This window comes from Lolium perenne, chromosome 2 (genome assembly GCF_019359855.2).
Source record: "Lolium perenne isolate Kyuss_39 chromosome 2, Kyuss_2.0, whole genome shotgun sequence".
Taxonomy (NCBI): domain Eukaryota; kingdom Viridiplantae; phylum Streptophyta; class Magnoliopsida; order Poales; family Poaceae; genus Lolium; species Lolium perenne.
Genome location: NC_067245.2, coordinates 319,997,774 through 320,061,264, shown reverse-complemented (window position 1 = coordinate 320,061,264; position 63,491 = coordinate 319,997,774). Strand labels below are relative to the sequence as shown.

The 63,491-nt window shown below is 45.7% G+C and overlaps 1 protein-coding gene across 1 annotated transcript; it reads left to right on the top strand.

The window, feature by feature from the left end:
- Positions 1-3,020: 3,020 nt before the first annotated feature.
- Positions 3,021-29,094, top strand: LOC127330748 (uncharacterized). Its single transcript, XM_051356859.2, has 5 exons — positions 3,021-3,386; positions 3,558-5,169; positions 26,537-26,653; positions 28,056-28,244; positions 28,910-29,094. The coding sequence occupies exons 1-5, from the start codon at positions 3,021-3,023 to the stop codon at positions 29,092-29,094; spliced, it is 2,469 nt and encodes an 822-aa protein (XP_051212819.2).
- The last annotated feature ends 34,397 nt before the right edge of the window (positions 29,095-63,491 follow it).

The following is a 63,491-nucleotide window of genomic DNA, read 5'->3' as shown; positions in this document are numbered from 1 at the left end:
CGACGTTCAGTTCGGCACCCGAGAGAATTACAGGATCGAAAGGTTGGAGTTCGAAGTCGTGGATTTCCCATCACAGTATCATGCTCTGTTGGGGCGCCCAGCGTACGCTAGGTTTATGGCAGTACCACATTACACATACCTGTTGTGGAGGATGCCTGGACCAAAGGGGCCAATCACGATTAAAGGAAGCTTTTCGCTTGCCGATAAATGTGATAAGGATTTTCATCGGCTTTCAGAAACCTTCGGAATGCAAGCAGAATATATGGAGTCAAAGCTCACGACAGATTACGATGTATTACCAGATGTGGGGAGGCCTAGCAAGGAGTCAACCTTCAACACAGCAAAGGATTCCAAGGAAGTACAGATTCACCCGACAGACCCGAAGAAAACGACGTCCATCGCAAAAAACATGGACCTCGCATAGGAAAGCGCGCTCGTCGAGTTCCTCCGTGAGCACTGGAAAATCTTCGCATGGTGTCCAGCTGACATGCCAGGAGTACCCAGGGAACTTGCCGAGCACCACCTACACTTGGATCCAATCGCGAAACCAATCAAACAACCTCTGCGACGTTTTTCGGAGCCAAACCGCAAGGCTATGCTGTCGGAAATTAACAGACTCAGAGAAGCAGGTTTCATCAAAGAAATACATACAGAGGCCACATGGGTAGCTAACCCAGTGCTGGTGCCGAAGAAAAACACGAAGGTCCTTCGCATGGAGAGGGGATGAGACCAGCCAGAGGTCAAACCAGAACGCAACGGATTGTCCATTGTCAATAGTCACACTAGAGATGTCACGAAACTCCGGCGAGATTATCTTTCCAAATGGGGGTGTCGAGGTAGTGCTGATCCCCCATATTGTGGGAGCCATTCCAGCCATACTGGCACCTAAACCAGCAGGCCCACGGAGCCGAGGAATCAGAATGAAGCTTCGTGAGGAATTTGGTTAGGAGAGCGAAGTTTTGGGCCTGTATAGAGAGGACCCCGAGCACCCCGAGCTTTTTGGGGGCGCAAACGTCAGTCCAGGCAACTTTACACTGGCCACCATTGCAGGTTTCCTCCCCAGTCCAGAGGAAGGCGCGTCTCCGCTTGTTGATGGCCTCGATAAAGCCAGCGGGGAGAAGGCCGACGCTCATGGCATGGACAAGCATCGCTGTCAGGACAGAGTTAACGAGAAGGAGTCTCCCTCCGATGGGAAGGCATCTCCCTCGCCAGCCGAAAAGCCGCATGTCGCACTTGGACATGATAGGTCCAAAATCAGCGAGACAGAGCTTGTACGTGGATAGGGATAAACCAAGGTAGGTCTAAGGGAAGGAGGAGACTGAGACCATATAGCTTTAGCGAACCGGCACTGGAAGAAGATATGTTTAATTGCCTCGTCTTCGTGACAGAAAACACATTTCTTACCAAGCAAAGATCTTCATTTTTAGTGGTATCCTCGGCTTCCAAATCCTTTTATTATTATAAACCGGTTGAATAGGTTCAATTAACGCTTCATATATGGATCTTACCGAGAATTTACCATTCTGTGTAAGTTCCTAACGGAATATATTTTTTCCTTGAACCAGTTGGATTGAAGCTAAACTTTGTAGCAATTCGTTCCGAGAGGTTAAGCGGGGACGACTACAACATAGCCAATTAAGATCAGATCTAGAGGTTTTCACCCTAAAGCTCAAAACGGGCTACTCGACTTGCACTGCCGATGTAAGCAAGTCGCAAAGGGTTGCTGCTTCTGCAGCTCGATTCAGCATCTCCATGCCAACTAGTCTTGACAACATCAAGGATGGCATGTATGGTGGCCGGTCATTCAGACCCCGTGCATGCCACACGGACCACCACACTGGGAATACAACTTTTCTTTTCGATAAAGGGAATATATTAATATCAAAAGATATCAATTACACCCAGCCTCTGCAACAACGTCCCACCCTACTGGCAGTACGGATGCACATAGCCAAAAAAGAGTAAATAAAACTAAGAAATAAAAGTCCCGCTACAGTCTTCTAGACCTAGCAACAGCAATACAACCACCACCGTGACAACACCTGAAGTACATACTCTCCAAAAGCGACGCCTCTCAGAAGGAAACAGTGCACCAGCGCCGTCATCGCCCGACAAAGGTCTTAGGATTTCACCCTGAAGATAGTCCCCACTCTCAAAACAATGCCTCCAACAAGAACATTGCCAGGCACAACCAGTTAAGGCCAGACCTTGGGTTTTCACCCTGAAAGGTAAGACTCTGAACTTCCCATGTGCTGCCGCCCCCACATGCATACCACTGCTGCAAGCCCGGAACGCCAAGCAGATCCCTCAGCATCACGTTGACTCGAACCAACTTTAGCCAGTCCACCAATCCGGCCTTCATGATATTCCTTCTTCTGACTTCACCATGGACTAAAAAGTTACCTGATGTCAACACAGAATATAGCTTCGCGGTGCTCCTCCGGAACCAAACAGTCGGAATAAAGATATGGGTGCGCGCGACCGAATACCACCCGATCCAGCAAACTGCAGGCAAAATATGCACTGTTCCATTCGCCAGCGGAGCTTTCCGGAACTCATCTCTCTAGCCAGATCAAAGCAAACTGACCTCCGGTAGATCTTCACCTTCGTTTACAAGAAATCGGAGGACCCGTCACCAAAATCAAAGCAAGTCACATAAACAGGATTGTCAAAGACGCATTGTAGCTGACTGCCCCGAGTCTCTTTCTCACTGGCGACACGGTCACACGGGCGGTGGCGGTCCTCGGATTCAGTTAAAGAACTAATGCCTCCCCTCGGAGGTCTGTACGAGCCAGCCGCCAGCCTGGCGCCAAATGTGGTTTGAAGCGACGACTCCGCTGAAAGAATCAAGCTCATAATAATTGAAGCGGAAGTTGGAGAAATATCATAAGACGCAAGAAGTGGACTTCCGTTCTTAATATCGTAGCATGACTCAGCCCATGAATCATTCCACAATTTTTAGAAACTCGGAAGAGAGGTAGAAGGGGAGGGGAGACGGAGACGGAGAGAGAGCACCATCGATGGGTGATCTCTCGGATGCCGTGGAATGGTGGGATGCATCGCAGCTGCGCTTCCTCGTCCTGGCCAGCCTTGGCATCCAGTACTTCCTCACGTTCTTTGCCGCCGGGCGTAAGTTCTCTGTTCCATCTTGGTTTAGGTTCGCCATCTGGCTGTCCTATCTCGGCAGCGATGCTCTCGCGATATATGCCCTCGCCACGCTCTTTAATCGCCGAGATAAGGTGGCCTCCTCGAATGGCAGTCGTGACTTGGAGGTTTTATGGACGCCTTTCCTGCTGATGCACCTCGGTGGCCAGATATTCATATCTGCCTATAACATTGAGGACAACGAGCTGTGGACGAGGCATATTGTCACCGCGCTGTCTCAGGCAAGTTTTTGGCCCAGTTTCAGGCCTTCAGCAATTATCTGCATACAATACAAATAAATGTATATACACGTACACTACATATTGCGTGCGTGCAATGTAAGCCTCTCTTTTTTGTATCTCCAGATGTTTCTAATAGGAATTATTTCATCCATTATACATCATCATATATAGGTCGCGGTGGCCCTCTATGTGTTTTGCAAGTCATGGTCGTTTTCGGCTGATAACAAGTTACTGGTCGTAGCCATATTGATTTTCATCCCTGGAATCCTCAAATGCTTTGCCAAGCCGTTGGGTCTCAAATTAGCTAGCTTCAAAAGCTTCGCTGACTCCTTCGATCTCGCCGAGAGGACTACAGCTGTCAACAGAGAAGAAGTGCTTCAAAAATACGTTCAAGAAGCAAGGAATTTTGTTTTGGACAAGGATAATGAGTCCTCCAACTCGGAGAAGTTATATGTCCCTCAAATGCTATTTGTAGACTTTGCATACAACTATTCTAGCCGCCTTACCAATCTGAAATCCTTCTGTGGACTTGACGACAGAAAAGCCTATAGATCACTGCGAGATGGTCTCTCTGACATTTTTGATCTTCTCTATACCAAGAAGAGCCTGCATAAGAATGATAATCCTGACTGCACAGGGCGCGATTGGGGTGGTATTCCCACATATTTCCTCAGTTTGTTTCTGCCAATAGTTTCCATTGTGTTCTTCCACATTAGCCACAAGAAGGCATATAGAACCGATGATGTCGCCATAACAGGTGTGCTACTGTACAGCACCTTTGTGCTAGAGTTCTGTTCCGCCGGCATCCTAGGTTTGTTTGAATCTGAGTGGCCTGACACAGTTTCCCAGCGGAGCATTATGGGACAATTTGCCCACAACAAAAGGCATTCCAAGTTAATGAGCTTCGCAACACTCCTGCGATGCAAGGACTTGCTTGACCAACACTGGTCCATGGAGTCATGTCACTCAGCCAAAAACATTACAGAGTTAATGCGCATACATGTCCAGGAGGGGTGGAAGGACTACATAACGGATGTTGAGAGTTACTTGGAGTTCAACGATATGAGGGGGCAGTGGACACTTGAGCGCGAGGAATGCCATGGACGATTGAATTGGAGCCTAGAGAAGCCGTTCGACGAGAGCATCCTTATATGGCACATAGCAACAGATTTGTGCTTTCACCATATGGGCTCATCTCTTGCTTCCAGTGAAACATGCAGAGAAATGTCCAACTACATGATGCATCTACTGGTTGCTAATCCTGAGATGCTAATGCCAGGCAGTAGGAGAAGTTTGTTTGCAGTAGCCTGCAATGAACTTGAGGACATCCTCAAGGATGAAGAAAGCACACTAGTGGAAGAAGATTATGTTGCAAAGCAAGTGATTGACAAAGTGAAGTATGCACAAGATACTATTACAAAGGAGACTTTTATCTATGACGCATGGGTGCTTGCTGAAGGATTGATGGATCTCGGTGGTGACAAGATGTGGAAGGTGATTCAAGGTGTGTGGGTGGAGATGATGTGCTTTTCCGCCGGCAGATGCAGAGGGTTCTTGCATGCCAAGGCACTAGGCACTGGAGGAGAGTACCTCTCCTATGTCTGGCTCGCGCTGGCATACTCTGGGATGGAGACATTCCCTGAGAGGTTTCAAAGGACAAAAAAGCGTCATCTCTTGGTGGAGAAGAGGGAGCACCTTCAGACTAGAGGCCAAGATGTTGCGGATCCATCTGCTTCCCGAGGCATGGAAGAAGAAAGCAATGCAGCTCCACCGACTTCCCAAGGTGATTGCACCATGGAGATTGTTGTCTCTCCATAAGAATAGCCTCCTCGTTTATTACATTGTTTGGTGTCCCAGCTCCTCTACTCTAGGTTCTGATGTACCATGATTGTTGTGGTTGATAATTTTACTCATTCTGTTGCATGTTGTACAACCCAAAACATGTTACATTCGCCCCCACTATATATTGTGCAATGCAAGCCAGCCGAAATTGAAATGAATGTGAAGTTTCAGTCTTACAGCCATTGGGGCTTTGTTAAAGCCCTACATCCGTATATTTTGATGTCTTTCGTCTTAATGTGAAGTTTCAATTTCAGCCTTCAAATATGTTCCAGGTTAACTTGATGTTGTTTTTCCTCCCAAATAATGGATGTCTGTTTTAACAAACACTATTTCTTTTCGAGTGTTACAAACATTATTTTGACGAAAACAGGCAGCTTTGATTGATATTGATTAAGAAGAGAGTTACAGAGTTCCCCCGTTAAGAGGTTAGAGAACTGTACAGGGTTAGCTAAATAGCTAGACTGACAGAAGAAGAGGATTTAGTCTGGAAGAATTCACTTCATGCTAATAAGACCAGCTCTTCTGCATTTGCGCAGCTCGTCGGCGATAACTTCAACGATCCGGGGCAATTGACAGCTTTGGATTTGATAATCCGGTTGTTGCACTCCTTCCATAGCTAACACCAGGAGGATCGAGGGTGAACAACTTCCTCATGTACCTGGCAGATCAAGAATCAACCACACACACATTGCAAAAAAATTAAACAGTCAGTTACAAAGCACCACCAGCCTCCAGTGATTGAACTGAACTGAATGTTAAGGTTAGACAACTGAAAGTTATGGTAGACAGGCCAACCACCTGAAAACCATGGGGCAGTAGGGCAGTTGTCCTTCCACCGGAACTCTGAGGACGGATGCAGAAGCGTGGTCAGCTTCAATCCCGCAGGCCAGGATCAAAGTCTACCCACTTGAGGCGCAGCATCAGTTTAGCAGACTCCAGCACAGCATGCCTAGATACAAAAATCACTACCCAACCAAAATCTATTGCCAAGACTGTAGAATGTGTATACTTTTGCACCACCAACACTCTATGTAACTGAAGAAGTCTGTAATGGAAAATCAGGATTAGGCAGCGTTCCCTTGTTCAAATGAAGAAAAGAAAAAAGGTATTATGTACCTGATGCCCAGCTGCAGCCTGAAGTCGTACTAGAATTCCGAAAAAATGAACAATAATCTGATCCTTCAAATGCTTACTAGTTTGCTCTCCGTTTATCCAAGCTCTACAGTTAGTGGACCAAACGATCTGATTCTGCAACCTTCATTCTGTAGTATACATCATAGGAAATCACAGCATCTGCATTTTGTAACAAAAAAAAACTGTAGCAAGAAGGGAGAGGCAGAGGTTGCCACTTGCGGTGCCTGGCCGGGAAAGAATATGGGTAGCACCTGGCGGCCAGAGGACAGCCCGGCAAGCAGAGGCGGCAGTAGGACGGCGGCTAGACGCGGATCACGGCGAGCGAGGCGGGACGGCGGCTGGACGCGGATCGCGGCGAGCGAGGCAGGCCGCGGCGGGACGCGTGCAGACGGCGATGCCGCGTGGCGTAGGGTTGCGTGAGAGGAACGAGGGTGAAGCCTGAGAAGGTTTGAGGGTTCGGAGGAGCTTTACGGTTCGTGTGATTCATTGGATTTGTACATGAATTATGTAGAATTTAAATTTTATGAAAAAAATCTACATAAATTGTTTGACCTATAGAAACATAACTTGCATAGAAACTACTTTTATAAAAAAAAATTAGATCATATCTCATGAAAAAATTCTTTGTTACAATCAAACACAGTTCATTTTCGCATAAGATTCAAGTAGAAATGTTATCCCAATCCTATGCTTTTTATATTTTTATTATTTTTATCCTATGAATCGAAGAAGCTCTTAGGATTTTGTCCAGTCCCATACGGTTGTTTGCTCAAACTAAAAAAAATATTTAAAATTGGAAAATGTTCATGTTTTAAACAAGTTCAAAAGAGGTGAATAAACCCGAAGAAACAAAAGGGAAACCAGAACATCCTAGAACAAAAGAGGTGAATAGACGGTGATCGTGGCATGTCGTAGTCGTGCTTGTGTCGCGGCCTCGAGCACGCAGGCCATCCCGACACGGTCTTGGCCCACGATAGCACGCGACGGGCACGCCAGGTTCGGTCGGAAATCAGGATGCATGCTAGTTGTCACAATTCCCTCGTCTCCCGCACCGAGCTAGTGTCCCTCCCGCCGCAAGGCGTGGCGCCTGTACCGGCATGGCAAGTCCCGCGATTTAATGGGCCTTGGTGTGTTGGGTCGTGCCAGGCACACGAGTCATTGCACACGGGTTAGATTTTGCTATAAACACACGCACACCTACCCATATAAGCACCTTCGAGAAATTGAGTACTAAAAACTAATCTAGCGGGTCTTTAGATTGACGAAGTCACCATAGACGCTTCGATATCAGCACGAACGTCACCTTCCATTGAAAAAAATATTTCGAATTTATGAGACACCAAAGTGTCAAACCTAGGTTTAAACTCGAGATATTTGGGCATATACAATAGGATGGCGTTATCCTTCCCTTAGAACAACTACCTAGGATTTTTGGTGAGATAGAGGAGAAAGAATATAGAGAAGGAAGGTTGTCTTCCTTTAGCTAAGCGATAATCCTTATAGATAATAAGAGAAGGCCAGTTTTACCATTGTATCACATGTCTTTCATTAGCAAAGTGATTTTCTACAAAAAATTAATAAATTCTTATTAATTATAAGAGATAACAATAAGAGATAATACATTGTACATGTTACAGCTTATAGCTTATACCTATTGTGATATGATATGAAATGCTAAAAAATAATAATTTATGTAGCATTGTTGTACATGCCCTAGTGTTCTCCTAAGAGCATCTCCAACAGGGTCCGTAAATCCCGCCGGAACTGAACTTTTTCGGTGGATTTACGGGTTCGCGCCGAATGTGCAGAACGGAGCCTAAAAAGATGGGCTGACCCGTAAAAGAAGTTCATGGGCCCGAGAAACTCCCCGCACGTCCTGTATTAAAATGGTTCGCGAAGGGGAGTTCGGTTCGCAAACCCTACTCCCCTCCGCCGTTCCTCTCCCTCCGCCGCCGCCAAGCACCATTTCCGGCGAGCAGTCCAGCGAGCCCCAGGCAGCGATGCAGCGCCCGCCGGTGCGCGATGGCGTCCCGTGGCGGCTCCGACGGCCATGGCGCAGGGGCGGCGGCGACTCGTTGCCGCGTCCGCCCGTGTTCCGCACCGAGGCGGAGCGGCGCAAATGGAATCAGTCGGAGGGCGCGCGCAAGCGCAGTGTCCGCCGGCGGACGAACTGGGGGCTCACGCCCCCAGGGAAGCTCGCTGCTTGCGCACAGTTGACGTGGGCGTAGTAGCTTCCTTGTGACGGTAAAGCACTCGTCTTTTGGGAACCCCAAGAGGAAGGTATAATGTGTACAGCAGCAAGTTTTCCCTCAGTAAGAAACCAAGGTTTATCGAACCAGTAGGAGCCAAGAAGCACGTTGAAGGTTGATGGCGGCGAGATGTAGTGCGGCGCAACACCAGGGATTCCGGCTGACAAGGTATCAACTTGTCAATGCCTACAAGTAGCAGATTAGGGTTTCGTTGGATGTAGAGGGCAAGTAGATCTCGAAGGTTTCAGTCGAAAAGTACTCGACGATTGTAGAACTAAGGTTTAGAAAACAATGATTCGATCCTTTCCTCGTCCCTCGACTCCCCCTTATATAGAGAAGGTCGGAATTTCGAGACGATACGTTCCTTCCTTCCCGACGCGAAAGTGGAACCTTCCGAACGTCATCTCCATGGGCTCCTCCAGATACGCATATGCATCCAAACGGGAGGGCGGGTGAGGTACAAAATCAACGAGACCAGTTTCGATCTGTTTACCTCTGTCCATGATTTTGCTTGCTGCCGACGAAATCGACGATCCTGAACGTGCCATCGAGATCAGCTCCTTGTCGCCTCTAAATCCCCACGGACGGCGCCAATTGACAAGGTATCAACTTGTCAATGCCTACAAGTAGCAGATTAGGGTTTCGTTGGATGTAGAGGTGTCGTTGCCTATTCGACGGTACCTCAGAGGAGGGATCCTCACGAGGGAGACAAGAAGTAGGGGCCATAGGACGGAGAGCACTCGGGACGGTGGTACGCGATTTACCCAGCTTCGGAATACCTGCTCAATGACAGGGCCTACTGCTGCTTGTCTGGAATTATCTGGGCGCTTTCGCGATGTTACAATGAGTTGTTGTTCTGCCCTCTAGGGCTCCCAGGATCCGGCTTATAAAGGCGCACGGATCTGGGGTTTACATGGAGAGTCCTAGCCGGATTACAGGTCGCCTAACTACGGTACAATTGTTGCGGTCAGAAACCCACCGGCGAGCAGCGACGGGCAACACAGTAGAGCCGGGAGGCTCCCAGGACTGCGGCTGGCCCTGGTCCCTCCGAGCGACGGCCCGCAAAGACTCGGCACGCACGTCCGATGCTGGTGCAAGGGCGTGCCACCTGACCTATACCTGGTCAGGAAGGTGATGGATGTGCCTCGCTTAGTTTCCTACATGGCATACACGTAAACGTTAAATACGAGCCTCGATCGGCTCTCAGGTTGTCCTGTGAATCGGCTCAAAGAGCCGATCCACCCATGATCCGTACGAGGTGTACGAATATATGGTGGTCCTGCTTGATCAAAACAAAGCTAAAACGACCTACTACGATTTAGGGTTTTCACCACATAATCGGAATGTCCTACTCGTGATTGAGCCTGGCGGCCACGCACGGTGATCGTAAACCGACCCTAGACAAGGCCTAAAAACCAACACGAAGTTGATCCCCGGAACATCCTGTCTAGGGCTAGCAAACTACACCCTACGCGCCACTGGATCCTTCAACCCGTTTGTAAGGCCTAACTATGCGGATATTAAACTAATCCTTGAAGAACAAGGAGCAACCATAACGGATCGGATCTACTAAATAATGATCAAGCGGGGTGCCGCCCTTACACCTAAGATAGGTGTAAGGGCGTCTAGACGTCTAAGGGTTGCACGACGACAGCATATGAAACGATGAACAATGCTAACCCTAACACATCTAAGATAACTACGTTGCTCGCCATCAAAAAGGGTTCAGTACGAGCAACGCATGAACAGCGAATAAACGTGTACTGCCTAGATCGCGAGATGCGATCTAGGCAGCATGATGCTTACCCGGAAGAAACCCTCGAGACAAGGGAGTTGGCGATGCGCCTAGATTGGTTTGTGGTGAACGTGATTGTTGTTTATTTCATAAACCCTAGATACATATTTATAGTCCGTAGACTTTCTAACGTGGGAATAATCCCAACCGGGCACGGGCCAAACTCTATCTAACCGACACGTATCCTACTATATTACAGATACACGGGCAAACTAGCCCAAACTTTACATACAAGGTCGATTCATGTATTTCTTCCATGTACATCCTTCAAGCCCATCTCCAATCGCGGCCCACCTCTGATCTGGTCAAATTCTGGTGATAACACATGCCCCCCTGGTTTTGGAAATGACAATTCCAAAATCATTCTGCTTTTCCTTCGTCGGGTCATGTCGTGGCAGAGCAGAACCGTCGCAGTATTCTTCATCATGATGCCTTGCCTTCTCAACTTCTCTGCAAGATTTGATAGCTTTAGCATCACTTCCTCGGAAACTGCAATGGCATTAAATCTTCACTAGGCTCCCCCTTATTTAACTGTGCCGACCGATTCGCCTCTTCATCCCCCTCCTCTGTTCTAGCTATCGGCACCGAAAAAACCCTCTTTCCCTGAAGCAATGTCTTCTTCTTCCTCCGTCTCCTCCGGCCTCTCTTTCCAATCTTCCTCCTCAAGCGAGTCGATGTCAGAGCCAGAGTGGGACTTCGACTTCGTGCCAGATGGCCCACCAGAAGCCCTTGTCGGATCAGATGGCGACCTGCCCCTGACTGATGGGGAGGGCGACCTCCAGTTCCTCATTGAAGGGGAACTGGAGAGCAAGAGCGAGGATGACCTCCACTCCTGGGGGAACCCTACTTCCTCCGATAAGGAGGAGGAAGAGGAAGACGAGGAAGAAGAGGAGGAGCAGGAAGAAGAGGAGGAAGACGACTCCTCCTCCTCCGCTGGGTACCCGCCGGCGAAGCGCTTCCACGCTTGGGCGGACAGTGAAGATGATGATGATGATGATGAGGAGGAAGAAGCTCGGGCCGAGGGCTGGGGCAGCAGCGACGAGGAGTTCTCCGGAAGCAGCGCCGGCGGCAGCTACGATGCCGACGACGAGGGCAGCGAGGATTAGTAGAGTAGGATCAGTAGTACTCGAGCAATCGGCTCTTCTTTTGTTCTTCCTTTCTTGAGCAATCGGCTCTTTATTGTAAAAAACCCCTCTTATTAATGAAGAAGAAATCTCTCAGCTGATCCTGTCCTTTTACCAAATTTGCCGATTGCTAAAAGAAGTCAACAAATTAAGAGCCGATGGCAGCGCATCGGACCTTGCCATGAAACGCGAGCAAAGCCAACTCCATTGTCCATCCAAGTGGTAATCTGTGACTTGTCCGCAAGAGCAAAACCCAAATCCTCAAAACGCCGCTTGAACAGATCCAACCCACGGCCATACGAACCTCATACGTTCAATCGCGCAGGTTTGCAACTGCAATGGATCCATGGGCAACACCATCCAATGCCCACGCTATGGTTTCCAGCCTGAAGGTGATCCTTAACTGCCCCTTGCTGTCCGAACATAGCACCTTGCTCTATCTTTTCGCAGCAACAGAAATGGCCCTGACCCTGTAGATGATGACGGCTTCCCTTTCAGGCTCCTTTCCGCAGCTCTAGTAGTCTTCTTCTGTAACAACTCACCGCTTTCGAAGAAGGTTATGATGCAGGGTCAGCCGATGACACTCCAATCGGCTTCCAAAAACAGAGTGTCTACCAAATCAGCTGCCCCCCGAGCCTCAGTTAAGGCGAGCACAGTGGCGAGGACACACAGTTCAGTCCAAGGGCCTTGAACTCAGGCCATTGAGATAGCCACCATGCAGAGGTCCTAGCCATTCCTACAAGCGTAGCTGAGAAGGCGGCCAGCTTAGCCAGGCCGACGGTAGATACACCGGAGCCGATCACCTTTTCTTCCCTTGAAATCCGTGTCTTGAACACGCAGCTGGTACATCTTGTGTAATTTGTACTAGAGTCGATGGCTGTGCATCGGCTGTATACCATGAGAATTTTTTTTTACTGGCCGATTTTTCTATCGGCCCCCAATATTTCACTGCACATGTATCGCACATGTTCATCTGATTAGGTGCCCCCCAAGCCGAATCTGCCAGGTAACTGCAGATATCGGCTCTGTAGTTAGCCATGGCACTGTATTTGAACGTCGGCTCCGTTAGGACTAATGTTGACTCTCATCAGCCGACGTAAAACCACTGCCCATTAGATCGACGTTGAACACAGGCAGAACGTGTGGTGCGGATAATTTTGGCTGATTGCTGGAATCGGCCTTCATGTTGATTGAATCGTTCAATGAAGGTTTTGCAATGTTCCTCCATAGATCTTTGGGGCCGATCCCAAGGATCGACCTCGCCACGTTTGTCCATAGGTTTGTTCTTGCTATACGGTCAGGACGGTGGATAAGACCAGCCTAACCCCGTCCTTTGTCACGTCGATGCTCTCGCAGTCATCCAAATTGATGCCTGAGAGTGGCTCTTGGCCTGTTGTCTCCCAAGCGTTCATGCCAGCCGTTGAAATCTCGGCTGAGTCATCTGCATGGACGACCTCTACTTCATCTCCATCCCACTGTATTACACATTGGTGCATCGTGGATGGAATGCAACAGTTGGCGTGGATCCAATCTCTTCCTAGCAGGACAGCATAGGTGCTCTTGCTATCGACAATAAAGAACGTCGTAGGGATGGTTTTCCTTCCTACGGTCAGATCTGCGTTCAGAACACCTTGCGCGTCAGACGCTTGGCCGTTGAAATCGCTCAGCGTCACGTTGGTCTTGATCAGATCCGAGCTAGAGCGTCCCAACCGACGTAGCATGGAGTATGGCATAATGTTGACTGCCGCTCCGGTGTCCACCAGCATCTTGTTGACAGGCTGCCCATTGATATAACCTCGCAAGTACAGGGCCTTCAGATGTCTGTAGCTTCTTTCTCGTGGCTTCTCAAAGATAACTGGCCATGGGCCGCAGTCAAGTTGTGCCACAGGTGCTTCGTCTAATCCTGGAGCACTAAACTCCGTCGGAAGGATGAACACCATGTTTGTGCCAGCCGATGTTTCATCATCGGCTTTCTTTTGTCTGGGGCGCCACTCTTTCCTTTGTGGCCAACCTTCTTCGTCCAGGGTTCGCTGAATTTTAGCGGCCAGATCAGGCCGAGCCTTCCTCAACGTGTGCAGGTATAACCTTTCGGCTTCCTCCAAACCACGTAGTCACTGAACCCTACGCTTTTGGGAACGGCTGAGTCCATCAGGGCACCACCTTGGCCGGTGGTACTTATCTTCTTCTTCTTCTTCTTCTTCATCATCGTCTTCCACATCCTCGAGATCTTCCACCCGAGAGGACTCAGCGTGCTTGTTCCGAGGCGGGAGAGGCCCTAGACGTTTGAACACGGACACGTTAGCTGCATCCTTCCTCTTCTGTCTACATTCTGGGCAGTTGCCGATTGTAGGCAATCGGCTCATTCCTGAATCCCAGCAGTGTCTGAAGAAGGGACAGTCCCAGTGCCTATCCTCGTCGTCTTGCTCTCTTGACTTTTCCTTGGCGTGGCGCTCATATCTCTCCTCGTCGCGATCATGCCGACGATGTCTCCTGGCGTCCCTAGCCAGACGATCTCTTTCATCATCGTCGTTGGGTCGTCGGCGTTGGTCATATTGACTCACATATTTGTTGAGGAGGTGATCAGAGAGAGGTCGCTGATATCTCACATTCCTCACTTCTCCCTCTGTGATGTAGCGCTTGCCATCGTGACGGAGCCGATCGCGCGGAACGGCTTCCTCTGTGTTCTTGCTACGAGAGCAGCTGCCCTCGTCTCCGTCCTTACCAGAGTGGTGTCCAGGTCCTACCATGTTGATGTTGAACGAGAATCCTGGCTGGCACCCTCCAGGGTAAGCGCACTCCACCATGTTAACGGCGGGGAAGGGGTGTGTGTCGACTTTCATGGCGTACTGGCTGAAAATTAGACGCCCTTGTTCTATCGCCATTTGGACCTGCTGCCGCCACACCCTGCAGTCGTTGGTGGCATGGGTGAACGTGTTATGCCACTTGCAGTATGGCTTTCCGTTCAGCTCCTGCGCCGTGGGGATCTTGTGGCCTTCGGGTACCTTTAGCTGCTTCTCCTTAAGTAAGAGGTCGAAAATCTGCTCAGCTTTGGTAACGTCAAAGTCAAACCCTCTGGGAGGACCTTGTGGCTTAACCCACTTGCAGGACACGGGGCTTGCCCCCCGAGTCCATTCAGCCACTGCTACCTCTTGATCTCCCGCAGAGCCTTCGTCTTCATCTGCCTCAACCAGGGCTACCGCACGCTTGAATTTATCCTGGTATACATCTGGGTGGCGCTGTTCATATACTGACAGCTTCTGCACCATGTGCGCCAGTGAAGGGTAATCTGCTTGGGAGGCCACATCTTTGATCGGTGATGCGAGACCCACCACCGCCAACTCAACTGCTTCTTTCTCAGTCACACGAGCCGAATAGCATCGGTTCCTAACGGTCCTGAAGCGCTGGACGTATTCTGACACTGTTTCTCCGCGCTTCTGTCGTACTTGTGCTAAATCGGCAATGCCAGCCTCGGAAGCCTCTGAGTGATACTGCATGTGGAACTGCTCTTCCAACTGCTTCCAAGTCCGGATTGAGTCTGGTGGCAGCGATGTGTACCACCCGAAAGCCGATCCTGTGAGGGATTGTGCGAAGAACCTCACACGCAGCTCATCTGACGCTGAGATCGTGCCCAGCTGTGCCAAATATCGGCTCACATGCTCGATGGAGCTGGAACCATCTGATCCATTAAACTTGGAGAAATCAGGGAGCCGATATTTGGGTGGTAGCGGGATCCACTCGTACTCGTTGGGGTACGGCTTGGAATAGCCGATTGTCCTCCTTTTCGGCACCATGCCGAACTGGTCTCTCAGGATTGTACTGATCTGATCCGCGGTGTGATGGCGTGTAACTCACACGTTCGTTGGAAACCCCAAGAGGAAGGTATGATGCGCACAGCAGCAAGTTTTCCCTCAGAAAGAAACCAAGGTTTATCGAACCAGGAGGAGCCAAGAAGCACGTTGAAGGTTGATGGCGGCGGGATGTAGTGCGGCGCAACACCAGAGATTCCGGGCCAACGTGGAACCTGCACAACACAACCAAAGTACTTTGCCCCAACGAAACAGTGAGGTTGTCAATCTCACCGGCTTGCTGTAACAAAGGATTAACCGTATTGTGTGGAAGATGATTGTTTGCAGAAAACAGTAAAACAGTATTGCAGTAGATTGTATTTCAGTATAGAGAATTGGACCGGGGTCCACAGTTCACTAGAGGTGTCTCTCCCATAAGATAAACAGCATGTTGGGTGAACAAATTACAGTTGGGCAATTGACAAATAAAGAGGGCATGACCATGCACATACATATTATGATGAGTATAGTGAGATTTAATTGGGCATTACGACAAAGTACATAGACCACCATCCAACTGCATCTATGCCTAAAAAGTCCACCTTCAGGTTATCATCCGAACCCCCTCCAGTATTAAGTTGCAAAGCAACAGACAATTGCATTAAGTATGGTGCGTAATGTAATCAACAACTACATCCTTAGACATAGCATCAATGTTTTATCCCTAGTGGCAACAGCACATCCGTAACCTTAGTGGTTCTTGTCACTCCTCCAGATTCACGGAGACATGAACCCACTATCGAGCATAAATACTCCCTCTTGGAGTTACTAGCATCAACTTGGCCAGAGCATCTACTAATAACGGAGAGCATGCAAGATCATAAACAACACATAGACAATAGATTGATAATCAACATAACATAGTATTCTCTATTCATCGGATCCCAACAAACGCAACATATAGAATTACGGATAGATGATCTTGATCATGTTAGGCAGCTCACAAGATCCGACAATGATAGCACAATGGGGAGAAGACAACCATCTAGCTACAGCTATGGACCCATAGTCCAGGGGTAGACTACTCACACATCACTCCGGAGGCGACCATGGCGGCGCAGAGTCCTCCGGGAGATGAATCCCCTCTCCGGCAGGGTGCCGGAGGCGATCTCCTGGATCCCCCGAGATGGGATCGGCGGCGGCGGCGTCTCAGTAAGGTTTTCCGTATCGTGGCTCTCGGTACTGGGGGTTTTGCGACGGAGGCTTTAAGTAGGCGGAAGGGCAAGTCAGGAGGCGGCACGAGGGCCCCACACCACAGGGCCGCGCGGCCAAGGGGGGGCCGCGCCGCCCTAGGGTGTGGCCCCCTCGTGGCCCCTCTTCGTCTCCTCTTCGGACTTCTGGAAGCTTCGTGGCAAAATAGGACCCTGGGCGTTGATTTCGTCCAATTCCAAGAATATTTCGTTACTAGGATTTCTGAAACCAAAAACAGCAGAAAACAGCAACTGGCACTTCGGCATCTTGTTAATAGGTTAGTTCCAGAAAATGCACGAATATGACATAAAGTGTGCATAAAACATGTAGATAACATCAATAATGTGGCATAGAACATAAGAAATTATCGATACGTCAGAGACGTATCAGCATCCCCAAGCTTAGTTCTGCTCGTCCCGAGCAGGTAAAACGATAACACAGATAATTTCTGGAGTGACATGCCATCATAACCTTGATCATACTATTTGTAAAGCATATGTAGTGAATGCAGCGATCAAAACAATGTATATGACATGAGTAAACAAGTGAATCATAAAGCCAAGACTTTTCATGAATAGCACTTCAAGACAAGCATCAATAAGTCTTGCATAAGAGTTAACTCATAAAGCAATAATTCATAGCAAAAGCATTGAAGCAACACAAAGGAAGATTAAGTTTCAGCGGTTGCTTTCAACTTGTAACATGTATATATCATGGATATTGTCAACATAGAGTAATATAATAAGTGCAATATGCAAATATGTAGGAATCAATGCACAGTTCACACAAGTGTTTGCTTCTTGAGGTGGAGAGAAATAGGTGAACTGACTCAACATTGAAAGTAAAAGAATAGTCCTCCATAGAGGAAAAGCATCGATTGCTATATTTGTGCTAGAGCTTTGATTTTGAAAACATGAAACAATTTTGTCAACGGTAGTAATAAAGCATATGTATCATGTAAATTATATCTTACAAGTTGCAAGCCTCATGCATAGTATACTAATAGTGCCCGCACCTTGTCCTAATTAGCTTGGACTACCGGATCATCGCAATGCACATGTTTTAATCAAGTGTCACATAGGGGTACCTCTATGCCGCCTGTACAAAGGTCTAAGGAGAAAGCTCGCATTGGATTTCTCGCTATTGATTATTCTCAACTTAGACATCCATACCGGGACAACATAGACAACAGATAATGGACTCCTCTTTTATGAATGAGCATGTAACAACAATTAATAATTTGCTCATATGAGATTGAGGATATTTGTCCAAAACTGAAACTTCCACCATGGATCATGGCTTTAGATAGCGGCCCAATGTTCTTCTCTAACAATATGCATGCTTAACCATAAGGTGGTAGATCTCTCTTACTTCAGACAAGACGAACATGCATAGCAACTCACATGATATTCAACAAAGAATAGTTGATGGCGTCCCCAGAAACATGGTTATCGCACAACAAGCAACTTAATAAGAGATAAAGTGCATAAGTACATATTCAATACCACAATAGTTTTTAAGCTATTTGTCCCATGAGCTATATATTGCAAAGGTGAAGAATGGAATTTTAAAGGTAGCACTCAAGCAATTTACTTTGGAATGGCGGAGAAATACCATGTAGTAGGTAGGTATGGTGGACACAAATGGCATAGTGGTTGGCTCAAGTATTTTGGATGCATGAGAAGTATTCCCTCTCGATACAAGGTTTAGGCTAGCAAGGTTATTTGAAACAAACACAAGGATGAACCGGTGCAGCAAAACTCACATAAAAGACATATTGTAAACATTATAAGACTCTACACCGTCTTCCTTGTTGTTCAAACTCAATACTAGAAATTATCTAGACCTTAGAGAAACCAAATATGCAAACCAAATTTTAGCATGCTCTATGTATTTCTTCATTAATGGGTGCAAAGTATATGATGCAAGAGCTTAAACATGAGCACAACAATTGCCAAGTATCACATTACCCAAGACATTTATAGCAATTACTACATGTATCATTTTCCAATTCCAACCATATAACAATTTAACGAAGAAGAAACTTCGCCATGAATACTATGAGTAGAAACTAAGGACATACTTGTCCATATGCTACAGCGGAGCGTGTCTCTCTCCCACAAAGTGAATGCTAGGATCCATTTTATTCAAACAAAACAAAAAAAACAAAAACAAACCGACGCTCCAAGCAAAGCACATAAGATGTGATGGAATAAAAATATAGTTTCAGGGGAGGAACCTGATAATGTTGTCGATGAAGAAGGGGATGCCGTGGGCATCCCCAAGCTTAGACGCTTGAGTCTTCTTGATATATGCTGGGGTGAACCACCGGGGCATCCCCAAGCTTAGAGCTTTCACTCTCCTTGATCATGTTGCATCATACTCCTCTCTTGATCCTTGAAAACTTCCTCCACACCAAACTCGAAACAACTCATTAGAGGGTTAGTGCACAATAAAAATTAACATATTCAGAGGTGACACAATCATTCTTAACACTTCTGGACATTGCATAAAGCTACTGGACATTAATGGATCAAAGAAATTCATCCAACATAGCAAAAGAGGCAATGCGAAATAAAAGGCAGAATCTGTCAAAACAGAACAGTTCGTATTGACGAATTTTAAAATGGCACCAGACTTGCTCAAATGAAAATGCCCAAATTGAATGAAAGTTGCGTACATATCTGAGGATCACTCACGTAAATTGGCTTAAATTTCTGAGTTACCTACAGAGAATTTAGCCCAGATTCGTGACAGCAAAGAAATCTGAAACTGCGCAGTAATCCAAATCTAGTATGAACTTTTCTATCAATGACTTTACTTGGCACAACAAAACACTAAACTAAGATAAGGAGAGGTTGCTACAGTAGTAAACAACTTCCAAGACACAAAATAAAAACAAAGTACTGTAGGTAAAAACATAGGTTGTCTCCCATAAGCGCTTTTCTTTAACGCCTTTCAGCTAGGCGCAGAAAGTGTGTATCAAGTATTATCAAGAGACGAAGTGTCAACATCATAATTTGTTCTCATAATAGAATCAAAAGGTAACTTCATTCTCTTTCTAGGGAAGTGTTCCATACCTTTCTTGAGAGGAAATTGATATTTAATATTACCTTCCTTCATATCAATAGTAGCACCAACAGTTCGAAGAAAAGGTCTTCCCAATATGATGGGACAAGATGCATTGCATTCAATATCCAAGACAACAAAATCAACGGGGACAAGGTTATTGTTAACGGTAATGCGAACATTATCAACTTTCCCCAAAGGTTTCTTTGTAGAATGATCAGCAAGATTAACATCCAAATAACAATTTTTCAGCGGTGGCAAGTCAAGCATATTATAAATTTTCTTAGGCATAACAGAAATACTTGCACCAAGATCACATAAAGCATTACAATCAAAATCTTTGACCTTCATCTTAATGAAGGGCTCCCAACCATCCTCTAGCTTTCTAGGAATAGAAGTTTCAAGTTTTAGTTTCTCTTCTCTAGCTTTTATGAGAGCATTTGTAATATGTTGTGTGAAAGCCAAATTTATAGCACTAGCATTAGGACTTTTAGCAAGTTTTTGCAAGAACTTTATAACTTCAGAGATGTGGCAATCATCAAAATCTAAATCATTATGAGCTACAGCAATGGGATCATCATCCCCAAGGTTGGAAAAAAATTCAGCAGCTTTATCACAGGCAGTTTCAGCAGTTTCAGGCAGTTTCTCGCGCTTTGCATTAGAAGTGGAAACATTGCTAACACCAATTCTTTTATTATTAATAGTAGGAGGTGCAGCAACATGTGTAGCATTAGCATTACTAGTGGTGGTAATAGTCCAAACTTTAGCTACATTCTTCTCTTTAGCTAGTTTTTCATTTTCTTCTCTATCCCACCTAGCACGCAATTCAACCATTAATCTTATATTCTCATTAATTCTAACTTGGATGGCATTTGCTGTAGTAACAATTTTATTTTCAATATCCCTATTAGGCATAACTTTCGATTTCAAAAGATCAACATCAGAGGCAAGACTATCAACTTTAGAAGCAAGTATATCAATTTTCCCAAGCTTTTCTTCAACAGATTTGTTAAAAGCAGTTTGTGTACTAATAAATTCTTTAAGCATGGCTTCAAGTCCAGGGGGTGAACTCCTATTATTGTTGTAAGAATTCCCATAAGAATTACCATAGCCGTTGCCATTATTATAAGGATATGGCCTATAGTTATTACTAGAATTGTTCCGGTAAGCATTGTTGTTGAAATTATTATTTTTAATGAAGTTTACATCAACATGTTCTTCTTGTGCAACCAATGAAGCTAACGGAACATTATTAGGATCTATATTAGTCCTATCATTCACAAGCATAGACATAATAGCATCAATCTTATCACTCAAGGAAGAGGTTTCTTCGACAGAATTTACCTTCTTACCTTGTGGAGCTCTTTCCGTGTGCCATTCAGAGTAGTTGATCATCATATTATCAAGAAGCTTTGTTGCTTCACCAAGAGTGATGGACATAAAGGTACCTCCAGCAGCTGAATCCAATAAATTCCGCGAAGAAAAATTTAGTCCTGCATAGAAGGTTTGGATGATCATCCAAGTAGTCAGTCCATGGGTTGGGCAATTTTTAACCAGAGATTTCATTCTTTCCCATGCTTGTGCAACATACTCAGTATCTAATTGTTTAAAATTCATTATGCTACTCCTCAAAGATATAATTTTAGCAGGGGGATAATATCTACCAATAAAAGCATCCTTGCATTTAGTCCATGAATCAATACTATTCTTAGGCAAAGATAGCAACCAATCTTTAGCTCTTCCTCTTAGTGAGAAAGGAAACAATTTCAATTTAATAATATCACCATCTACATCCTTATACTTTTGCATTTCACATAGTTCAACAAAATTATTAAGATGGGCAGCAGCATCATCAGAACTAACACCAGAAAATTGCTCTCGCATAACAAGATTCAGTAAAGCAGGTTTAATTTCAAAGAATTCTGCTGTAGTAGCAGGTGGAGCAATAGGTGTGCATAAGAAATCAGTATTATTTGTGGTTGTGAAGTCACACAACTTAGTATTTTCAGCAGTAGCCATTTTAGCAACAGTAAATAAAGCAACCTAGGTAAAGTAAATGCAAGTAACTAATTTTTTTGTGTTTTTGATATAGCAAACAAGATAGCAAATAAAGTAAAACTAGCAACTAATTTTTTTTGTATTTCGATTTAGTGCAGCAAACAAAGTAGTAAATAAAACTAAGCAAGACAAAAACAAAGTAAAGAGATTGAGAAGTGGAGACTCCCCTTGCAGCGTGTCTTGATCTCCCCGGCAACGGCGCCAGAAAATATGCTTGATGGCGTGTAACTCACACGTTCGTTGGGAACCCCAAGAGGAAGGTATGATGCGCACAGCAGCAAGTTTTCCCTCGGAAAGAAACCAAGGTTTATCGAACCAGGAGGAGCCAAGAAGCACGTTGAAGGTTGATGGTGGCAGGATGTAGTGCGGCGCAACACCAGAGATTCCGGCGCCAACGTGGAACCTGCACAACACAACCAAAGTACTTTGCCCCAACGAAACAGTGAGGTTGTCAATCTCACCGGCTTGCTGTAACAAAGGATTAACCGTATTGTGTGGAAGATGATTGTTTGCAGAAAACAGAAACAAAGATTGCAAGAGATTGTATTTCAGTATAGAGAATTGGACCGGGGTCCACAGTTCACTAGAGGTGTCTCTCCCATAAGATAAACAGCATGTTGGGTGAACAAATTACAGTTGGGCAATTGACAAATAAAGAGGGCATGACCATGCACATATATATTATGATGAGTATAGTGAGATTTAATTGGGCATTACGACAAAGTACATAGACCGCCATCCAACTGCATCTATGCCTAAAAAGTCCACCTTCAGGTTATCATCCGAACCCCCTCCACTATTAAGTTGCAAAGCAACAGACAATTGCATTAAGTATGGTGCGTAATGTAATCAACAACTACATCCTTAGACATAGCATCAATGTTTTATCCCTAGTGGCAACAACACATCCGTAACCTTAGTGGTTCTTGTCACTCCTCCAGATTTACGGAGACATGAACCCACTATCGAGCATAAATACTCCCTCTTGGAGTTACTAGCATCAACTTGGCCAGAGCATCTACTAATAACGGAGAGCATGCAAGATCATAAACAACACATAGACAATAGATTGATAATCAACATAACATAGTATTCTCTATTCATCGGATCCCAACAAACGCAACATATAGAATTACAGATAGATGATCTTGGTCATGTTAGGCAGCTCACAAGATCCGACAATGATAGCACAATGGGGTGAAGACAACCATCTAGCTACAGCTATGGACCCATAGTCCAGGGGTAGACTACTCACACATCACTCCGGAGGCGACCATGGCGGCGTAGAGTCCTCCGGGAGATGAATCCCCTCTCCGGCAGGGTGCCGGAGGCGATCTCCTGGATCCCCCGAGATGGGATCGGCGGCGGCGGCGTCTCGCAAGGTTTTCCGTATCGTGGCTCTCGGTACTGGGGGTTTTGCGACGGAGGCTTTAAGTAGGCGGAAGGGCAAGTCAGGAGGCGGCACGAGGGCCCCACACCACAGGGCCGCGCGGCCAAGGGGGGGCCGCGCCGCCCTAGGGTGTGGCCCCCTCGTGGCCCCTCTTCGTCTCCTCTTCGGACTTCTGGAAGCTTCGTGGCAAAATAGGACCCTGGGCGTTGATTTCGTCCAATTCCGAGAATATTTCGTTACTAGGATTTCTGAAACCAAAAACAGCAGAAACAAAGAATCGGCACTTCGGCATCTTGTTAATAGGTTAGTTCCAGAAAATGCACGAATATGACATAAAGTGTGCATAAAACATGTAGATAACATCAATAATGTGGCATGGAACATAAGAAATTATCGATACGTCGGAGACGTATCACGGTGCTGGCTGCAGGAGTCGAACTCTGAAGATTCGCCGGAGTGGCATACTTAGCCAGCCATGCTTGCTTTTCCAGCTCTGAGCCAACTGCAGGAGCTGAGCGCTGGAGGTTTGTCGGGGTGGCATACTTAGCTAGCCATGTCTGCTTCTCAAGATCTGTTCCCGAAGTTCCTCCTGCTGTTCCAGAAGTCCCTGCTGTTGCAGTCTGGTTTGTGAGTGCCCAGTTACTGCAGTCTGGCACGTATGTGCACGTGTATCCGTGAGGGATCTCCTTGGGCGCCTCGTACAAGAACTGGTAATCACTAGGATCGCCCCCGATCTTGTAGACAACGAATGCCGGTGTATTCGGCACCTCTGGTGCTGCCAGCGCGAACGGCAGCGGTGGACGGGACTGGAGTGGCATCTCTCCTTGGTAAGTCCCTAGAGCTGGTCCTGACGGAGAGTACTGATGCCTCATGATTTCCTGGATCACCCGAAGAGCGACACGCTCCAAAGTGTTCACCAGGCTCTCAGAATGGCGGTGCAGCGAGTGAGCTACCATGAAGTTAATCTCCTGACGTAGGGACCTGGTGCGTTCTTCTGACGGGGCGGACAGGTCCACTCCATCGAGCGCGCCTTCAGGTACGAACCCTTTCCACCTGATGCCATGTGAGCGGGTTCTGTGAAAAGAGCCGATGAGGTCGGCTTCGAGGATTGCTTTGACCTCGTCATACTTCTTCTTGAGCTCCTCGGTCAGATCCTCGTACGTGACTGGAGTGCCTTTCGCCATCTCAGATATAGATGGCGATGCGGTTGATGTTGAAGACTGTCCCACCGGGCGTGCTAGAATGTGTTGCGGTCAGAAACCCACCGGCGAGCAGCGACGGGCAATACAGTAGAGCCGGGAGGCTCCCAGGACTGCGGCTGGCCCTGGTCCCTCCGAGCGACGGCCCGCAAAGACTCGGCACGCACGTCCGATGCTGGTGCAAGGGCGTGCCACCTGACCTATACCTGGTCAGGAAGGTGATGGATGTGCCTCGCTTAGTTTCCTGCATGGCATACACGTAAACGTTAAATACGAGCCTCGATCGGCTCTCAGGTTGTCCTGTGAATCGGCTCAAAGAGCCGATCCACCCATGATCCGTACGAGGTGTACGAATATATGGTGGTCCTGCTTGATCAAAACAAAGCTAAAACGACCTACTACGATTTAGGGTTTTCACCACATAATCGGAACGTCCTACTCGTGATTGAGCCTGGCGGCCACGCACGGTGATCGTAAACCGACCCTAGACAAGGCCTAAAAACCAACACGAAGTTGATCCCCGGAACATCCTGTCTAGGGCTAGCAAACTACACCCTACGCGCCACTGGATCCTTCAACCCGTTTGTAAGGCCTAACTATGCGGATATTAAACTAATCCTTGAAGAACAAGGAGCAACCATAACTGATCGGATCTACTAAATAATGATCAAGCGGGGTGCCGCCCTTACACCTAAGATAGGTGTAAGGGCGGCTAGACGTCTAAGGGTTGCACGACGACATCATATGAAACGATGAACAATGCTAACCCTAACACATCTAAGATAACTACGTTGCTCGCCATCAAAAAGGCTTCAGTACGAGCAACGCATGAACAGCGAATAAACGTGTACTGCCTAGATCGCGAGATGCGATCTAGGCAGCATGATGCTTACCCGGAAGAAACCCTCGAGACAAGGGAGTTGGTGATGCGCCTAGATTGGTTTGTGGTGAACGTGATTGTTGTTTATTTCATAAACCCTAGATACATATTTATAGTCCGTAGACTTTCTAACGTGGGAATAATCCCAACCGGGCACGGGCCAAACTCTATCTAACCGACACGTATCCTACTATATTACAGATACATGGGCAAACTAGCCCAAACTTTACATACAAGGCCGATTCATGTATTTCTTCCATGTACATCCTTCAAGCCCATCTCCAATCGCGGCCCACCTCTGATCTGGTCAAATTCTGGTGATAACAACAATGTCTTGCCGTGTACGTCAAGGATCTGCCTTCCTCCCTACGTCGTACTGGATCCGGGTTCCATATGGGCCTCCATGGATCCGAGTTGCACATGGGCCTTCACGGATCCGACTTCCTCCGATGGTCGGTTGGGATCCGGCTTCCCTATCCTGGGCTGGACTTCATCCTTTAGGATCAACAGCAACTGGGCCGCCCGACGGGCCATATGCCACGTCACCATCTATGGGCCACCCGGGCTTGCCGGATCTAGGCACTGTCGATGGTACACCCATGAAGTATACCCACAACAGTAGCCCCCAGAGTTCTCCGAGTTTCCCCCTCCGTTTCCGCTTTGCTAGTGCCTTATGGTCTCCGACAATTTCGGTAACGCGGAGAAACTTGAAGAACTCCAACTTCACATTTTCTCGCTTTCCAACATTTAGTCGGAAAATCTTCTCATCCCGCGGGACTTCTTCCATCGACAGTTCTAGACACGTCTCCGGGTTACTCCCCTGCTTGCGAATGAGACCTGATTATCTTCGCGCGGTTACCCGGAATCTTAAAAGACTCGAACAGTTCCGCCAATTCTGGCGCCATTTTCGCGCGATTTGGGCGGTAAATTATCCTTAGCCGTTTTCACCGTTTAGGGTTTGAACACGTGTCACACATCCAACGGCGCGACGCTTGCGTTCCGACCACAGGATGCAGAGCACGAATCTCCCCCTCCGGCCTATAAATATCCACCGTCGACCTAGTCTCCCATTCACCCCCTCTTTCACCTCTCCACAAAGCGTCGCCCGCGAGCTCTTCTTCCGCCGTGCCGGAGTCCACCGGAAAACCCGCCGGAGTCTCACCGGAGCAACTTCGCCACCGCGCAGTTCTTCGTGTTCTTAACTTCAGCGAGCCACCGCGCGCAATCCTCGTCGCCGGCGACCCCGACCACCGCGGAAACCATCACGGTGAGTTCTTCGAGCTTCAGTCTTTCACCGCAGTTGGAAGGGATGATGCTTAGGAAGACGATGTGGATCCGACCAAATCTCATTTTCTGCCATTTCTTTATCTTCAGATGTCTTCTGCGACTCCGCCTCCGAGGCAATCTTGGCGACACCAATTTCCTCCGCCCCTCCTCCTCTCATCCCAGTGCAGCTGGTTCCTGCCAAGGATTCCGACAAGGGCGCCGAAGGTACCTCATCTATCCCGGAGAAAATCTCCGGGACGGAACAAGCAAAGCAGAAGGCGGAAGAAATCACTGCCAAAAAATCCAAGGCTTGTTAGCGAGACTCGGAAGCAAAAGGCAAATGGTGGCCCTGCACCACTACGGAGCTGGAACTGCAAAACTTGGAGACTGAAGGCTTCCTGCGTCCCGGAAGCTGGCGAACAGTTCCGGGTTCCCTGGCTCCGGCCCCTCTAGATGGCGAGATGGTGCTGACCAAAGCGCTGGTAGAGCGAGGATTTTCTTTCCCGCCATCGGATTTCTCCTCGGAAATCCTGAAGGTTTATGGGCTCCAGCCCCACAACATATCGCCGAACAGTGTTCTAGCGATTAGCAACCACGTCACCCTCTGCGATGGCCATCTCCGGGTACCTCCTGAACTTTCTCTCTTCCAATACTACTTTTCCGTGAAGAAGGAGAAGATCCGCCAGACCTCCGAACTTGCGACATGCGGGTCCATCACATTCATGCTCCGCCCCGGCCGCGTCTACCCACCTACCGACCGCCACGAATCCGCGCGGTACTGGTCAGGGGGCTTCTTCTATTTGAAGGATGTCTCCGACCCGGCAAGTGAGAAGAAGCTGCCACCGTTCAAGAACTGCGCCGCCACCGAAACTTCGGCATGGACCCAATGCCCCCACCTCTCCGAATCGCCTCAGCTGACCCGCGCTGTTAGGCGGATCTGCAAGCTCACAGAAGAAGGCCTGTCGGGGAAGGACCTCACCATGTCCTGGTTCACCAGGCGGATCCAACCACTTCAACATCGGGACCGCCTGATGTTCCAGTACACGGGGCGTGATGACTTGATGCGCGCTTCGAAGGACAACCTCTCCGCCGACGCCATCGACAAGAGGATCCGGCTCCTCATCAAAATTCCGCGTGAACTCCATGTCCACGTGTGTAACAGGGACATCTACACCAGCGGTTCCGGAACCGCGGTACGCTAACTTGTCCTATTCACTGTTTCTTTCGTACTCAATTTTTTCTAAGTGTTGGCTCTGCACCTTAGCTTGAGGCCCTCGAGGAAAGCGAGCTCGGAACCCTTGTCCGCGTCCCTTCTACGGGTAACGCGGATCCAGAGGCCGCATCGGAGGCGGAAGCTCCCGAGGCTCCGCGCCCCTCTAAGAGGAAGAAGGTGGCTCCCTCCAGCCCCCCAACCAAACGCGCCCGCGAAGTGCTTAGCACTGCGGCTACTCGGAAGGCGGAGGCGGAGAAGAAGCGCCTCAAGCTTATTGATACCAGCAACAAAGCCCAACCCAGCATGCGTCACTTTTTCAAGCCTTCCGGGTGAGTGCTTGATTTCCGAATCCCTCTGTCATTATGATCTAGCACATACTTCAATGCTTATACTTTGTTCCTTTTTGCAACAGAGGTTCCGGAAGCCAGCCCCCCAAGCCTGCATCAAAGAACATCGCCAAGCCGTCTCCGGCCTCCATCCCTATTACACCAGAGGTCGAGGTTCCACCCAAAGCTTCGTCTGCCTCCAAGCCGGATACCAAGGATGTCATCAATCTTGGTGACCTTCCGGAAGATCCCGCTGACCACGGCGATTCCGCCAAGGGTGCCTCCTCGTCTGCTCCTCCGCAAGATCAACCAAGCGCCACTTTCGCGTAGCCCACAGAAGAAGAATATGAGGAGAAGGTAAAGCTCATTCAAGCCACCAACGCGATTCGGGTCGACCCTCGACCGACTCAGTCTTTGCAAAAGCTTACCCTCGCACAACGCCACGCGGAAGTTTCCGCCATGCTGAACAAAGTTTGGGGGAAGCCAGACGAGGAGATGCGAGAGCTCGCCGTCCTGGAGGACGATCTGAAAGTGTTTTTTGCCAATCACAAGGAAGTGCGGCAGGTAATACTAGCCCCCAAGCATTGGGTGAGACATTTCCGTGTAACATGTGTTAGCCGATGCTTTCTCAAGATGTACCTTAGGCGGAAATTTAAAATTTTATACCTCCAAGACTTTGAATTCCTCGCCAGCCCCCAAGATTTTGAATATCCGGCTAACTCCTCTCTGCTTCTCAGACCACGCGGAAATTGCACGAAGATCTACGTGTTCATGTGCTGGAGCAGATCACGGAGATCGAAGGGCTGCGTCAGAACGCGGAAAACAGCCAAAAGGCTATCCAGCTTCTTGAGACCCGCCTGCATGGTACGAGATACGGGTTTTGATTTCTTGTGCTGATATAACTGTTCAGGATGCATAATATGTGCAACTTTCCGCCTACAGAAGAAACTGCCAAGCACTCCACCTTCGATGAGCTATCCGCCAAGGTCCAGGTGCTTGAAGCGGAGAACGAATCCCTCAAGGCCTTTATGAGTGAATCCTCCGAGAAGGAAAATCAGGCGAGGAAGGAACTCTCTGAAAATCACGCCCGTGACCTGGCGGAACTCACTGATGACCCACAAGTATAGGGGATCGCAGCAGTCTTCGCGGGTAGTAAAACCCAATTTATTGATTCGACACAAGGGGAGACAAAGAATACTTGGAAGCCTTAACAGCGGAGTTGTCAATTTAGCTGCACCTGGAAACAGACTTGCTCGCAAGAGTTTATCAGTAGTAACAGTTTTATAACAGTAGCAGTAGTAGAATAACAGCAGCAGAGTAACAAAGACAGAAGTAGTAATTATAGTAAACAGCAGGATTAAAATACTGTAGGCACGGGGACGGATAACGGGCGTTGCATGGATGAGAGAAACTCATGTAACAATCATAGCATGGCATTTGCAGATAATAATAAAACGGTGTCGAAGTACAAAGCAATCAATAGGCATGTGTTCCAATTATAGTCGTACGTGCTCGCAATGAGAAACTTGCACAACATCTTTTATCCTACCAGCCGGTGGTAGCCGGGCCTCAAGGGAATCTACTGGATATTAAGGTACTCCTTTTAATAGAGTACCGGAGCAAAGCATTAACACTCCGTGAACACATGTGATCCTCACATCACTACCATCCCCTCTGGTTGTCCTAATTTCTGTCACTTCGGGGCCATTGGTTCCGGACAGCGACATGTGTATACAACTTGCAGGTAAGACCATAAACAATGAATATCATGATGAAACAATAACATGTTCAGATCTGAGATCATGGCACTCGGGCCCTAGTGACAAGCATTAAGCATAACAAGTTGCAACAATATCATCAAAGTACCAATTACGGACACTAGGCACTATGCCCTAACAATCTAATGCTATTACATGACCAATCTCATCCAATCCCTACCATCCCCTTCAGCCTACAGCGGGGGAATTACTCACACATGGATGGGGGAAACATTGCTGGTTGATGGAGAGGCGTCGGTGGTGATGGCGGCGATGATCTCCTCCAATTCCCCGTCCCGGCGGAGTGCCAGAACGGAGACTTCTGGCTCCCGAGACGGAGTTTCGCGATGTGGCGGCGTTCTGGAGGGTTTCTGGCGACTTCGACTTCTCTCCGTGCGTTTTTAGGTCGAAGGCAATAAGTAGTCCGAAGGAGGGCGTCGGGGGCCGACCGAGGCCGCCACACACTAGGGCCACGCGGGCCCCTCCTGGGCCGCTCCGGCCTAGTGTGTGGGGCCCTCGGGCCCCCACCTGGCTTGCCCTTCTGGCTCCGCCAATATTCTGGGAAAATAGAACCTTCTGCATAAATTCCGAGGATTTTCCTGAAAGTTGGATTTCTGCACAAAAACGAGACACCAGAGCAGTTCTGCTGAAAACAGCGTTAGTCCGTGTTAGTTGCATTCAAAATACACAAATTAGAGGCAAAACAATAGCAAAAGTGTTCCGGAAAGTAGATACGTTTTGGACGTATCAACTCCCCCCAAGCTTAGCTTATTGCTTGTCCTCAAGCAATTCAGTTAACAACTGAGCGATAAAAGAACTTTCACGAACACATTTGTTCATATGATGTATATATTCTCATGCTATGGCCAACACTTAGGCAGTTCATAATAAGATGCATGCAAATAAGATCACCTAACAGCTATGTCAATCATGGAGAGGTACAAACAATTAATAATAAGCATCATGAATCATGTCTATAAGCAGGATTGCAATGTTCATAAAAGAGTATGATAAAGTGGTATCTCGCTTGCCCATATTTGATTAGCAAAACATAAATGCTCAGGCACCTCTGAAGTTCATAGAAAGACTAGAAGTAGTGATTGTCAAAGATAAAAGCATCAAAGTTATACCACAATCAATCATATTTTGAGACAAGCATATTATACTAAGAATGACAGTTGTGCTCTCAAGAAAGTGCTCAAAGAAAGTATGAAGACACAACATAAAAGTGAAAGATTGACCCTTCGCAGAGGGAAGCAGGGATTAACATGCGCTAGAGCTTTTCATTTTTAAAACAGGAGTAAAATTATTTTGAGAGGTGTTTGTTGTTGTCAACGAATGGTAATGGGTACACCAACTACCTCGCCAACCAGACTTTCAAGAGCGGCTCCCATGAAGGACGTTATCTCTACCAGCAAGGTAGATCATCCCTCTTCTCTTTTGTTTACACACGTATTTTAGTTTTATTATGGGTGACACTCCCCCCAACCTTTGCTTACACAAGCCATGGCTAACCGAATCCTCGGGTGCCCTCCATCAATCACATACCATGGAGGAGTGTCTATTTGCAAAATTAAGTTGCTTACTGATGAATCAGAGCAAAACATGTGAAGAGAATTATTAATGAAGTTTGATTAATCGGGGCTGGGAACCCCATTGCCAGCTCTTTTTGAAAAATTATTGGATAAGCGGATGTGCCACTAGTCCATATGAAAGTCCGTCAAGAGTAAATGACAAGGTTGAAAGATAAACACCACATACTTCCTCATGAGCTATAAAACATTACACAAATTGAGAAGCATTTTGAAGGTTTTAAAGGTAGCGCATGAGAATTTACTTGGAATGGTTTGAAATGCCATGCATAGGTATTTATGGTGGACACTTTGGAACAACTTGGTTTTCAGGAGTTTGGAAGCACGAGCAGCGTTCCCGCTCAGTACAAGTGAAGGCTAGCAATAGACTGGGGAGCGACAAATCATGAGAGCAATAACTGTCATAATCATGCTTGCGGCAAAATAAATTAACTGAGGCATAAAAGTGATACAAGAACTCTGAAGCAAATTAAATCATCGAGGCTTAGTTGACTTTTGTTCAGTCATATGCATGCGTGAGCACGTGCCAAGTCGATATAAATGAATTATTCAGAGGAGGATACCACAATGCCATACCTACTTATGAATAAAACAATGCAAGCAAACATCCATGACATGCTACTCATATTAATAAATTGGAGCTAAACATGAGAGATCATGAACTACTAGACTTTCTCAAATGACATATACCTCATATGAACCAACTAAGCATGCTCACATGGATGAGTATATGTACAAAAATAAAAACAAATAGAGTTCATACCAGCCTCTCACCACAATCCAATTGTCGTAGATCGTCATTATTGCCTTTCACTTGTGTAGCTTGGATAATATGAAATGAAAACCATGCTCCAGCCACCGAAGACCATTGAACTCAAAATGAACTTTACAAACCAAAGAAGAACAGCAAATATTTTTGGTATTTTCGAATTGGAAACAAGAACAAGAGGAAACAAGCGAACAAAGAAAAATCTTTTTGGATTTTCTTATAGCAAACCAACGATAGCAAATAAAGCAAGATAAATGCAAGAAACCAAAATAAACAAATGGTGAAGAGAAACAACAGAAATATTTTTGGTCTTTTTGTGTTTTAGGAAAGAAACAAAGCAAAAACAAGAAATGGCAAACTAGAAGAGTCACATAAACACAAAGCAGCAGAAATTCGTCAAACTTGACAGCAGTACAGTACTCGATTTTTAAGAAATTCTTCCACTGCTCAAATCGAAAAGTGTTCAACTAATGAAAGTTAGATAACAACCTGGGGAACATTCTCAAAAATTGGCTTCGCAAAATAACGTTCTGGCCGTTTTTGAGAATTTTTATGGTAACAGCCCAGAATCTGTTTTCAATCAGCACTTCCCCAAATATCATCTCCCTCTCATTAGAAAACCACTCAAACAAACTAAACAAGCATATACAAGTATCCAGCAACCATAATATGCAAAGAATGAGTGATGCCGGTATACCTCCCCCCAAGCTTAGGCTTTTGGCTCTTCTTGATCACATTATATCACCCTTCTCTCTTGACCCTTGAAAACTTCTGCCACACCAAACTTCTCATAAACTTCATTAGAGGGGTTAGTACTTAAAAACTTTAATCCACTTTAGTCCTGTAGTGACACATTGCAAGAACTCAATAAAACATTAGCTACAGCTCTCCACGTCTAGAAAGCCTTACTTAATGTCTACAAGAGACAATGCAAAAAACAGAGACAGAATCTGCCAAAACAGAACAGCCAGTAAAGACGAATTTTTAAGAGGTACTTCCGTTGCTCAAATCAGAAAACTCAAAACTAATTAAAGTTGCGTACATATCTGAGGATCACTCACGTAAATTGGCAGATTTTTCTGAGTTACCTACAGAGAGACCTAATCAAATTCGTGACAGATAGAAATCTGTTTCTGCGCAGAAATCCAAATCTAGTATCAACCTTCTATTAGAGACTTTACTTGGCACAACATTGCAATAAAATAAAGATACAAAGGTATTGCTACAGCGAGTAAAACAAGTGGAGGAAGAAAGAGATGTTGTTTACCTCCTCTATGCATATAAAAAGTATTTGTTAACAAGGTTGATCAAGTCTTGCCACCAAATAAATTTTACATAGCATAAGAAGAAATAAACCTCAAATCAATCATGTTACCTTGAATTGTATTGATATGGATCCAATCATAAGAGTTTGATATTCTTCTTTAGGCTCATATATTGGACAATCAATAGTTCCAACTTTGATAGTTCTCACATTAGAGATAGTATTAACTCCACATACTTTATCAATCCTCTTGGGGAAATAGACGGTATGCTCCTTATCATCAACATTGAAAGTAACCTTCCCTTTGTTGCAATCAATAACAGCCCCTGCGGTGTTAAGAAAAGGTCTCCCAAGAATAATAGACATATTATCATCTTCAGGCATTTCCAATACAACAAAATCAGTTAATATCAAGCAGTTAGTAGTAACTTGAACATGAACATCCTCACATATACCAACAGGAATAGCAGTAGATTTATCAGCCATTTGCAAAGATATATCAGTAGGTATCAACTTATCTAAATAAAGTCTCTTATAAAGAGAAAAAGGCATAACACTAACACCGGCTCCCAAGTCACATAGAGCAGTTTTAACATAATTATTCTTAATAGAACAAGGAATAGTAGGTATACCTGGGTCGCCCAACTTCTTTGGAACTTTGCCATTGAAAGAGTAAGTAGCAAGCATGGTGGAAATTTCCTCATTGGGGATTTTCCTTTTGTTAGTAACAATATCTTTCATATACTTTCAATAAGGAGGCAATTTAATAGCATCAGTCAAAGGGATTTGCAAGAATAAAGGTTTCATCCAATCACAAAATTTATTATAGTGTTCTTCTTCCTTTGATTTTAGTTTCTTAGCAGGAAAAGGCATTTGCTTTTGCACCCAAGGTTATCTTTCATTACCATGTTTCTTAGCAATAAAATCTTCTTTAGTATACTTTTTATTTTTAGCATGCTTTTCAGGTTCATCTTCAACTTCTTCTTTATCAGAAGCGTCATTCTTATCATTATCATTACCACTTTCAGTTTCAGCATCGGAAATAGAAATACTATTAGGATCATTAACAGGTTCAGAGGATTCTACAACCTTTTTATGTTTCTTCTTCTTTTTCTTAGAAGGAGCACTAGGTTCAATTCGTTGAGAATCTTGTTCAATTCTTTTGGGATGCCCTTCAGGATATAGAGGATCCTGGGTAGAGACACCTCCTCTAGTTGTTACTTCATAAGCATGTTTCTCTTTAGAATTATTTTTTAACAAGTCATTTTGAACTTTAGTGAGTTGATCAATTTGAGTTTGAACCATTTGAAAATATTTAACAAGCATCTTAACATCATTGGAGGTTCTCTCCACAATATCATGCAAATTGCTAATAGCTTGAGAATTTTCCATTAGATGATTCTCTACTCTCATATTAAAATTTTCTTGCTTAACAATATAATTATCAAACTCATCTAAGCATTGAGCAGGAGGTTTTGAATACGGAATATCTTCCCTAGTAAAGCGTTGAAGGGAGTTTACCTCGATCATGGATGAAGGGGGAATTATCTCACATATATCTTCTATGGGAGGTAGATTCTTCACATCTTCGGATTTAATACCTTTTTCCTTGAGAGACTTCTTAGCTTCCCTCATATCTTCATCATTCAATTCAATTAGACCCCTCTTCTTCAATATTGGCGTTGGAGTTGGTTCAGGTATATTCCAATCATCATGATTCCGGCTTATTCTAGCCAATAATTCTTCCGCTTAAATGCAGAGTTCTTTTCCTGAAAACACAACCAACACAACTATCCAAATATGCTCTAGACTCAATGGTTAGTCCACTATAAAATATATCAAGTAGATCATTCTTTTCTAAATCATGTCCAGGTCGAGCTCTGATAAGAGAACAAAATCTTGTCCAAGCCTCAGGCAATTTCTCTTCATCTCCCTGGTCAAACCTATAAATTTTCTGTAAAGCAATATGTTGAGCACTAGCAGGAAAGTATTTTCGAAAGAAAACATCACGCAGCTCAGTTGGACTTTTAATAGAGCCAGGAGGCAAATTATTATACCAAGTTTTAGCATCATCCTTTAATGAGAAAGGAAAAATTTTAGCGACAAAGTATGTACGCATCTTGACATCATCAGAAAACAAGCTACTCATAGAAGAAAGTTCAATCATGTGTTCTACAGCACTTTCTTTTTCAGTACCACAAAAGGGTGTTTTCTCTACAATAGCTATATGAGATAGATCAAGAGAAAAATCATAATCTTTATCCTTAATGCATATAGGAGATGTGGCAAATTCAGGATCAGGAGATAACTTATGTCTAACAGTATATTGTGCGAGAAACTTTTTAATTTTTCTTGCATCAGTAGTAGCATTGCATCTATTAATAAAATCATCATTAAGCTCCACATAATCCTCATCAGGATCATCACTAGAATAATCAAGTTCAGGTGAATTAACAGGTGTAGTAGCATTAGGAGTTTCAGCATTTTCAATTTGTCTAGACCTAGCAATTGTAGCATCTAGAAAAGATCCCAATGAACCACTATCATCAAGCACAGCAGAAACATTATCAATATTATGAGAGTTTTCAGATTCAGCAGAAGTACCAGCAAGTGAAGCTTGCGGCGGTGAAACAAGTTGACTCATCACAGATGGTGAATCAAGTGTAGCAGAGGTACTCAGAGTTGTACCTTTTCTTGTAGTGGATGGTAATATGGCGACTTTAGGATCGCGAGTTTTACCCATGATGGAGAATTTGCAGCGAACAATATCAATCCAAGTGAACTTCCAAATAAAGCTATGCTCCCCGGCAACGGCGCCAGAAAACAGTCTTGATGACCCACAAGTATAGGGGATCGCAGCAGTCTTCGCGGGTAGTAAAACCCAATTTATTGATTCGACACAAGGGGAGACAAAGAATACTTGGAAGCCTTAACAGCGGAGTTGTCAATTCAGCTGCACCTGGAAACAGACTTGCTCGCAAGAGTTTATCAGTAGTAACAGTTTTATAACAGTAGCAGTAGTAGAATAACAGCAGCAGAGTAACAAAGACAGCAGTAGTAATTATAGTAAACAGCAGGATTAAAATACTGTAGGCACGGGGACGGATAACGGGCGTTGCATGGATGAGAGAAACTCATGTAACAATCATAGCATGGCATTTGCAGATAATAATAAAACGGTGTCGAAGTACAAAGCAATCAATAGGCATGTGTTCCAATTATAGTCGTACGTGCTCGCAATGAGAAACTTGCACAACATCTTTTATCCTACCAGCCGGTGGCAGCCGGGCCTCAAGGGAATCTACTGGATATTAAGGTACTCCTTTTAATAGAGTACCGGAGCAAAGCATTAACACTCCGTGAACACATGTGATCCTCACATCACTACCATCCCCTCCGGTTGTCCCAATTTCTGTCACTTCGGGGCCATTGGTTCCGGACAGCGACATGTGTATACAACTTGCAGGTAAGACCATAAACAATGAATATCATGATGAAACAATAACATGTTCAGATCTGAGATCATGGCACTCGGGCCCTAGTGACAAGCATTAAGCATAACAAGTTGCAACAATATCATCAAAGTACCAATTACGGACACTAGGCACTATGCCCTAACAATCTAATGCTATTACATGACCAATCTCATCCAATCCCTACCATCCCCTTCAGCCTACAGCGGGGGAATTACTCACACATGGATGGGGGAAACATTGCTGGTTGATGGAGAGGCGTCGGTGGTGATGGCGGCGATGATCTCCTCCAATTCCCCGTCCCGGCGGAGTGCCAGAACGGAGACTTCTGGCTCCCGAGACGGAGTTTCGCGATGTGGCGGCGTTCTGGAGGGTTTCTGGCGACTTCGACTTCTCTCCGTGCGTTTTTAGGTCGAAGGCAATAAGTAGTCCGAAGGAGGGCGTCGGGGGCCGACCGAGGCCGCCACACACTAGGGCCGCGCGGGCCCTCCTGGGCCGCGCCGGCCTAGTGTGTGGGGCCCTCGGGCCCCCACCTGGCTTGCCCTTCTGGCTCCGCCAATATTCTGGGAAAATAGAACCTTCTGCATAAATTCCGAGGATTTTCCTGAAAGTTGGATTTCTGCACAAAAACGAGACACCATAGCAGTTCTGCTGAAAACAGCGTTAGTCCGTGTTAGTTGCATTCAAAATACACAAATTAGAGGCAAAACAATAGCAAAAGTGTTCGGGAAAGTAGATACGTTTTGGACGTATCACTCACTGAAAAACTTAAGAAGAGCCAGCACAGGGTAACATCCTTGGTGGCCAAAAATAAAGCTCAGGAGGCGGAGGCAGAAGCTATTGACAAACTGATCTTCCGTAAGCGTTTTTCATGTTGTAATTCCGACTTCTTCGTATATTGTTATGCCCGTGGAAAATCTGACCATCGATTCCACAGTGAGCCTCGGCTTCGAGTGGACCAAGGAGTCATCTCTTACGAGGGCGGAGGCATACGATGAAGCGCGGAGCTCCATTGACGAGCTACTTGCAGCATGTCGCAGAATCGCCAAGTCCTTATCCCTGAAAAGGGCCAAGACGATAGTGGTTGACACTATGACGAAGCTAATGAAGCAGGTGCCGGAGCTCATTAAAGACTGGCAAGAGTCTTTCGCTCGCGGAGTCGCTCCCTCGTGCTCGCCACCTGCAAAGCGCACTTCCCCTCCATGAACTTCACGGAAATTGCACGCGACACCCCTAAGGGTACCAACATGCGGTCCCTGCTGGCGGAGACCCAAGGATTTGATCGGCTCTTTGTCGGGCGAGTAAACCACTCGTTCTGGTACCAGAAATCCGATCTTCCCGAGGGTTTCTCCGACGCGGAAATTGAGGAGGAAGACGCTGAGGAAGAGTACTATGAGGTAGCCCCCGAATTGAGCGGTGAGCTTTCCGAAGAATATTCCAGCCCTGGTTCCGAAGACGATGCTGGTGACGGCTCCGCCTACGTGGCATCAGAGGAAGAACATTCCTCAGAGTAGGAAACCTGTGAAACATTAAACAATGATGTATCATTTTGGCCCCGGAGTGGGTTTGTAATAAGACTTTAAATTCTTAAGTAGCTAGGGACGAAACGACTATGCATGGGGCGGAAACACTTATCCTGCTATCCTTTAATATTATGTGCATGTTTCGTTTTGTGTCGGAAAGCAAGTGCTGACTTCGTTGTTTTCCGGCTTGCCCGCTTGACCTTCCGCGAGCCGGAAGACCTTAGCCGGAAACACTCGCCAGCGGCGACGAAGCCCAATGGCAATCCGTCAATAACCGCGGAAACAAGCCCCCAAGCATAGGTGCCGGAAATCGCTACTAGGAATCCACGAGTTCGCAACAGATAACAATTTAATCAGAAAACTTAAGCTTACGTCCTAAAGGACGATTTTTGAAAATCACAACTTTTATACACGCCTAGGCGGAAATATCCAGCTCTGCGGTTTTAGTCGGAAAACATACATGATCTAAAAATGAATAAGTAAAGGAGGTAAAAGACTCAAAGAGTGAACCATAAGCTTTATTTCATTGATCATGTATAACTATTACAGAGTTTGTAACTCGGAAAAAATACGCTAAGTGTGGAAAGGACGTAGCTGTGCGATGTTCCAGGGGCGATCTGTCTCGTCGTAGATGTCATCCGGATCCTCACGCTTGCGTTTCCGGTGCCAATTAGCAGGTCTGTCCTTCAGCTCTCGGAAATCAACAAGGTAGTACGATCCGTTGTGAAGCACTTTGCTAACGACGAAGGGTCCTTCCCATGGAGACTGCAGTTTATGGTCTTTCACCTGCCGAAGGCGAAGGACCAGGTCTCCGGCCATAAACGAGCGATTCCGGACTCAACGGCTATGGTAACGTCGGAGCTTCTGCTGGTATATGGTGGAACGTTGGTCAGCCAAATTCCGAGCTTCTTCGATCAGGTCCACAGATAGCTGTCTGGCCTCGTCAGCAGTTTTTTCATCATAGGCGGAAACTCGCGGTGAATCGTGGATGATATCGGAGGGAAGTACGGCCTCGGATCCGTATACCAGGAAGAAAGGTGTAAATCCAGTTGACCTGTTAGGGGTAGTTCGTAAACTCCACAGGACAGCTTCCAACTCGTCAGCCCAAGCTCCAGCTGCTCGTCGCAGCGGTTCTTCAAGGCGTGGCTTAATTCCTGATAATATTAGACCGTTAGCCCTTTCAACTTGACCATTGGATTGTGGGTGAGCCACAGATGCAAGGTCCAGTCGAATCCCTACTGTCTCACAATAATCCTTCAATTCTCCCTGTGCGAAGTTTGTGCCATTATCTGTGATTATGCTGTGTGGGATGCCGAATCTCATCACGAGGCTGCAGACAAATTTTAGTGCCGTAGCACCGTCGGCTTTTCTCACTGGCTTTGCCTCGATCCATTTGCTGAACTTGTCAACAGCGACCAAGAGGTATTCAAAACCGCCAGGAGATGATCTTTTTAACTTACCAACCATATCGAGCCCCCAGACCGCAAACGGCCAGGTGATAGGTATGGTCTTCAGCTCTTGGGCTGGAGCGTTTGGTTGAGTAGCGTAGTACTGACAACCTCGGCAGGTCTTGACTATCTTGTCAGCATCTTCTTTAGCTGTGAGCCAATAGAATCCTAGCCGAAAGGCTTTGGCAACGAGTGATCTGGGGGCGGCATGATGCCCGCAGTCCCCTGCGTGGATCTCTCTGAGGATCTCAATGCCGTCTTGATTTGAGACGCATTTAAGAAACACCCATGTTGCGCTTCGTTTATAGAGCTGTCCATCAACAATTGTATAGGATCTTGCTCGTCTGATGATCTGTCGTGCGAGGACCTCGTCCTCTGGCAACTTTTGATTGATGAGGTAGTCCAGGAAAGGCTGTGTCCAAGCCGGAGTGATAACCATCACCTCTCTAGCCGGAGAAACTGCCACCTCTGGGTTTTCCGGGTTAGCGCCCTTCACCGAGGGTATCCGTAGGTGCTCCAGGAAAATGCCAGGCGGAATTGGTTTCCTGCCGGATCCGAGCTTGGATAGCATATCTGCCGCTGCATTGTCGTCTCTTCTGACGTACTTGACTTCGTATCCGAGGAAGCTTTTGGCGATCTCGTCAACTTCGTCTCTGTAAGCCGCCATGACGGAGTTTCTGGTGTTCCAGGTTCCGGCTACCTGCTGTGCCACCAAGTCGGAATCTCCGCAGCAAATGATGTGCTTGATCCCTATCTCCTTAGCGATGCGCAGTCCGTGTAGTAGAGCCTCGTATTCCGCCATATTGTTTGTAGCTTGGAAGTGGATCTGCAGAACGTACTGCAGTTCTTCTCCGGTAGGGGACTTCAGGATGACTCCGGCTCCTGAACCTTGATGCTGTTTGGATCCGTCGAAGTGCATAACCCATGTCTCTGGTTCCGGCTCCAGATTTGCATCCGGAGCTTCTGTCCAATCTGCGACGAAATCTGCCAAGACCTGGGATTTGACCGCGGTCCTAGCTTTGTAGTTGATGTCGAAGGCGGATAATTCAATGCCCCATTTTGCTATGCGTCCTGTTGCGTCAGCGTTGTTGAGAATCGTTGACAGCGGAGCCTTGCTCACGACTGTTACTGGATGCTCTTGGAAGTAGTGTCTCAGCTTCCTGCTGCCTAGGAATACTCCGTAGGCTAACTTCTGAAAGTGAGGGTATAGCTGTTTGGACTCCGTAAGGACTTTGCTAATATAGTAGACTGGCCTTTGGACTCCATATTCGTGACCTTCTTCCTGTCGTTCCACCACGATGACGAGGCTGATGACCCTGTTGGTAGCTGCCAGGTAAAGGAGCATAGGCTCTGACTCTCCTGGAGCTGCTAGGATAGGTGGGGAGGTGAGTATGTCCTTCAACCCTTGAAGAGCTGCATCCGCTGCCTCGTCCCAGACAAACTTGTCTGTTTTCTTCAATAGCTTGTACAGGGGAAGTGCCTTCTCGCCAAGACGGCTAACAAACCTGCTGATTGCTGCGACACAACCAGTGAGCCGTTGCACATCTTTAAGACAAGTTGGCCTTTTTATGCACAAAATTGCCTTGATTTTTTCCGGGTTTACTTCAATGCCCCTATTAGAGACAATGAAGCCAAGGAGTTTTCCAGCTGGTACGCCAAAGACGCACTTTAGCGGATTCAACATCATCTTGTACCGACGGAGATTCTCAAAGGTTTCTGTGAGATCGCTGATCAAGTCGGATCCTTTCCGAGTCATGACCGCGATGTCGTCGACGTAGGCGTGTACGTTCCGGCCAATCTGGTCCTTCAAGCACCGCTGCATCGTACGTTGGTAGGTGGCACCTGCGTTTTTCAAGCCAAAGGGCATAGTAACATAGCAGTAAGTGCCAAATGGGGTGATGAATGAGGTCGCCTTTTGGTCAGACTCCTTCATCCGGATCTTGTGATACCCGGAATACGCATCAAGAAAACATAGAAGTTCCGCCCCTGCCGTCGAATCAATGACTTGGTCAATGCGCGGCAGGGGAAACGGATCTTTCGGGCAATGTTTGTTCACGCCAGAGTAATCGATGCACATTCTTAGTATTTCAGAATTCTTTTTGGGTACAAGGATGGGGTTTGCGACCCAATCAGTGTGGATTACTTCTCTTACAAAACCTGCCTCTAGTAACTTTGCTAATTCCATTCCTATGGCGCGGCGCTTCTTATCTCCAAAGCGTCGCATAGCTTGCTTCACCGGTTTAGCCCCCGGGTTTATGTTGAGGTAGTGCTCGGCGAGTTCCCTTGGTACTCCGGACATGTCAGAAGGTTGCCATGCGAAGATATCCATGTTAGCGCGGAGAAACTCGACGAGCGCGTCTTCCTATTTGGGGTCCATGTTGGCTCCGACTGAGACTTGCTTGGTAGCGTCATCTTCCTTGAAGTTGACTTTCTTGGTCTCTATTGCGGCCTTGAAGGAGTTTTTCTGTTCGGAGATCTGCTTCTTGGTGGTCTGCATTTCCGTCGGATCCACCGCTGCTCTGTAGCCTTTCAGCTCTTCTCCGGATATCACAGACTCTGCGAAGGCGGCTTCGCCCAACTCGCACTCATGAGCCTTTTTGTAGTCTCCGGATACGGTAATCATACCCTTAGGACCCGGAATCTTGAGCTTGTTGTAGATGTAGCACGCTCTCGCGTGGAACTTGTGGTAGGTGGGCCTGCCGAAGATGACGTGGTAGGAGCTCTTGAAGGGCACAACTTCAAACGTGATCTTCTCTTCGCGGAAATTTTGAACATCGCCGAAGGCCACGGGAAGTGTGATGCTGCCGAGGGAATTCGCCTTCTTACCCGGAACCACGCCATGAAACTCAGTGTTGCTGTGTTTGAGCTGTTCCTTGGTGAGGTTCATCCGCTCTAGAGTCTCCAGGTACATGATGTTCAAGCTGGCTCCACCATCCATGAGGCACTTGGAGAAGTCATACCCGTCTATGCGGGGACTTACAACGAAGGCATAGCATTCTTTTGGCACAATGGCAGGGTGATCCTCCCTGTCAAATGTGAACGGGACTTCCGACCACCTGACATACTGCGGCACAGCCGGAACTGTGGCGTTCAGGATCCGGGTAGCTGACTTGGTAGCGCGGACTGTTGGGGTTCCGAGGAAAGTGTGGTAAGCCCCCACGCTCTTTTTCTCGAATGGGTTGGATTTACCTGCGGACCCTGCCTTGGGATCCGGTGAGTTATCATCCTCATCCATCACCTCGGAACTGTCTTCCTCTTTGTCCTTGTTCTTGCCCTTGCCTCCCTTGCCGCGTGGGCGGTGCTTCCGGGCTCGCTTGTATCCAGCCTCCGGGTCGTTCTTTAGATCATTGACCCACTTGCAGTTGCGGTTGGTGTGAGTGGACTTCCCTGTAACCGGATCCAGGTGGGCCAGGCAGGGCATGTCTCTGTACTCCTCGTAGGTTTGCGGAGCGCGGGATCCGCCAGCTGTGACCTCAGTGCCGTGCTGCTGACCCCTGCCGGCTCCGCCTCCACGACCGCGTCCTCTTCCTCCTCCTGAACCTCCGCGTTGGAACGCCATGGCGACCATCTCGGATCCGCCACTCTTCTGGTCATCAGGATTCTTGCGTTTATGGCTGTTGCTATTGTCGTTATCATGGTTCTTCTTTTGTTGATGTAGGGGGATTGCTGTAGCCGCGAGATCACCGCCAGCGTCGTCATCGGCGGCAGTATGATCACTGGCAATGGATATCATATCATCCAGAGTCAGTTTATTTGCGTTAGCTAAGCATGTGAGCTTGTGCCGCAGCAACCCTCCTCGCTGCAAACCTCCTATAAAGGCGTGCATAGCCGTGGTGTGATCGATGTTCTCACACTCGTTCCTGCATGCCAGCCATCGGGTGAGGAAGTTTCTTGATGTTTCTCCCTTCTTCTGGATACATGCCTGTAAGTCGCTTATCGTGGCAGGTCTTTTGTAGGTGCCCCTGAAGTGCTTTTCGAAGGCATTCTTCAGGTCGAACCAGCAAAAGATGGAGTTCTTCTCGAGGTCGCTGAGCCAGATCCGGGCTGGACCTACAAGGTACAACTGAAGCATGTGATACGCGTTCAGCACGCGTCCGTTGGGAACCCCAAGAGGAAGGTGTGATGCGTACAGCGGCAAGTTTCCCTCAGTATGAAACCAAGGTTATCGAACCAGTAGGAGCCAAGAAGCACGTTGAAGGTTGATGGCGGCGGGATGTAGTGCGGCGCAACACCAGGGATTCCGGCGCCAACGTGGAACCTGCACAACACAACCAAAGTACTTTGCCCCAACGAAACAGTGAGGTTGTCAATCTCACCGGCTTGCTGTAACAAAGGATTAACCGTATTGTGTGGAAGATGATTGTTTGCAGAAAACAGTAGAACAATATTGCAGTAGATTGTATTTCAGTAAAGAGAATTGGACCGGGGTCCACAGTTCACTAGAGGTGTCTCTCCCATAAGATAAACAGCATGTTGGGTGAACAAATTACAGTTGGGCAATTGACAAATAAAGAGGGCATGACCATGCACATACATATCATGATGAGTATAGTGAGATTTAATTGGGCATTACGACAAAGTACATAGACCGCCATCCAACTGCATCTATGCCTAAAAAGTCCACCTTCAGGTTATCATCCGAACCCCCTCCAGTATTAAGTTGCAAAGCAACAGACAATTGCATTAAGTATGGTGCGTAATGTAATCAACAACTACATCCTTAGACATAGCATCAATGTTTTATCCCTAGTGGCAACAGCACAACACAACCTTAGAACTTTCTCACATCGTCCCAGGTGTCAATGCAGGCATGAACCCACTATCGAGCATAAATACTCCCTCTTGGAGTTACAAGCATCTACTTGGCCAGAGCATCTACTAGTAACGGAGAGCATGCAAGATCATAAACAACACATAGATATAACTTTGATAATCAACATAACAAGTATTCTCTATTCATCGGATCCCAACAAACGCAACATATAGAATTACAGATAGATGATCTTGATCATGTTAGGCAGCTCACAAGATCCGACAATGAAGCACAATGGGGAGAAGACAACCATCTAGCTACTGCTATGGACCCATAGTCCAGGGGTAGACTACTCACACATCACTCCGGAGGCGACCATGGCGGCGTAGAGTCCTCCGGGAGATGAATCCCCTCTCCGGCAGGGTGCCGGAGGCGATCTCCTGGATCCCCCGAGATGGGATCGGCGGCGGCGGCGTCTCAGTAAGGTTTTCCGTATCGTGGCTCTCGGTACTGGGGGTTTCGCGACGGAGGCTATTTGTAGGCGGAAGAGCAGGTCAAGAGGCGGCACGAGGGCCCCACACCACAGGGCCGCGCGGCCAAGGGGGGGGGGCCGCGCCGCCCTAGGGTGTGGCCCCCTCGTGGCCCCTCTTCATCTCCTCTTCGGACTTCTGGAAGCTTCGTGGCAAAATAGGACCCTGGGCGTTGATTTCGTCCAATTCCGAGAATATTTCGTTACTAGGATTTCTGAAACCAAAAACAGCAGAAAACTGCAACTGGCACTTCGGCATCTTGTTAATAGGTTAGTTCCAGAAAATGCACGAATATGACATAAAGTGTGCATAAAACATGTAGATAACATCAATAATGTGGCATGGAACATAAGAAATTATCGATACGTCGGAGACGTATCAGCATCCCCAAGCTTAGTTCTGCTCGTCCCGAGCAGGTAAAACGATAACACAAATAATTTCTGGAGTGACATGCCATCATAATCTTGATCATACTATTTGTAAAGCATATGTAGTGAATGCAGCGATCAAAACAATGTATATGACATGAGTAAACAAGTGAATCATAAAGCAAAGACTTTTCATGAATAGCACTTCAAGACAAGCATCAATAAGTCTTGCATAAAAGTTAACTCATAAAGCAATAATTCAAAGTAAAGGTATTGAAGCAACACAAAAGAAGATTAAGTTTCAGCGGTTGTTTTCAACTTATAACGTGTATATCTCATGGATATTGTCAACATAGAGTAATATAACAAGTGCAATATGCAAATATGTAGGAATCAATGCACAGTTCACACAAGTGTTTGCTTCTTGAGGTGGAGAGAAATAGGTGAACTGACTCAACAATAAAGTAAAAGAATGGTCCTCCATAGAGGAAAAGCATCGATTGCTATATTTGTGCTAGAGCTTTGATTTTGAAAACATGAAACAATTTTGTCAACGGTAGTAATAAAGCATATGAGTTATGTAAATTATATCTTACAAGTTGCAAGCCTCATGCATAGTATACTAATAGTGTCCGCACCTTGTCCTAATTAGCTTGGACTACCGGATCATCACAATGCACATGTTTTAACCAAGTGTCACAATGGGGTACCTCTATGCCGCCTGTACAAAGGTCTAAGGAGAAAGCTCGCATTGGATTTCTCGCTATTGATTATTCTTCAACTTAGACATCCATACCGGGACAACATAGACAACAGATAATGGACTCCTCTTTTATGCATAAGCATGTAACAACAATTAATAATTTTCTCATTTGAGATTGAGGATATATGTCCAAAACTGAAACTTCCACCATGGATCATGGCTTTAGTTAGCGGCCCAATGTTCTTCTCTAACAATATGTATGCTCCAACCATTAAGGTGGTAGATCTCTCTTACTTCAGACAAGACGGACATGCATAGCAACTCACATGATATTCAACAAAGAGTAGTTGATGGCGTCCCCAGTGAACATGGTTATCGCACAACAAGCAACTTAATAAGAGATAAAGTGCATAAGTACATATTCAATACCACAATAGTTTTTAAGCTATTTGTCCCATGAGCTATATATTGTAAAGGTGAATGATGGAATTTTAAAGGTAGCACTCAAGCAATTTACTTTGGAATGGCGGAAAAATACCATGTAGTAGGTAGGTATGGTGGACACAAATGGCATAGTGGTTGGCTCAAGTATTTTGGATGCATGAGAAGTATTCCCTCTCGATACAAGGTTTAGGCTAGCAAGGCTTATTTGAAACAAACACAAGGATGAACGGCGCAGCAAAACTCACATAAAAGACATATTGTAAACATTATAAGACTCTACACCGTCTTCCTTGTTGTTCAAACTCAATACTAGAAATTATCTAGACTTTAGAGAAACCAAATATGCAAACCAAATTTTAGCATGCTCTATGTATTTCTTCATTAATGGGTGCAAAGCATATGATGCAAGAGCTTAAACATGAGCACAACAATTGCCAAGTATCACATTACCCAAGACATTTATAGCAATTTACTACATGTATCATTCTCCAATTCCAACCATATAACAATTTAACGAAGAAGAAACTTCGCCATGAATACTATGAGTAGAAACTAAGGACATACTTGTCCATATGCTACAGCGGAGCGTGTCTCTCTCCCATAAAGTGAATGCTAGGATCCATTTTATTCAAACAAAACAAAAAACAAAAACAAACCGACGCTCCAAGCAAAGCACATAAGATGTGATGGAATAAAAATATAGTTTCAGGGGAGGAACCTGATAATGTTGTCGATGAAGAAGGGGATGCCTTGGGCATCCCCAAGCTTAGACGCTTGAGTCTTCTTGATATATGCAGGGGTGAACCACCGGGGCATCCCCAAGCTTAGAGCTTTCACTCTCCTTGATCATGTTGCATCATACTCCTCTCTTGATCCTTGAAAACTTCCTCCACACCAAACTCGAAACAACTCATTAGAGGGTTAGTGCACAATAAAAATTAACATGTTCAGAGGTGACACAATCATTCTTAACACTTCTGGACATTGCATAATGCTACTGGACATTAATGGATCAAAGAAATTCATCCAACATAGCAAAAGAGGCAATGCGAAATAAAAGGCAGAATCTGTCAAAACAGAACAGTTCGTATTGACGAATTTTAAAATGGCACCAGACTTGCTCAAATGAAAATGCCCAAATTGAATGAAAGTTGAGTACATATCTGAGGATCACTCACGTAAATTGGCATAATTTTCGGAGTTACCTACAGAGAATTGAGCCCAGATTCGTGACAGCAAAGAAATCTGTTTCTGCGCAGTAATCCAAATCTAGTTTGAACTTTACTATCAAAGACTTAACTTGGCACAACAAAACACTAAACTAAGATAAGGAGAGGTTGCTACAGTAGTAAACAACTTCCAAGACACAAAATAAAAACAAAGTACTGTAGGTAAAAACATGGGTTGTCTCCCATAAGCGCTTTTCTTTAACGCCTTTCAGCTAGGCGCAGAAAGTGTGTATCAAGTATTATCAAGAGACGAAGTGTCAACATCATAATTTGTTCTCATAATAGAATCAAAAGGTAACTTCATTCTCTTTCTAGGGAAGTGTTCCATACCTTTCTTGAGAGGAAATTGATATTTTATATTACCTTCCTTCATATCAATAGTAGCACCAACAGTTCGAAGAAAAGGTCTTCCCAATATGATGGGACAAGATGCATTGCATTCATTATCCAAGACAACAAAATCAACGGGGACAAGGTTATTGTTAACGGTAATGCGAACATTATCAACTTTCCCCAAAGGTTTCTTTGTAGAATGATCAGCAAGATTAACATCCAAATAACAATTTTTCAGTGGTGGCAAGTCAAGCATATTATAAATTTTCTTAGGCATAACAGAAATACTTGCACCAAGATCACATAAAGCATTACAATCAAAATCTTTAACATTCATCTTAATGATGGGCTCCCAACCATCCTCTAGCTTTCTAGGAATAGAAGCTTCGCGCTCTAGTTTCTCTTCTCTAGCTTTTATGAGAGCATTTGTAATATGTTGCGTGAAAGCCAAATTTATAGCACTAGCATTAGGACTTTTAGCAAGTTTTTGCAAGAACTTTATAACTTCAGAGATGTGGCAATCATCAAAATTCAAACCATTATAATCTAAAGCAATGGAATCATCATCCCCAATGTTAGAAAAAATTTCAGCAGTTTTATCACGTGCGCTTTGATGTGGTTTTAGCGATTGACGGTTTCTCGCGCTTTGCATTAGAAGTGGAAACATTGCTAACACCAATTCTTTTATTATTATTAGTAGGAGGTGCAGCAACATGTGTAGCATTAGCATTACTAGTGGTGGTAATTGTCCAAACTTTAGCTACATTCTTCTCTTTAGCTAGTTTTTCATTTTCTTCTCTATCCCACCTAGCACTTGCAGCTTCACCCATCAATCTTATATTCTCATTAATTCTAACTTGGATGGCATTTGCTGTAGTAGTAATTTTATTATGATGATTCTCATTAGTCATAACTTTCGATTTCAAAAGATCAACATCAGCAGCAAGACTATCAACTTTAGAAGCAAGTATATCAATTTTCCCAAGCTTTTCTTCAACAGATTTGTTAAAAGCAGTTTGTGTACTAATAAATTCTTTAAGCATGGCTTCAAGTCCAGGGGATGAATTCCTATTATTGTTGTAAGAATTCCCATAAGAATTACCATAGCCGTTGCCATTATTATAAGGATATGGCCTATAGTTGTTACTAGAATTGTTCCGGTAAGCATTGTTGTTGAAATTATTATTTTTAATGAAGTTTACATCAACATGTTCTTCTTGTGCAACCAATGAAGCTAACGGAACATTATTAGGATCAACATTAGTCCTATCATTTACAAGCATAGACATAATAGCATCAATCTTATCACTCAAGGAAGAGGTTTGTTCGACAGAATTTACCTTCTTACCTTGTGGAGCTCTTTCCGTGTGCCATTCAGAGTAGTTGATCATCATATTATCAAGAAGCTTTGTTGCTTCACCAAGAGTGATGGACATAAAGGTACCTCCAGCAGCTGAATCCAATAAATTCCACGAAGAAAAATTTAGTCCTGCATAGAAGGTTTGGATGATCATCCAAGTAGTCAGTCCATGTGTTGGGAAATTTTTAACCAAAGATTTCATTCTTTCCCATGCTTGTGCAACATGTTCAGTATCTAATTGTTTAAAATTCATTATGCTACTCCTCAAAGATATAATTTTAGCAGGGGGATAATATCTACCAATAAAAGCATCCTTGCATTTAGTCCATGAATCAATACTATTCTTAGGCAGAGATAGCAACCAATCTTTAGCTCTTCCTCTTAATGAGAAAGGGAACAATTTTAATTTTATAATGTCACCATCTACATCCTTATACTTTTGCATTTCACATAATTCAACAAAATTATTAAGATGGGCAGCAGCATCATCAGAACTAACACCAGAAAATTGCTCTCGCATAACAAGATTCAGTAAAGCAGGTTTAATTTCAAAGAATTCTACTGTAGTAGCAGGTGGAGCAATAGGTGTGCATAAGAAATCACTATTATTTGTGGTTGTGAAGTCACACAACTTAGTATTTTCAGCGGTAGCCATTTTAGCAACAGTAAATAAAGCAAACTAGATAAAGTAAATGCAAGTAACTAATTTTTTTGTGTTTTTGATATAGCAAGCAAGATAGCAAATAAAGTAAAACTAGCAACTAATTTTTTTGTATTTTGATTTAGTGCAGCAAACAAAGTAGTAAATAAAACTAAGCAAGACAAAAACAAAGTAAAGAGATTGGGAAGTGGAGACTCCCCTTGCAGCGTGTCTTGATCTCCCCGGCAACGGCGCTAGAAAAAGCTGCTTGATACGCGTTCAGCACGCGTCCGTTGGGAACCCCAAGAGGAAGGTGTGATGCGTACAGCGGCAAGTTGTAGGATAACGTTGCATAGAAAACAAAAATTTTCCTACCGCGAACACGCAATCCAAGCCAAGATGCAATCTAGAAGACGGTAGCAACGAGGGGGTATCGAGTCTCACCCTTGAAGAGATTCCAAAGCCTACAAGATGAGGCTCTTGTTGCTGCGGTAGACGATCACTTGCCGCTTGCAAAAGCGCGTAGAAGATCTTGATCACGATCGGTTCCGGCGCCACGAACGGGCAGCACCTCCGTACTCGGTCACACGTTCGGTTGTTGATGAAGACGACGTCCACCTCCCCGTTCCAGCGGGCAGCGGAAGTAGTAGCTCCTCTTGAATCCGACAGCACGACGGCGTGGTGTCGGTGGCGGTGTAGAAGTCCGGCGGAGCTTCGCTAAGCAAACCGGACAATATGAAGTGGAGGAGCAAAGCTAGGGTTTGGGAGGGGGTGGCCGGCCACTCAAGGGGGGCGGCCAAGCTATGGTCTTGGGGTGGCCGGCCCCCTCCCTTGGCCCCTCATTATATAGGTGGATCCCAAGTGTTGGTGTCCAAGTCTTCGAATAAGACCCGAAACCAAAACCTTCCATAGGAGGGGGCAAACCTAGCCCAACTAGGACTCCCACCCAAAGGTGGGATTCCCACCTCCCATGTGGGGGGGTGGCCGGCCCCCTATGGTGGAGTCCACTTGGGACTCCACCCCCACTAGGGCTGGCCGGCCATGGAGGTGGAGTCCCTTGTGGACTCCACCTTCCTTGGTGGTTTCTTCCGGACTTTTCTAGAACCTTCTAGAACCTTCCATAGAACCTTCCGCGACATTTTATTTCACATAAAATGACATCCTATATATGAATCTTATTCTCCGGACCATTCCGGAACTCCTCGTGATGTCCGGGATCTCATCCGGGACTCCGAACAAATATTCGAACTTCATTCCATAATTCAAGAACTACCATTTCAACATCCAACTTTAAGTGTGTCACCCTACGGTTCGAGAACTATGCGGACATGGTTGAGTACTCACTCCGACCAATAACCAATAGCGGGATCTGGAGATCCATAATGGCTCCCACATATTCAACGATGACTTTAGTGATCGAATGAACCATACACATATATTATCAATTCCCTTTGTCTCGCGATATTTTACTTGTCCGAGGTTTGATCTTCGGTATCACTCTATACCTTGTTCAACCTCGTCTCCTGACAAGTACTCTTTACTCGTACCGTGGTATGTGGTCTCTTATGAACTCATTCATATGCTTGCAAGACATTAGACGACATTCCACCGAGAGGGCCCAGAGTATATCTATCCGTCATCGGGATGGACAAATCCCACCGTTGATCCATATGCCTCAACTCATACTTTCCTGGATACTTAATCCCACCTTTATAGCCACCCATTTACGCAGTGGTGTTTGGTGTAATCAAAGTACCTTTCCGGTATAAGTGATTTACATGATCTCATGGTCATAAGGACTAGGTAACTATGTATCGAAAGCTTATAGCAAATAACTTAATGACGAGATCTTATGCTACGCTTAATTGGGTGTGTCCATTACATCATTCACACAATGACATAACCTTGTTATTAATAACATCCAATGTTCATGATTATGAAACTAATCATCCATTAATCAACAAGCTAGTTTAAGAGGCGTACTAGGGACTTCTTGTTTGTCTACATATCACACATGTACTAATGTTTCGGTTAATACAATTCTAGCATGATATATAAACATTTATCATAAACATAAAGATATAAATAATAACCACTTTATTATTGCCTCTAGGGCATATCTCCTTCAGTCTCCCACTTGCACTAGAGTCAATAATCTAGATTACATTGTAATATACCTAACACCCATGGCATTCTGGTGTTGGTCATGCTTTGCCCTAGGAGAGCTTTAGTCAACGGATCTGCTACATTCAGATCAGTGTGTACTTTGCAAATCTTTACTTCTCCATCTTCGATGTACTCGCGAATCGAGTGGTAACGCAGCTTGATATGCTTCAGCCTCTTGTGTGACCTTGGCTCTTGTGCATTGGCGATGGCACCCATGTTATCACAGTAAATGATTAATGGGTCCAATGCACTCGGAACCACACCGAGCTCTACAATGAACCTCTTCATCCATACCGCTTCTGATGAAGCCTCTGAAGCCGCTATGTACTCTGATTCTGTTGAAGACTTCGCCACCGTGCACTGCTTCGAGCTTGCCCAGCTTCTGCAGCACCATTCAATATAAACACGTACCCAGATTGTGACTTAGAGTCATCAGGATCAGTGTTCCAACTTGCATCGGTGTAACCGTTTACAACGAGCTCTTGGTCACCTCCATAACAAAGAAACATATCCTTAGTTCTTTTCAAGTACTTCAGGATATTCTTGACCGCTGTCCAGTTGTTCCATTCCTGGATCACTTTGATATCTGCTAGTCAAACTAACAAAGATGTGCTATATCCGGTCTAGTACATAGCATGGCATACATGATAGATCCTCATCGCCGAGGCATAGGGGATGTTACACATCCTTTCTCTTTCTTCTGCGTAGCCGGTCCTTGAGTTTTACTCAATACCTTGCACAGTAACATAGGTAAGAACCCTTTCTTACTTTCGTCCATTCTAAACTTCTTTAGAATCTTGTCCAGATATGTACTGTGATAGCCCTATTAGACGTCTTGATCTATCTCTATAAATCTTGATGCCTAATATATACGATGCTTCACCAAGGTCTTTCATTGAAAAACTATTATTCAAATAACCCTTAACACTGCTTAATAGTTCTATATCATTCCCGATCAATAATATGTCATCTACATATAATATCAGGAATGCTACAGAGCTCCCACTCACTTTCTTGTAAATACAGGCCTCTCCATGACATTGTATAAACCCGAAGTCTTTGATCACCTTATCAAAGCGTCGGTTCCAACTTCTCGATGCTTGCTTCAGTCCATAGATTGAACGCTGAAGTTTGCATACTTTGTCGACATTTTTAGGATCGACAAAACCTTTGGGTTGTACCATATACAACTCTTCCTCAATGTCTCCATTAAGGAACGCCGTTTTGACATCCATCTCGCCAAATCTCATAATCGAAAAATGCAGCTATTGCTAACAAAATCCTCACAGATTTCAGCTTCGCTACATGTGAGAAAGTCTCATCGTAGTCAACTCCTTGAATTTGTCGGAAACCCTTTGCGACAAGTCGAGCTTTATAGACAGTAATATTACCATCAGCATCTGTTTTTCTCTTGAAGATCCATTTATTTTCGACAGCCTTTCGGCTATCGTGTAAGTCTACCAAAGTCCATACTTTGTTATCATACATGGATCCCATTTCGGATTTCATGGCTTCTTGCCATTTGTTGGAATCTGGGCTCATCATCGCTTCTTCATACGTCGCAGGGTCCTCATCATTGTTATCCACAATCATGACATTTAGACAAGGATCATACCAATCAGGAGTGGCACGTTCCCTTGTCGATCTGCGAGGTTCAGTAGTTTCCTCGTTCGAAGTTTCATGATCATTATCATTAGCTTCCTCTGTTGCCGGTGTAGGCGGTACAGTACAACTTCCCAGATCGCGCTACTCTGATCAACGAGTATAGATTCATCAATCTCATCGAGTTCTACTTTTCTTCCAGTCACTTCTTTAGTGAGAAATTCTTTCTCAAGAAAAGTTCCGTTCTTAGCAACAAAGATTTTGCCTTCGGATCTGTGATAGAAAGTGTATCCTATAGTTTCCTTAGGATAACCTATGAAGACGCATTTCTCCGCTTTGGGTTCTAGCTTGTCCGGTTGTAACTTCTTTACATAGGCTTCGCAACCCCAAACTTTCAGGAACGACAGCTTAGGTTTCTTATTAAACCATAATTCATACGGTGTCGTTTCTACGGATTTTGATGGTGCTCTATTTAAAGTGAATGCGGCTGTCTCTAATGCATAACTCCAAAATGATAACGGCAAATCAGTAAGAGACATCATACTACGAACCATATCTAAGAGAGTTCGATTACGACGTTCGACACACCGTTTCGTTGAGGTGTTCCCGGCGGTGTCAATTGTGAAAGTATTCCGCATTTCTTTAAATGCATGCCAAACTCATAACTCAGATATTCACCTCCACGATCAGATCGTAGAAATTTGATCTTTTTGTTACGTTGATTTTCTACTTCACTTTGAAATTCCTTAAACTTCTCGAAAGTTTCGGATTTATGTTTCATGAAATAGATATACCCATATCTACTCAGATCATCTGTGAAGGTTAGAACATAACGATAACCACCGCGCGATGCTACGCTCATTGGTCCACATACATCGGTATGTATGATTTCCAATAAGTCGTAGCTCGCTCCATCATACCAGAGAATGGAGTCTTTGTCATTTTTCCCATTAGACATGCTTCGCATCTATCAAGTGACTCAAAGTCAAGTGATTCAAGTAATCCATCGGATGGAGTTTCTTCATGCGTTTCACTCCAATATGACCAAGACGACAGTGCCACATATAAGTAGAATTATCATTTAGTTTAATTCGCTTAGCATCAATGTTATGTATATGTGTATCACTACTATCGAGATCTAACAGAAATAAGCCATTCTTTTGTGGTGCTCGACCATAAAAGATATTATTCATAAAAATAGAACAACCATTATTCTCAGACTTGAATGAATAACCGTCTTGCATTAAACAAGATCCAGATATAATGTTCATGCTCAACGCAGGTACATAATAACAATTATTTAGGCTTAAAACTAATCCCGAAGGTAGATGTAGAGGAAGTGTCCCGACTGCGATCACATTGACCTTGGATCCGTTTCCAACGCGCATCGTCACTTCATTTTTCAGCAGTTGTCGTTTATTCTTTAGTTCCTGTTTCGAGTTACAAATATGAGCAACCGAACCAGTATCAAATACCCAGGTACTAGAACGAGAACTAGTGAGATAAACATCTATAACATGTATATCGTATATACCTTCTTTCTTCTTCTTGACAAGGCCGCTCTTTAGATCAGCGAGATACTTGGAGCAATTACGCTTCCAGTTGTCCCTTCTCCTTGCGATAATAGCACTCAGCATCGTGCTTAGGGCCGTTCTTAGGTTTCATAGGAGGCGTGGCAGCTTTCTTGCCACCCTTCTTGAATTTTCCCTTAGACTTGCCCTGTTTCTTGAAACTGGTGGTCTTGTTGACCATCAACACTTGGTGCTCTTTCTTGATCTCAATCTCAGCAGCTTTTAGCATGCCAAAGAGTTCAGGTAACTCCTTGTTCATGTTCTCGCATATTGTAGTTCATCACAAAGTTCTTGTAACTTGGTGGCGGTGATTGAAGGACACGATTAATCCCCAAATCTGTTAGGAATCACTATTCCCAAGTCACCGAGTTTCTTCGTATGCCCGGTCATGGCGAGCATGTGCTCACTAACGGAGCTGCCTTCTTCCATCATACAGCTGAAGAAATGTTTCGATGCTTCATAGCATTCCACGGCCGCATGAGTCTCGAATATAGCTTTCAGCTCATTCATCAACTCATGAGGATCGTGGTGCTCAAATCGTTTTTGAAGATCGGATTCCAGACTGCACAGGATGGCACACTGAACTTGAGAGTACCGAGTTTTCCGAGTTGCGTAAACAGCTTTTACTTCATCGGATTCATCTTCTGCAGGAGGGTCACCTAGCGGTGCATCAAGCACAAATTGCAGATTTCCGCCAGAGAGGAAGATCCTCACATGACGGAACCAGTCGGTGAAGTTGCTACCGTTGCTCTTAAGTTTCTCTTTCTCTAGGAACTGATTAAAATTGATTGGGGACGCCATCTCTACAACATATATTTGCAATAGTTTAGACTAAGTTTATGACAAATTGAGTTCAAATTTTAATTCAACATAATTAAAAACCTAAGTGAACTCCCACTCAAAACAATATCCCTCGCATTGTCTTAGTGATCACACGAACCAAATCCACCGCACCTAAACCCGATCATCACGAGAAAAGGTGTGATTTCAATGGCGAACACTCATAGTGTTCATCATATCAACCATATGATTCATGCTCTACCTTTCGGTATCACGTGTTCCGAGACCATGTCTGTACATGCTAGGCTCGTCAAGGCCACCTTAGTATCCGCATGTGCAAACTGTCTTGCACCCGTTGTATGTACTTATTGAATCTATCACACCCGATCATCACGAGATGCTTCAAACGATAAGACTTAATAACGGTGCTACTAAGGATGAACACTTTATTATCTTGAGATTTTAGTGAGGGATCATCTTATAATGCTACCGTCGCGATCTAAGCAAAATAAGATGCATAAAAAGGATTAACATCACATGCAGTTCATATGTGATATGATATGGCCCTTTTGTTCTTGTGCCTTTGATCTTCATCTCCAAAGCACGGATATGATCTCCATCATCTTCGGGCATGATCTCCATCATCGTCGGCGTAGCACCAAGGTCAATGGCACCGTCTTCATGTTTGTCCTCCATGTAGCAACTATTACAACTACTTTGAAATACTACTCAACATGAAATTTAAAGACAACCATAAGGCTCCTGCCGGTTGCCACAATACAATAATGATCATCTCATACATATTCATCATCATATCATGGCCATATCACATCACCAAACCCTGCAAAAACAAGTTAGACGTCTCTAATTTGGTTTGCATATTTTACGTGGTTTAGGGTTTTCGAGAGAGATCTAATCTACCTACGAACATGAACCACAACGTTGATACTAATGTTTTCAATAGAAGAGTAAATTGAATCTTTACTATAGTAGGAGAGACAGACACCCGCAAAGCCTCTTATGCAATACAAGTTGCATGTCGAACGAGGAACAAGTCTCATGAACGCGGTCATGTAAAGTTAGTCCGAGCCGCTTCATCCCACTATGCCATAAAGATGCAAAGTACTCAAACTAAAGATAACAAGAGCATCAACGCCCACAAACCATTGTGTTCTACTCGTGCAACCATCTATGCATAGACACGGCTCGATACCACCGTAGGATAACGTTGCATAGAAAACAAAAATTTTCCTACCGCGAACACGCAATCCAAGCCAAGATGCAATCTAGAAGACGGTAGCAACGAGGGGGTATCGAGTCTCACCCTTGAAGAGATTCCAAAGCCTACAAGATGAGGCTCTTGTTGCTGCGGTAGACGATCACTTGCCGCTTGCAAAAGCGCGTAGAAGATCTTGATCACGATCGGTTCCGGCGCCACGAACGGGCAGCACCTCCGTACTCGGTCACACGTTCGGTTGTTGATGAAGACGACGTCCACCTCCCCGTTCCAGCGGGCAGCGGAAGTAGTAGCTCCTCTTGAATCCGACAGCACGACGGCGTGGTGTCGGTGGCGGTGTAGAAGTCCGGCGGAGCTTCGCTAAGCAAACCAGACAATATGAAGTGGAGGAGCAAAGCTAGGGTTTGGGAGGGGGTGGCCGGCCACTCAAGCGGGGCGGCCAAGCTATGGTCTTGGGGTGGCCGGCCCCCTCCCTTGGCCCCTCATTATATAGGTGGATCCCAAGTGTTGGTGTCCAAGTCTTCGAATAAGACCCGAAACCAAAACCTTCCATAGGAGGGGGCAAACCTAGCCCAACTAGGACTCCCACCCAAAGGTGGGATTCCCACCTCCCATGTGGGGGGGTGGCCGGCCCCCTATGGTGGAGTCCACTTGGGACTCCACCCCCACTAGGGCTGGCCGGCCATGGAGGTGGAGTCCCTTGTGGACTCCACCTTCCTTGGTGGTTTCTTCCGGACTTTTCTAGAACCTTCTAGAACCTTCCATAGAACCTTCCGCGACATTTTATTTCACATAAAATGACATCCTATATATGAATCTTATTCTCCGGACCATTCCGGAACTCCTCGTGATGTCCGGGATCTCATCCGGGACTCCGAACAAATATTCGAACTTCATTCCATAATTCAAGAACTACCATTTCAACATCCAACTTTAAGTGTGTCACCCTACGGTTCGAGAACTATGCGGACATGGTTGAGTACTCACTCCGACCAATAACCAATAGCGGGATCTGGAGATCCATAATGGCTCCCACATATTCAACGATGACTTTAGTGATCGAATGAACCATACACATATATTATCAATTCCCTTTGTCTCGCGATATTTTACTTGTCCGAGGTTTGATCTTCGGTATCACTCTATACCTTGTTCAACCTCGTCTCCTGACAAGTACTCTTTACTCGTACCGTGGTATGTGGTCTCTTATGAACTCATTCATATGCTTGCAAGACATTAGACGACATTCCACCGAGAGGGCCCAGAGTATATCTATCCGTCATCGGGATGGACAAATCCCACTGTTGATCCATATGCCTCAACTCATACTTTCCGGATACTTAATCCCACCTTTATAGCCACCCATTTACGCAGTGGTGTTTGGTGTAATCAAAGTACCTTTCCGGTATAAGTGATTTACATGATCTCATGGTCATAAGGACTAGGTAACTATGTATCGAAAGCTTATAGCAAATAACTTAATGACGAGATCTTATGCTACGCTTAATTGGGTGTGTCCATTACATCATTCACACAATGACATAACCTTGTTATTAATAACATCCAATGTTCATGATTATGAAACTAATCATCCATTAATCAACAAGCTAGTTTAAGAGGCGTACTAGGGACTTCTTGTTTGTCTACATATCACACATGTACTAATGTTTCGGTTAATACAATTCTAGCATGATATATAAACATTTATCATAAACATAAAGATATAAATAATAACCACTTTATTATTGCCTCTAGGGCATATCTCCTTCACAAGTTTCCCTCAGTATGAAACCAAGGTTATCGAACCAGTAGGAGCCAAGAAGCACGTTGAAGGTTGATGGCGGCGGGATGTAGTGCGGCGCAACACCAGGGATTCCGGCGCCAACGTGGAACCTGCACAACACAACCAAAGTACTTTGCCCCAACGAAACAGTGAGGTTGTCAATCTCACCGGCTTGCTGTAACAAAGGATTAACCGTATTGTGTGGAAGATGATTGTTTGCAGAAAACAGTAGAACAATATTGCAGTAGATTGTATTTCAGTAAAGAGAATTGGACCGGGGTCCACAGTTCACTAGAGGTGTCTCTCCCATAAGATAAACAGCATGTTGGGTGAACAAATTACAGTTGGGCAATTGACAAATAAAGAGGGCATGACCATGCACATACATATCATGATGAGTATAGTGAGATTTAATTGGGCATTACGACAAAGTACATAGACCGCCATCCAACTGCATCTATGCCTAAAAAGTCCACCTTCAGGTTATCATCCGAACCCCCTCCAGTATTAAGTTGCAAAGCAAATGTACAATTGCATTAAGTATGGTGCGTAATGTAATCAACAACTACATCCTTAGACATAGCATCAATGTTTTATCCCTAGTGGCAACAAAGACAACACAACCTTAGAACTTTCTCACATCGTCCTGTGTCAATGCAGGCATGAACCCACTATCGAGCATAAATACTCCCTCTTGGAGTTACAAGCATCTACTTGGCCAGAGCATCTACTAGTAACGGAGAGCATGCAAGATCATAAACAACACATAGATATAACTTTGATAATCAACATAACAAGTATTCTCTATTCATCGGATCCCAACAAACGCAACATATAGAATTACAGATAGATCATCTTGATCATGTTAGGCAGCTCACAAGATCCGACAATGAAGCACAATGGGGAGAAGACAACCATCTAGCTACTGCTATGGACCCATAGTCCAGGGGTAGACTACTCACACATCACTCCAGAGGCGACCATGGCGGCGTAGAGTCCTCTGGGAGATGAATCCCCTCTCCGGCAGGGTGCCGGAGGCGATCTCCTGGATCCCCCGAGATGGGATCGGCGGCGGCGGCGTCTCAGTAAGGTTTTCCGTATCGTGGCTCTCGGTACTGGGGGTTTTGCGACGGAGGCTATTTGTAGGCGGAAGGGCAGGTCAAGAGGCGGCACGAGGGCCCCACACCACAGGGCCGCGCGGCCAAGGGGGGGCCGCGCCGCCCTAGGGTGTGGCCCCCTCGTGGCCCCTCTTCGTCTCCTCTTCGGACTTCTGGAAGCTTCGTGGCAAAATAGGACCCTGGGCGTTGATTTCGTCCAATTCCGAGAATATTTCGTTACTAGGATTTCTGAAACCAAAAACAGCAGAAAATAGCAACTGGCACTTCGGCATCTTGTTAATAGGTTAGTTCCAGAAAATGCACGAATATGACATAAAGTGTGCATAAAACATGTAGATAACATCAATAATGTGGCATGGAACATAAGAAATTATCGGAGACGTATCAGCATGCGGCATGCGATATTAGGGGTTCCTCCAGCGAAGGTTACAGCATTGTAGTAATCCTCAACCCAGGTATCCGGCCTTTCGGTGCCATCATATGTCTTCAGGTTTCCGGGTAGCTTGAGGTTCATCCTTGGCATTGGTTCCTCTCGGATCATCCTGCCGAAGCACTTTGGGCCGATGTAGTCAAATCTGTATTCGTTAAGACGTTCCCGTGCGCCACGCGGGCCGTTGCGGGGGGACTTTGAGCGAGAGCGAGATTTCCGACCGCCGCCTCCGCCTCCACCTCTGCCTCCACCGCTAGGTGGTGGGGAGGGAGACCTGCGAGGGGGTCAGTTTGACCTTTTGCTTCCGCCTACTGATTCCCCGCGCTCCTCGCGGTGCTGGCTCCGGCTTCGGTGGCTGCCATCACCGTGGTGCTGGTTGTCGCCGTCGTTCCGGCTTCGGCGGGGCTCCGGCTCGCGGTCGTCGTTCCGGCTCCTCTTTGGCTCGGGTTCACGATCATTGTTCCGGCTGCGACGGGGTTTCGGCGTGCGCTCCCTGCTCCTGTTCCTCTCAGGTGCCACGTTGTCGCGGATATTGATTCCACCTGGCCCATGGGGTCTGGTGTTTCCGGCTGGACTACGACGGCGAGGTGGCGGAGGACGCGGGTATCCCCTAGGTGGAGGCGACGGATTCCGGTACTTGTTTTTACCAAAGTACATCGCATCTTTTCCCTTGTTTGGATCTGACGGGGGTGTCTTTGATGGTACAGGGATTGGATTTGGATGCTCTCTGGTTCTCCTCCTGCGTTCCGAAGATCCGGTGCGCGATTCGTCATCAAGATGGCGATTGTCGTAGGCGTCCTTCTGTGCAGTAGAGACGCAATGCTCTGGGTTGGACTCCAACCTGTGCGAAGTATCTGCCTTGCTCTGCTGCTTCATTGCTGAGGCAACCAGCGTTCGGACGTAGTCGATATCAATCTCCTCGTCCTTTTTCTTCAAGATCTCCGCAGCCTTCTTCATATTATCCTTTGGAGTTGCGAGTGGCTGTTGCTCAGTGGGGGTTGCGAAAGTAATCTTGCGAGGGGGTATAGCATCCCGCTTGATTTTATCGGCCTCCTGCTGAAGCTCGGTGACCTTGTCTTTCCAGTGTTGCTGGAGCTCCTTGACCTTTACCAGTTGTTCGTCAACCTCAAGCTCTCGCTGGTGGAAATTTTCCACGAAGTGCGCGGCTTCTTTCCTTTCTTCCAGCATTGCGGCTGCGGTGTCGGCTAACTTTTTGGCTGTGGCCAACATCTCCAGTCTCTTAGCTTCTAGCCTTTCTGGATTTAATGCGTCCTCGGGAGTGATAGGTTTGTTGAGGATATCAGAGCGCGCAACTGCATCCATGCCAGCTTGCTCAACCAGTTCTTCTGGGGACAAGACTTCCCTACGCGGCCGTTCCCGCGAAAGCGGAGATCCTGCGTGGGATGGCTGTGGATCGGAGTGGGTGCTATCATCAGAGTGTTGCTGATCCAGTGCCGCCAAAGTTGCAAGAACCTGTTTAGGGTGGGCGGATTCAACTTCAGACTGTTCACCATATCCGAGCTCCGATACCTTGCGGTCGAACTCTTCGGTGTTCATGGAGGGGGCTGATACGTCTCCAACGTATCTATAATTTCTGATGTTCCATGCTTGTTTTATGACAATACCGACATGTTTTGTTCACATTTTATGTCATGTTTATGCGTTTTCCGGAACTAACCTATTGACGAGATGCCGAAAGGCCAGTTGCTGTTTTCTGCTGTTTTTGGTTTCAGAAATCCTAGTAAGGAAATATTTTCGGAATCGGACGAAATCAACACCGAAAGTCTTAGAATTCCCGGAAGCTTCCGGAACACCGAAGGAGAGTCGGAGGCGGGCAGCAGGGGGCCCACACCATAAGGCGGCGCGGGTGGCCCCCTGGCCGCGCCAGCCTATGGTGTGGGGGCCCCAGCCGCCTCCTTGCGCCGCCTCTCCGCCTATATATTCGTCCCTGACCTAAAAACATCGCCACGTTCGACGAAACCCACAGAAACCTTCCAGAGCCGCCGCCATCGCGAAGCCAAGATCTGGGGGACAGGAGTCTCTGTTTCGGCACGCCGCCGGAACGGGGAAGTGCCCCCGGAAGGCTTCTCCATCAACACCACCGCCATCTTCATCAACGCTGTTGTCTCCCATGAGGAGGGAGTAGTTCTCCATCGAGGCTCGGGGCTGTACCGGTAGCTATGTGGTTCATCTCTCTCCTATGTACTTCAATACAATAATCTCATGAGCTGCCTTACATGATTGAGATTCATATGATGATGCTTGTAATCTAGATGTCGTTATGCTAGTCAAGTGAATTTTACTTATGTGATCTCCGGAGACTCCTTGTCCCACGTGTGTAAAGGTGACAGTGTGTGCACCGTGTGGGTCTCTTAGGCTATATTTCACAGAATACTTATTGACTGTTATGAATGGCATAGTGAAGTGCTTATTTATATCTCTTTATGATTGCAATGTGTTTTGTATCACAATTTATCTATGTGCTACTCTAGCAATGTTATTAAAGTAGTTTTATTCCTCCTGCACGATGTAATGGTGACAGTGTGTGCATCCGTGTTAGTACTTGGTTTAAGCTATGATCATGATCTCTTGTAGAATATGAAGTTAACTATTGCTATGATAGTATTGATGTGTATTATTCCTCCTACATC

What these genes read in the sequence shown, in the direction of transcription:
- LOC127330748 (XM_051356859.2), top strand. Translation starts at nt 3,021, where the DNA reads ATGGGTGATCTCTCGGATGCCGTGGAATGGTGGGATGCATCGCAGCTG. An exon ending in TTGTCACCGCGCTGTCTCAG is followed by an intron (nt 3,387 to 3,557) that starts GCAAGTTTTTGG and finishes CATCATATATAG; the next exon opens with GTCGCGGTGGCCCTCTATGT. An exon ending in AGCTCCACCGACTTCCCAAG is followed by an intron (nt 5,170 to 26,536) that starts GTGATTGCACCA and finishes CTTTATCTTCAG; the next exon opens with ATGTCTTCTGCGACTCCGCC.